Genomic DNA, 72,089 nt, shown 5'->3' on the forward strand with positions numbered 1-72,089 from the left:
ACTTAACAGAGATCCACAATGATAACAAAAAATATGCAAACTAATAACATACCGAACAAATCAACTCAAACCACAAAAGAACACACCAATTTGAATATGGAAAGCCCTTCCAAGATGAAAGGGGAAAAAACATGGGACCTTATCCAGGTAAAACTTTCACTATAATAAATAATAGAATTACAAGATCTCCTCACAAAATAATATAAAGGCTACCAAAATATCAATAGAAAAATACCCTCTTGGGTTACAAAACAAATCACCAAACAATGGTGGATTCATAAGATAACAATACTCTCACCTCCAAACCTATCATGATAAATACAGAGAAGCCTTAGTACCTTCTTTTCTTCCCTTAACAGAGAGAACGTTGTTTTGCCACAACCCAATATGGAGAACAAGAGAGAGAGAGAGAGAGAGAGAGAGAGAGAGAACACATTCTCTTCATTATTTCCTCGCTCTTTCACCCTCACGAGAAAGCTAGAGCATAAAAAGATTTGACAAGAAATCTTCGTCTTGATTTATAATTGAATTTGGATTTGGAACCCTACTTTAAATGTGAGTAAATCACTCACCGCCACAAACTACCAATGCGGGTGATGTCATCACCCCATTTGAACTAATTTAGGTTAAGAAAGTGAGATTGTGAGAGGGTCTCCAACCCTTTATTTCTTTCACTACTTCAATACTTTTCATGTGAGCCCCTTCTTAACTGACAAAGGGTATTAGGGCACTTGTGAAGTGTTGCTCTTGTCTTTAAAAGGAAATTGTTGGGTGCTGCTCCCTCATACGAAGATTGTTGATCTAGGGTATTGAGACTCAAATCTGTATGTTGGGATCTATCTTTTACCTTTAAAGAAAATTAGGAATTCCATATCGGTGAGGGGTTTGGGAGTGGACGTAGGACAATGTTGAGGTCATGTAGACTACTATAAATCTTGTATGTGTTGTCTCTCATTTTTTTATTTTTTTCCTTTTTTTTGTTTTTCCTCTATTGTTTATTTGTGATATTACTAACATTTATTTGGAGATTTGAGATAGCAGAGTGAGAAGAGATTCAAAATAAATTTTGAAGTTAGGTTGTTACTCTGCATTACCCAATTCCTTCCTCTTGGGTTATGTTTCTATAATTGGTATCAGAGTAAGTGCTATCCAAAAGAACTTAATAACTCCAAAAAGTAAATGACAAGCTTTTATGGATTCAATGTATTTTGACTAATTTTATAGCTAAAACATGTGAACAACACTATAGTAAATCAATTCAATATTAAAGACCCGAAGGTAAGAGAGAACTTCTTAATCTTTCTATAATGTGCTATGATATAATAAAAATAAATCCTCTTAATGCTCGAGAGAGAAGTAGGTGATCCTTCCGCCCCTTATTTTCTCTTCTTCTTCTTTTGTAACCATGCACCACCTGTGAGCCACCCTTTTAATCCTGCCCCTTCCCTTAATCATCTTCTTTGTTCTTTATTCTTGTGGTAGAGTTTGAAACTCTGCATTAAACCCCCAATTTTCCAAGTGGCGATGCCCTGCACAGGGAAATGTGATTTTAGGGGACATTGAGAAATTTCCCAACAACCCTCCTTCCTCCCTCCCTCTCTCTCTCTCTCTCTCTCTCTCTCTCTCTCTCTCTCTCTCTCTCTCTCAACAAACTCCATAAATTAAGCGAGAATTTCAGTCTCTTCTTCGTAAATCAAAATGTAACAACACCAAAGGAAAAAAAAAAGACTATTAACCTTACTGTTGTATACTACTTTTGAGCCTCGTGCAATGCATTGATTGTAGCCAATAGTAGGGCATTCATTCATTGAACTGGCATCCATAAGAGAATTAACAGCACCGAAGACCAACTATTGCGTAGGAAGAAACACTCCATGCAATATAGGGTTGAAGTCAGAAGACTCAGAACAGAGTAGAGAACATGGATTTAGGTACCGTTATACTGATCACTTTTGTCATTGCATTTTTATTAAATTATTTTTTATTATTTTTTTTATTCTTGAAATGATACAGTTAATAGATTCGGATCTATTAAATATAGGTATCAATCTCAACCAATACTGATAAGATACACATATTAATACTTGAAACCATGCAGAGAGTGACATGTTTTTATTTGTATTTTATTTCTTTTTCTCCGAATAAAATGCATTTATCTATCAAATATATATATACCTGTCTCGAGGAGTTTCCCTAATAAAAGCGAGAATGAAGGATTTCAGGTGACATTGGGAAATTGCCCAATAGCCTTCCTTCAATTCTCTCCCTCTCTGTCAACAAACTGGATAAATTAATCAAAAGCAAATTTAGACCCGCCTACTATTGCATAAACTACATTAAAAAAAAAAAATTATGAAGCTCCAAAATAGATTAAGCGAGAATTTCAGTCCCTTCATCTTCATTGAGTGGTTACATTTTCTTATATATGACTTAAACTTTAGGGTAATTTACAGCGCCTAGAGAATGCCACAATTATGAGAACACCCCCTCTGTTTCACCAAATTATACTCAGATCCCCTACTGTCAGTCACTTAACAATGAGGAGTTAAAATGACCATTATACCTTATTCACTCCTTTCCCCTCTCTCTCTATCCTTTGTCCAGTGATTGCTATGGAATCGCTTGAGAGCATCTCCAAGGAATTTGAAGCTATCTATAATCAATTAAAGTTGATGCCACAACATCTCTCTAACCTTCTCTCCTCAGATACTGGTAGTGTACCTCTTTCCCAAGTCGCACAACGGCTAAACCTGCACAAGCACAAAGAATAGTCCCAAAATTGTAGAGGTCATCCTGCTTCTTCACGTCCTAAAAAGCTCAATAACAGATTTGAAGTCACCATTTTGACAGAAACCACCTAGCATTGCACACCAAGATATTGAATTCGCCATCCGATCAAAAACCTGACGAGATTCCTGAAGCAAACCACATTTTCCATATATATCTACAACATTGCTTTCAACAACAACATTGCCACAAATCCCGGCTATATGTACCTTAGCATGAACCTCTTTACATTGTTTCATCCATTCCAGATTAGTACATGCTATTAAAATATTCCCAAATGTAAACCCGTCAGCAAACAATCCATACTTCCTCTGTATTAAGTAAAATAAACCTAAAGCTTCCCCAAAGCAATCATTCCGTGTACATGCCGAAATAACCGAAGTCCAACAAATGGCATCCCGTTGCAGCATCTCTTAAACTAGGTTCTCCCAAACATATCTATAAGAGTGCTGGCTATTACGATATTCGAACCAAACCCACATCCTAGAACCATCCCGTGAAAGTACCTACCAAGCTTTAGAGCACCAAGCTCAGAACATGCCTTAATTGCAGCCAAAAGGGTGAACCCATTGGGTTCGACTCCAAGTTCAGACATTTTCAAAAATATTTCAAGAGATTCCAAGGGTTTTCCAATATGAATGTACCCTGAAATAATGGAAGTCCACGAAGCCATCTACGATCTACGTAGCATCGATGAGAGGATGATCACTGCTGGGTATTTGCATGAGTGCATTCAGGTCTATGGGAGTGTCCGCAAATCCACCGTTTACGCCAGCTTTCGCCGCCTTGGCATCGAGAAGCTTAGCATCAGCAAATTCCAAAGGCTGGATTGAGATACCCTCGAGACCAAGATTAGGTACTGGATACGAGCTACAAATGTAATACCCTACTTCTTAAACCCGATTTGATTACACGATTGAACCGGTTTAACTATGCAGGACTCGAACCAGAGAGAGTTAGAGCGGGCTCCTTATGGGCTATGATGACAAGGGTGACCTTAAACACCGGCTGGCCCGACAAGTCCGAGCCAATGCCAGAAGAGACGGGAGTGTCCAAGCCGTGTACATGCACCTACCATAAGGCCATGTACGGATAAAGCAGGTATTGTAGTCGTATATTAAAAGTATATACATATACTACATCGTATGCCAGGGTGGGGTTCGCGTCGGGCCCGAACTCTGTCAAAATTCCAAGTTTTGACCCTCAGGTGGGCGGACAGGTGGGCGCACCCACCCACCTGAGTGACCCATCCATGTGCACTATTTAGTTATTTAAGAAGTATATATATAGCATTTATGATTTTATTTTCTTTTTCATTTATGACATCCGTACGTTGGTGAGGATAGTAAAGAGGAGAGAGAAAGGAAAGGAAAGAAGAAGAGAAGAGAAGGAAGAGAAGAAGAGGGATTTCGGCGGCGCCGAAGCTTGATCTTTCCATTCCGGCGCCGGAAGAGTGATCTTCAACACTAGATCTACATTTAGAGGTAAGCAAAGTGGGATTCCTTAAACATTCACCATACCCAAGCTTAAACCCTTGATTCGAGTAGGGTTTCTTGAGATCTTGTAAATCCCCTTTGAAATGATGAATCTAAGGTTTAATAGATGATTTATGTGTTGATCTTGAAAGATTTGAAGAGGTATTGACAAGGTTGGAGAAGCATTGTGGGTTTGAAGTGATTTTGAGGGTTTGAAGGTGTTCTTGAGCAAAGAAGGTAAGATGGTTTCTCATCACTTGATCTAACCTAGATCTAGGTTAGAACCATCCTATAAGACTTTGAAAGTGTGAAGAATGGGTTGGGAAAAGCCCCCATTTGAATCTCCAAAGAATGGAGGAAGTTGGGAAGAAACAACAGGTTTCCCGCCAAGACCGGTGGGCCAAACCGGTGGGCCATCTGGCCCGCCTGTGGGCACCCGCCTGAGAGGTCAGGGCCTTCGGGCACAACCGGCGGACCAGACCGGCAGGCCAACCAGTGGGCCAGCCTACCCGCCGGTCCAAACCGATGGGCCAAATCGGTGGGCCAGACAGCCTACCTGTCTGACCCACTTGAGAGGCCTCGAATGTGAATCTTACGTCCGATTGGACCCAAATCGGACGTGCGACCTTATTTTAACGTTCTAAACATGATTTTGTCATCGGATCTCGTTAATTTTGATCCTAAAATGGTGAAGTACTAACCCCGCTCAATCATGTTAGGTTCACCAAATCCTACACGTTTCGCACCGGTTCTCACCCGTACCGAATAGGAATCCTTGTACACTACAGGTAAGTGGGGAGAGGACGTTTGGCCTTGTTTCAAGGCATTGTTTGGCATTCATTTAATTGTATCTAGTCTAGTCATGCCATCATGAAAATGCTATGTAGCTTAGTCATCCTCATATGTTGTGCTATGTGTGTTGTGTTTATATTCTCAAATCCAAATGATGATATGCTTATGTGATGAATGTGGACATCATGGTGCATGATGCATTGATAGACTAGATGCCGTAGTCGGCTTGGAAACGAGTGCATGGGTGGCCCGTGGTATGGGACGCACTGGCACTATGCAATCGTACTATTGTCATATAGGAGCATGCGGTATTAGGATTTTCACCATCCCGTGCTACGACCCTTCCCAACAGGGGTTAAGGTGCTGGGTTATCATTTAGGGGGAAGCAGTGGTCGCGGTTGTCGGGTCACTGTGGCGGTTAGACATAACACCTGGCGGGTCATTAGGACAGTCGGCAACCCCGATGGTATATTCAAGAGGGCCAATCGTACTGCTTTTAAATTGCTGGAGTCAGCACCTTTAATTTCAGTCATTTACTTTTTTGTTGAGAGCCGGTGGTCGGCATGTTTTTACTTTTCTGAGTACTCACAGTGGGCCTTCTCCGACAGCCCTATGGGTGTATCGCGGGATGGAGTTCGCGGCTCATACCCAGGGTATACGCGCACTGTGCTGTAGTAGCACTAAACCGAAGACTTAGTAATGTTGCTTAAGTGGATGTGATTTAAAATGTAATGCATGGCATGTAGTGCATATGATTGTATTTTGATGTGTGGACTGCTATGTGGTCCATCTTGCCACTTACTGAGCTAGTGAGCTCATCCCACGTGTGCACCCCTTTTTAGATGATTTTGCAGGTCATACATCTGAAGAGCACGGGGTGGGTCCCACAGTCGAGTTCCCCGAGGAGGACTGGTGGGCCCCCTGAGGAGTTAGAGCACGGCACTGACTGCCCGTGCGAGAGTTGTGCTGTGGGACCGCAGTTCTGATGCTGAGCTGAGCTCCACTTTTGAGGCCGAGCTGAGCCCTACCATGTGATGCCGAGCTGGGCTCAAACCTTGATGCCGAGCTGAGCTCTAGTCTTGATACCGAGCTAAGCTGTGTACTCTTATTATTTTGATGGTTTCCTTTACATACTTGATATATGAATTGTACTTTTATCGTGTAAATATCATGCCTTCGGACCCACATGTATATAACTATTGTATCACAATTCGGGTATCAAGTATTATGGGAATATTCACAGGTAAACCTAGTCTTCCGCTGATCTGATAAGTTTTTATTAGTTGTGTGTATGCTGTGGTGGAATACAGTATCAGATGATCCTGGTAGGTTTGGGTTAACCGGTGTTAACTCGGTCATTGGCTCGGTTCAGTGTGAACGGGGTGTGACAACAAAGGTCTGAGTTCGTATCCTCTTTGCCATGAGAAACTCCTCTACAAGCAGAGGGTCTCGGCTCTGATGCTACGGCCGCCACCTGCTTTATAAAAACTATCAAGGGTTTCACCATTCAAGTCTTTAACTTCGCCGAGGCTATCAACATCAGTCGCGATAACTGAAAAAGCTCTTCAAGATTCTTAACCTCTATGAAGCCTCGCTGGACCTCTTGCTAGACGTCCACGAGGTAGTTTAGTACACATTTAATAAGGGCGTGAGTGGTATTTAAAAAAAATTAGCAATTGACATTAGTATATAAGGTATATTCCTTAACAGGGATTAACGATAGAGGGTCTAAGTCTAATTTGGTGAAACAGAGGGGGTGTTTTTATAATTGTGGCATTCTCCAAGGGTGGTGCTGTAAATTACCCTAAACTTTATTTTCCAAGTAAAAATAATTTCTCACAAGGATTACTAGTAGTGTTATAAATTAACACCCCCAAAAGTAGCTTTATAATGGACTTTCAGATAAGGAAATGATTATTAGGGCAAGGGAACCATGCCAGGCTAGCGTTCCCATGACAAGACACAGCTAGGTGCATGGCTTTAGGAATCGGATCTAATCCTTGATCGATCTAACTCTTGGCTAGATACCATATCGATAGGTTGACAAAAATGAAGGGTAAAACAATAAAAAAATGGTTTTTAAATTCAAAATAGAGGTACTTTTGTCCAATCCTAGGACGATATGGATTGAGATCTGAATCGACCTTGACCAATCTCATTTCGGATATTGAGTTTTTTTTTTTTAATACACAGGGTGTCCGGATCTGACCCGACTAATCCCTGTGGTCACTGTCCTTGAGGTCACTTTGTTACCACTTACACAGGAATAGGTCAGTCTGAGATGGAAACTCTCGTGCGGTGGCCCCAAGAAGTTAGGTGCAACGGTGAAGGTTTGATCAATAGACCTCACTTCTGGAGGTGGGGTACCATGTCCCCTCCAAGCCAACTGCACTAACCCTTTGGGTTAAAATGTGTGGATTCTAGGATGAAACAAGTCTAGGTGATATAACCCTCGACTAGTAACCAATTGTGTGGGAAGAGACTCGAACTCAAGTACATGCTTCAGGCGAAGTTTCAACAAGCAAGGCTCGAAACAAATGTTCTGATATTGAGTTCTCAAACCTTGGAGGTTTGAAAATACCCAATACACATAGGGAGCAATTGGGTCTTTTCACACACAGCTATGTCCGAGCATATGAAACACTAGGCTGATAGGGTTCTTTTCTCCTAAATTATCAAGGAGAAAGAATGCTACCCAATAGAATTGCGTAAGCCCAGACACATAGGGAACTGGACCCAGGGCATGTGTTTGGGTGTACTCAACAATATTGTGTATTGTTCGTTTTCCCTTAATTATTATCAGTACATTACAAGAAAAGTGATCTATGGTGACCCCTCTCATGTCACGCCCCGATCCACTCCCTGCCCCTATTCTCCGTACACTTACTTGGGAGACCATTGTTACACACCCCCTATAATGTTGCCCCTGCAACCCACCCTTGCCATTCCCCATAGCCTACCCCCATTGCCTCACCCCAAAACCCCCATCCATTGCTTGCCTACCGTGATGCAACCCACACCAACCCACCAAACCACTATAATCACCACTCCTCCCTCTCCTACTCTTGCTCTTGCTCTTGCTCTTGCTCTTTCTCTCACTCTCTCTTCCGCTACCCTCCTGCCCCACTATGTACCCCCTGATACTTGCATGTTGTAGAGGTGTGTGCCTCTTTGTTCTTGGTGTTGTTTTATGGTTGTCCGTGTTGGCAACCCGGCCACGCGCGGTGATGACATGGCCGAAAATGATGATGTGGTAGCATTCAATGTCATCGATAAGGTAACAGATCCGCATGCTATGCATTGAGTGGATTGATGCATCCATGGTAGATGGTACGATTTTCTAGGTTAAAACTGGAAAAATTGACATATTTATGTTGAAGGGCATTTTCGGTAGTAAAAATAACAATTTTGGAAGATCATTTCTTTGTGAAAAAGTCATATTGTAATTTATCAAGTCCAATGCTTCTGATTTCGTCGCATTTCGATACTGTATGAAGAATTTATGGCATCCATAGTCAAAAGATGGATTTTATGGCAGTCGGGGGCAGTTTCGACATTCAAGAAAAAATTTTTGGAAGAAAATTTCTCCATGTAACGATACAAAAAAATCCACTCTTTCCAACGCCTTAGATTTCGTCTCGTTTCGATTCTGTATGAGGAAGTTGCGACATCGAAAATGTTTATAGGCATTTTGGTCTTTTTACATGGTCGAGTCAGATGATCGGGTCTTCTAGAAAGTTTTAGATATCGAGTCGTGGTTCTAACTCTTTTTGTTTAAGCTCAATTGAAGTTTGCTTGAGACAGTTATGAAGGTTTTCGCGGAGCCGGTTTGAAATACCAAACCGAAAAATCCTAGTAGCTCTCGGTGTTGGGAGGATTTTCCAAAATTTAAATTTTAAATTTCAGGGGTTTTTGTGAAATTTTCAAGAGTTGAGGCTATGGGGGTGTTTAGCACTGGAAATATGAAGGCAAGGGCTTATGTGTATATATAAATTAATCAAAGAGATCCTTAATGCACGGCTTAGATTGAGCCACGTATATCAGATTCTCTAATGATTCGTGCAAGATTGCGCTGACACCATGTATCAGGAGATGCTTGCGCGAGGCTTCTCATTGGTCGAATGTATCAAGTGTAGTGGCGTGGCACTTTATTAGATCTAGTCTTGATCGTGTATGGCTCTTGTGCATGCGCATTATAATATAGATCCCCATCTTAAGGATCTCAAGAGATATGATGGAATCAGATCTAGCTGAATTTGATCTTATGGCTATAAGCCGTTTCAGCCTTTATGAGAGCTAGCCGATAGCCAGTTGAACTTTTAACTGATTCATCCAATCGATGAGTGACAACAAGTCTGATGATGTCAATGCCTGCATCACGTTGATGTCATCGAAATTCTCATTGAATGGCCATGGTTTTCTTATCCGTTATTTAAATCCAATGGCTCATATTACAAGATGATGTTGATTCTTGATCTACGGCTAGACCTACACCGTTGTTGTGCGCGCCTCCAACGTAGCCACGCTTAAGCTCCGAAGATTCTATTTCAGGCTATTTCTTTGCTCCAACTTCAAATAGTCATAACTTTCTAATCTTAAGGCCAAATCTGTCAATTCAAATTGTAACTTCTTCATTTTTTTGAGCTCTATCTCATGGAAGCAAGAAAAATAAAATATTTTTAAGGGAATAAAAGTTACTGTTTAAGCAAGAGAAGCTCCCCCCTTTGTTTGGTCTTTGAATGAGCATGAATGTTTGATGATAGTTGTTCTTAGTTCATTAAAGGAGGTAGAAGAGATGGTTGAAGTGTGTTGATGATGCATTAACTCAAAACCAAAGAGAAGAGAAGAAAGCAAGGAAGGGTTTGCTTGTTATGGCTTTAAAGAGCAAGAAGCTAATGGGGAGAGAAGGCGTGAGCACCAAACTTGTCAGTGCAAGTTTTCAGTCATTCTAGGCAACCAATTGTGAGATTCCTTAATCTTGGATTTATATTATATGCATGTATGATGATATGTATGTGTGTTAGGTTAGTTGTGGATGAATTGTATAAATGCTAGGTTAGTTGTGGATGAACTGTAAGCATATACTAGGTAGTTGTACATGTGGATGTATATGCTAGGTGGCGCTTGACTATAGGACATTGACATAAGCCCAATTTACTATATTTCTATATTGTGTGCTTAGTGGATGTTAAGCACTGGGAGTGGATGCTCCCATGTAATGGGTGTTATACATTGTATCGATTCTACAAGTGTCATCTCAGCTTCAACTTGAAAAAATTGGGTGTGGGTGCTCTTGACTGTGAGTGCAGTTAAAAATAGTGTATCAAATAGGTATGTAGCATTTACAGGCACTACTCTAGGGATATAGGCAACTTGTCAAACCTCATAAAAATCCTGTGTTGTGGGTGCTTGTTTATATTTTCTATTGAAGTGCGTGAAATACATAATGAGTATGCACACTTGGAAGTGGCTATAACAGGCTGAGTGTGCATACAAATGTGTGCAAATAGGGACAGGGACAAGTACAGGTACATGGATAGATGTCTCAGGGTTTGCTTGATCAGTTATCAGACAAGTTTTTAGGGATCGGAATTCGACTCACTGGTTCAACCCCCTCCCTCTTAGTGACTCTCGGGTTACAACACTTGGGATGGTGTAGAGGTGTTTGATGCAAGAGGTTGCAAAGACTGGCAGATATAGGATGAAACACAGGGATATTGATTCAAAAAGGAAATAATCAACTCTCTACTGAGGATCAAAGATTATGGAACAAGTAATGCGGACCTTCATGAACTCATTGATGGATGTCTCTTTTTGGTATGTCGCTACATCATCGGGATAACAAATGCATATGAACTTTGTCCTAAGTAAATTTAGCTTTGTTCTAATACACACTCTCTCTCTCTTTCTCTCCCTCTCTTTGAAAATTCGACAATGTGCTTGCAACTTAGAATGGATGAGGGTTGTAGGGATGGGTGGGTGAGTTTGGTTGAAGAAAAGGGAGAGTGGATGATCATGGGGTTAGGGATGGTGGGGCTGGGTTGAGGTAGGGGAAGGGTGGGTGAAGGTAGAGAAGAAGAAGAGGAAGTGTCGGTGATGAGTCAATGAGGTGGAGTTGGGCTAGGCTGTAAGTAATGGTAAGGAAGGGAGAGTGGAGGAATTCAAGGGTACAAAGGTCTAGAAAAGTACATGGATAGATAGAATAACTCATTTGGATAGTTTTGTATACTCAAACAATGAATGTATAGTATTGTAGCGAAAACCCAACGGTGAGTAATCAAAGTAGTTTTTCCAAATTTCATCAACCCAATCAAGTCATGAACCGAGATCACAAATCGGCCGTATAAGTAAGACTGTGCAACCTCTTTCAACATAATTTAAAAAATCAGGGCAAATCAGTTAGGATCACCTATACAGGACCATTTCGATGCCAATCTATTGGTAAGGTATAAGGTTGAAATTATCTAAACTACCATTTTTTTTAATAAAGGTAATTCTGCTTGATACCAACCGATACTGATACAATCTGTATCAATATCGGTTGGGACCGATCCAGCACCGATCCCGAGTTCTAAAACCCTGCCTCCACGCATGGCATGAGCCGCCATGCATGGCACGCATGGCATGAGCCGCCATGCATGGAGATGTATTAATTTAATGGAAGAAAGAGCTTTCCTCGATGATGGTTGTATGATTTTGGTCCAATGAATTTTATGAGTGTTTTTAAGTTTTCGGTCCCTTTCGGCATTATCACACTAGAAAAAAAAAGTTTCTATTTCCATTCCAACTCTTTTTCATTCCAACTTTATTGGGAACAGCAAGACACTAGCAGCGCTTTGTCCCATCATATCCCGGGACCCAGATACGCACGCTTTGACTCAGTGTCCCATTGGCTTTACACTTTGACTCTACCGACATCTATCTGAAGAATCCTATTAACCTTATAAATCATAAATAATTTACTCTCTTTTTTATCTTATAAAATATTAAAAAAATAATCGGCAACAGATGAGTGGTCTGATAAAAGGAAGTCATAAGTCACAGTTCAGATGTAAGAACTAGTCCTCACTCCTCACTCCTCACTCCTCACTCCTCACGTGGCAAAAGATGGTGAGAGATCCCCCTCTCCACGCCTACTTCTACAGGCTACAACCACAACCCTCGCTCACACCAGTCACCCAAAAAAATAATTAATTTTTCTTTTTAATCTCTATGTGCATGTAACACGTGAGGATTAGAATTAGGTTAGTTATAAAGCATTAGATTGTATCAACGTCAATTTTTGCCAACATTAACCTTCAAGGGGTATTCTTACCACCGAAGTTAGGATTTTGAGTTTAACTCCCTAGGCCTCTTTCGACCCCGGAAAAAAAAAAAAATCCCTTGGACTCACCCATTCTATATATTCTCATTTTTATCGTTATATTTATATAAATCAAAGAATTATAACATGAATATTTATATATAATATTTGAAACAACTATAACATCCAATATTAATACATATATATTTCAAAATCCATTATAGGTTTTTTTAAGAAAAAATAATAATGATAAAGGATAAACGTGAAATGAAAGGGATTGTAATTTTTGCATAGGAAACCGTTTCAACGTAAGTAGTTGTTTCGATATGGTTATATTTTAGTTGAACACGTGTTAAATGAAAGTCGAAATATATGCTCCTTTGTCGTACTGCATACATGTGAACTGTTGACAGAATTTTTTAGTTTTTATTTTTCTTATTATATCACTTCTTCAATGAGAAATGTATGAAAATAATGATATTCCAGTTGTAGTTCATTTTGAACCTCCCTTAGGATTCTTAGGAACCGGCATTAACATGGAATCTATTTTGAATTGGGAATCTCAATTCTTAATGAAATCATTTTTGCTGAGTGATGTGAAGGATATTCTTGGCATTTTTTTTATGGGTTTCAAATTTTAAATATGCTAAAGGCAGCAGTACTATAAATATATATATATATTGTGAGGAATTGGGCAAAATGTGTTTAAAATGCTGAAAAATAGGAATGACGTTTTAAATGCATTTTTGCTAACAAAAATTATTAAATGGGGCATCATGATATCTGATAGTTTGCAATGGGCCTGTATATTGGTATCTACTATTTGGTTTTTTGTGACACATGTAAATAATGGTTTTGTAGAGAACTCTCAGGAATCATAATTGAAAGAGTTGTGCTAGGTACTATAAGGATTGGTATATGTAGAGGCATGGATGAAGTTTCAAGATGCAGTGGATTTGTTGATGCATGGAATAATTAAGGGATAGCCATGTGAGAATTTATAACTTATTTAATTTTTTTGGGGTAAAATTTATAACTTATTTGATGATATTTTGGAACTTATGAATTTTTTTTTTTGAGGGAATTACATTGACCTCCCCTGGAAATTCTAACAATATCACGGCACCCCCATTTGAGAAAAATAGTGTATATTAGTCCACTATGCTAGTGACGTCTTTAGTTTGATAATTTCAAAATGGCCAAATTATCCTTATAAGTGGTAAACTTACAAACTTACCCTTCTCTCCATTACTTTCCTGAATTGTGATACCTCTTGCTGCTCCCTTCACCGAAGAATGACAGCTCTGCAACTTGGTTCGAAGAATGATCAGTTATTTGATTCATGGTGAAACCTGCAACTTGGTTCGAAGAAATGACCTACTCTGAAGTTCTTATAGTCACCCCCAACTCAGTACGACAAAGAACTCATAAACCCCCTTCAAGTGGTGATTTCTTGTTGTTTTCAATCTCACCTTCTCCTTTGAGATTTGATGTACTCATAAACTCCCTTCAAGTTGCGATTTCTAACATTAGGGTTTTTTTTTTTTTAACTGAAAGTTGAAGAAAGAATCAAACGACAACCCTAAAGCAAAAGGAGCAAGTAATTCTTTTGATGTGAAAAGTTGTAGACTTTTTTCTTTTCCAGTTTTTGTTGTGTCTTCTCCCAATAGAGACAAAGGAAGAAGACATCTAAGGCAATGGATTGTTTGTGGTCAATTGCAGATGCAATCAATATCTCTTAGTAACGACTCCCATGATTGCCAATTGCAGTGTTTTTACTTTTAGGTTCTATCTCTTTGGTTATTGGAGACACTTGTGTGTGCCATCATCAGAATGTTGCAGAGGCTAGACAAATTTTAAGGTAATTTTTTTTTAAAAAAGGGCAAAAATATATACTTCAAAGTGAAATTAGAGATGAAAGTATACCAGAAATATACTCTGAGACGAGCCGGGAAAAATCAAATATGAGAAAGATGATGGAGAAGGAAGGAAAAGTTTTCCTCTTGCAAAGAAAAGATTCACCCATAATCTAACCGGCATCAATTTTCGCCCCCAATTGGATGCTATAGAAAATACCAACGCCTTAATAATGACACTGATCCTACAATATCAATCATTTGTGATAAAAGGGTTCACCTTCACTGTGGGTGGAGAAAAACTCAATCCCAAAAGTAATATCATAGATGAATACGGTTTAGTAAAGAGAAGTTGAAGACGAAAGATTCTCTTCCCCTTCCTATTTAGCCAAGATTGGGAGGACAATGCCATTGATGAGCCGTCCTTCATCTGAACCACCAAAATCTCACTGCAATAGAACTGGGTTATAAGGAAAGATACAGGTAAGGTTAAAATGGTATTTTCATGTTTCAAGTTATTGTCAGTAAACACTCTTAGCCTGAAAATGAGACAATTGCAATACTTTTCTTGAATGGAGGTGTTGTGGTATTGTCAGAATCTTTAGGGAAGGTTACTGTAATTTTCTCTTTTGTTCTTTTGTTTGACAGAAAACCTATGCAAACTTTTTGAATCTATATGTATTGTGAAGAAAGACAAGTAATATGTATCTACCCACAAGTGAATGAGCTTTTCCATCCCAAAAAACAAAAAAGTGAGTGACCTTGGCGAAAGTTCATCACTCTCAACCACAATATTGAATGTTTTTTGTTTAATTAAATGTTTTTTGGTTTTCATTAAAAAAAAAAAATACAAGAAAGCATGGATTTGGTAATTGGTATCAATATCAATCCTTTCCTACAAAAAGAAAAGAAAAAAAAAAAGGGTATCGGTATTAATCCTGATTGACTTGTATTAGACAAATTTGACATTGTTTTTCTTTAAAAATAGATTTTTAACCTTTTCATCTTTGGTTCATCACGATACGCTGCTACATAATTGATTAGGAATCGATAACAATAGAAGCCGATATTGATACAAATTCGTTACAAAAAAAAAAAAGATATTGATACAAATTGATTGATATAGCTAATTTGATACTGATTCCTCAATCCATGGTGAAAATAGAAGAGTCTAACCCATGACCTCATGGAATGCCGATACTATGACAAGGTACCAAATATGTTAGAAATTGTTTTGCTTTCGAAATATCTATAGGGAATTAATCAAATTATAAATTTTTTTCAACCATTTTTTATCCAATTAGTCATCTATGATAGGGTTCATTTTGGTTAAAAATTCAACAACTAAATTAAAAACTGAATAGAGGAGGATGGACCTAACTCAATGAAATTTGGGCCCAAATGCCGTAGCATAAAATCATGCTAAACTCGGCCTTCAAAGGAAAATTAGTGGATTTTCTTTTTGCGTTGAAAAATGGTTTGTTTCTGGTTTGTATACTGATTGTGGTTGGACGGATTGATCTATTATAACAGTTTTTTATACTATGTTATGGATTTAGTAATTGATATTGTGATCGGTATTAGTATCATTCTTGGTCAATCTTAATGCAGATCGATTTGGATCAATCAATTTTACTTTTAGCCTTATTTTCATTAAAATTTTATTTTATTTGTATATTTTTACCCTTAATTTGATATCAACTCCCAACACAAGATCTGCTAGACTTGGAATTGATATCGGCCCTTTGCCAATACCCAAATATTGATACAGATCAATTGATACGATATTGATTACTAAAACCATGGCCTATGTTGCAATATTTTTTTGGTAGAAGTTTCGTATTGCAATTACTATGAAGTACGGGACTAATGTTGACAAAAAGATGAGTTAAAAAACTTAAAACTGAAAGGAGTACCATACATACTCGTGAAATCAATAAATTCAGCAGTAATTGCATTTAAATTTGTTTTTGGAAGTAAACAGTAATTGCATTTAATTAGAATAGAAATAAAACTCGGCTGTGTTAAAATTCCCCCCAAAAAAAAAAGGAAATAAAATCTTTATCAAGGGTAGATTTGGGAAAAAAATAAAAGGACTCCAAAATTTCCTTGTTACGAAACCCTAATATCCAACGGCAACTACAACTTCAGCCTTGAATTACCCAACCCCAGCCGTTGGATTTTCCCGAGAAAAGCCAAAGCGTCGCTTGGTAAGGAAAGGAGACCCTGGACGATCCGGAAACCAAGAATAGAGGGCTGAAAGAGATATTTTTCCCTTTTTTATAATCGTGACAGCTGACGTGGCTAAATATTCAATTCCAGCTGGTCATATAGTCTTCCACAAGTAGACAATTGTTCCCCTATAGTACTTGGGAATCCATGAAAGAGCCATAAAAACAGAAACAAGGGAAAAGGAACAAAATCGGGGCGGCCGAGTTTCGTTCTCTCTCTCTAGTTTCTCCCTCTATATAATCACACCCTTACATGTTTTGAGAGTTAGGGTTTTGTGTGGGTGTTTGTTTACGCCCTTTTGGGATTAGGGTTTTGGGTACATTTATTTTTCAGATCGGAGAATGGCGCAAGGAGGCAGCAGATCTACTGGGGTGGTGAAATGGTTCAATGCCCAGAAGGGTTTTGGATTCATCACTTCGGATGATGGCGGTGATGAGGTCTTCGTTCATCAATCTTCCATCAGGTCTGATGGATACAGGAGCCTTGCTGAGGGCGAACAAGTCGAGTTCGTGATCGGCACTGGAGATGATGGGAGGACGAAGGCCGTCGATGTCACTGGTCCCAACGGAGCGGATGTTCAGGGAAGTAGCAGGACTGATGATTACGGTGGCGGCGGTGGTGGAAGGGGCAGCCGTGGTGGGGGATATGGTTTTGGAGGCGGAGGTGGGGGTTACAGCGGAGGAGGTGGTGGATACGGCGGTTATAACGGTGGGGGTAGAGGTGGTGGTGGTGGTCGGAGGGGAGGTGGTGGTTACGGTGGTGGTGGTTACGGAGGGGGCGGTGGTGGCTTCGGTGGCGGAGGCGGTGGCGGTGGTGGATGTTACAGTTGCGGTGAGACTGGGCACATGGCCAGGGACTGTCCGCAGGGAGGCGGGGGAGGCGGAAGGTTTGGAGGCGGCGGCGGCGGTGGCGGTGGTGGGAACTGCTACAACTGTGGGGAGCAAGGTCATTTTGCCAGGGAATGCCCTAGCAATGCCGGTTCCAGAAACTGAATGAAGTAAAACGCTCTTCCTTTCTTTTACTCTATTTTTGTTTCTCTCCGTTTCTATCTCGGTAAACCCAGTGTGGTCTTCTTTTTTCTGCACAGGGTTTTTATATTAGGTAATCCGTTTAAGTGGGCGTTTCCAGTGGTTGTTGGAGAGGTTTATAATCCCTTTCTCTGTTTGGCATCTTCGTCGTATAGTAGACTGATCTCTCTTATTTTTCTCCTCTTGTCCCCTCTTTCTTCAATTTGGTTGACAGACATCATTAATCCTCACCTTTTTTTGTTAAATTTCTTGGAATGAAATGTAAATGAGGGATGGAGTTTGACATTATGGCAAATTGGCACTCTCTTTTTCGTATACATATTTGATAGTTTGGTTTTAATTAATTGGAATGTTTCCTTTGATCTTTACTTTGTTTCAGTCTTAAATGATCTGTGATTTTATCTTATACAACCCTTCATGTTGTTCAATACAAAATGTTCTGCTCTATTTTTTCTGATTGTTGGCGAGTTGCATCCCCACCCCTCTTAGTTGATTGTTAAAAGTCCACGATGTAGAGGAAGATACATACCCGTTTCTGCATTTCTTCTGGTTCTTTTCAATGTTACTTCCTCTCATTTTGTTCTATTACGGTTTTTAATGTGGATTTTATATGAAATCCCTTGCTTCTTTTCATATATTTTATGGTTGATTACCTTTAGAAGGTCTATATCAATACAGTGACCTGTTTCTATTTTTTGTATTTTCAAGTGGGGCATAGGTGTCGGTTTCAATTCTCACACCTCTTCGAATGAATCTGATATCTTCTTTCGGAAGAAATCCATTTTTATGATGAGAAACATACTATACTGTACACAATGAATCTGATCCATGGAAAACCCATATTTCTGACGAGGCATAAACTGTACTGTATAGTCTGCCACAATCAATGTTGATATCTGGGGTTTTGTAAGAACACCCATATTTCTGATGAGTACTATACTGTAACTCCTCATAAGAGGTGGGAGATAACCCAGATGCCAAGTGATGTCCAACAAGTAATGACGCTTTTTGGGACTTGCATCATTGTCATTTCTTTTTAGTCTTTTGTCTCTCCTTGCTCTAAACCAGGAGGCTTGATTTTATCTCATTGTCATGGTTTTGTCTTTAGACCATACTAGCCCATCAATCAGTTGATTCATTCATGAGTCCATGATCCCTCATTGCAATGAAACAGAAGAAAGGAAGGTGGGCTGGTTTCCTCTTGAGAATGATCCCTATGACTTATGACCGGGTTGTGTGATCTTTATTGAGCTTGTTTAAACATTAGATCTGCCTGTTTCTCTGCTTTGTTGGGTGATATAGAGTTTTCCAGTCTCTCGGAGGCTGGCAGCGCCCCCCCCCCCCCCCCCCCCCCACCCCGGCTGCCCCTTCGATATTGTTTTATATTACAGTGTTGACCGTTGATTTTATATGGAAGCCGTTGGTTTTCCTCTGTTTTTTGGCTGATTATCCTTTGAATCCTTGGAAGGGCGTTATCGATGTGTCCTGTTTCAAAATTTTTACGTTTTTTTTCAAATGGGACATAGGTAGCTATTTCAATCCTTGATCCTCTTTCGATGAATCTGAATTCTTCTTAGGGAAGAATGTCTATCCATTTTCCGACGAGAGAAATACCATATTCTGTACACAATGAGTCTGATCTCTGGTTTTTGTATGAACACCCATATTTCTGATGGTTAAACAGTGTGCGACTACTACCACTTTCTTGGCCGGGTTGAGTGATATTTATTGATTTATCTGGTTCCATGTTCCATCTACCACTTCCTTGATCAGGTTTTCCGGTCAATTTTGCTACTTGAATAAACAATGTGTTACGCCTACAATCTGCTGAGTTCTAATTAATGGGCATCAAGATGTTCAATCCTGTTCTCAGCGAGGACCAAGGCAAGCTGCCACTAACCTCATTTACTTTTTGTCACAAGTCTTGAATGCCCTTCTCAATATACTTGCTTTGAATGATTCTACTAGATGGAGAACATTTATCCCAAATCTCGCTACAGCGAGATCCTTGTGTATTGGGTATGGGTATGACACTGGAAACCAAAATACAGTATGGTATTCATTGTAGTTTGATTGATAGAAATAATCTTCCCATTACCTGTCATCCCTCTTTTGTTCTATGATGATGAGGACTGGGGTGATGATTTTGATAGAACTGTTGTTCCTAGACTTCTAGTTGAAGTATGCAGTGATAGATGGAACACAAAGAATAAAGGATTTTCCCCTTGATAAATTCTTGTATTGCTGACGAGGTACGTTGGAATTGATCAGATTTTGGTATGAAAACCATAATTAAATCATTATTTGTTTTTAAGAAAGTCCTTAATTTGGAGAGAGTAGGGTTTTCCCCATTCGACGACTTCCTGAGGTTGATCTTGAGGGCCCCAGATTCGTTGCCATATCTTGCGCTCACTGGAGGAATTGGCAAAGACATATTTCGTAAGGAAAGAGGGGTTGCTGGATTTGTTACATGGGTGAAGAGTTGGTATTTCAAAATGGATGGTACTTGGTAGTGACTAGTGAGTAGCAAAGCTAATATAGACCCCAATAGTCTTGGGGATGATATTGTTGATAAAAGGTATGATTCAACTCTGTTAATCAGAGATCTTTTACCTCACTATATAGGATTTGGATACTCTACCCTGTGGGGGTGGCCCAGTGCACATCTGGTTGTTGGCAGTTTCTTGGGTTTTTTGTGTCTAGTATTTGGGTGACGGTCAGTGCCCAGGGTGCTTTCAGCCATCAGATGTGGCTGGGCTCTCTTGTGCTCGAGAGGATCTGTTTACTACTTTAGAAGGGTGTGGGGAGTGATTGATGAAGGAATACTGTATGCTGGGAAAGTGTTTAGACTTAGGAATCTTTGGCCACAGGTAACCTGGTTACGAAACTTGATGGCCATTCCTCCAAATTGCTACGGGGTACAAAATGAACGACCATGAATTTGGGTTAAGACTTTTTGTTTTCCAAAACGAAGCACTAATGAAGTTAAACTGTGTATACAGATTTTTGAGGATGAAGTTGTATCAGTTAGTGAGGAACAATTGTAGCCATCAATGATGAGAGAGAGAGAGAGAGAGAGAGAGAGAGTGTGTGACAGAGAGAGTGAGTGAGTGAGTGACAGATTTTTCTATTTTTGGTCGAAAGAAGTATATACAGCACGGTTGTTGATATTTCATCTTGTCACCATTGGTAGTGTGTGGGGTCTATTTTCTAACATTGGAGGCCTTTTGTAATTCCTAGCTGATGTTTTGAGCCACATCTCAAAATGTTCAAGAGAAGTAGCCTTGGGAAAGGCCCAAAATAATACCCCTAAAAGGGTCTATTGGATCAACAGTTGGTCAAACAGCTTGAAATCAGTTTAGAGTTTGTAATTATATGATTTTTATCATTTTATAAAAGATTCTATCTAGCCTCGTGAGGCCCATTTGTAAATTAATTTCCTAATATGCTTTTTACTCTTTAGATAGATAAAATGGTTTTTTATTCCATTATAAAATACTTGAATTGGATAAGCTTTTCAACACATTGATATTAATAAAAGTTGGATTTAATCTAAGAAAAGGTGAGAGAACACCACCTTATCACATGGCCATGGCCTTGCAGTGTAGGGGCCAATTGAAGCATGGGCCTAGGAATCCAACATGGGGATGGGATTGTTATTTTACTGTCTCTGCTGAAACACACAGCACACGACTTGCCCTTATCGGTTTATATGTACAAAAATGATTATGCTCATAATATATTATTTTCATGTATTTTTTAAATTCATCTCCTAGAAAGAAAAGAGAAGTAACTGAGATTTCAAATAAATAAATTATGTTTGTTTTGATGCTAGAGTCATTTTCATATCAGACAAGTTTCTTGATTGTTTAGAACGACAGAAGGCCACATGGTTTAGCAACAAGTATTGAACTATTGAGATTTGCAATGTCATTGCTAGGACCATACCTTTTCACTCAAATATAGTTACTTGAAACATTACCCTAATTCGAAAGAGAGTAAATATTTTACAATCGTTGATGACCCCAAAACAGCAATTTTGGGTATTGGAATTTTTTCAACGGCTTGGTATGTCGAACGACGAAGAAGAAGCATATGTGGAGTTGAAGCCCTCTGGGTAGAATTGGAGGCTCAACAACAGGTCATGGGTCGTCGAGGTTTTAGCGGATTTGTGATGTTATGGCCAACTTGCAACTCAATGGGAATCACGGAGGAGGTGGGAATAATTGTGCTGAGTGTCTTCGCCCAGGCAACCTGCTGTTCATCAAGGTCCTGTTAATCCTATGTACTTTAGACAGGGGTCAGGTCAAAAGCAATTTCAGAATAGATGGTTAACCGTCAAAACCTTGATAATTAAGTTTTGTCATTTCCTAATGAACTCAAAGCTGTTGAAGAAAATTCCATTATCATTTAGCCCAAGAGAACTTTGCTTGGTTGTAATAGGGCTTAGGACTAGGCTCTAAACGATGATAATGGCTCAAATACACCTCAGAGTCTAATTGGCATGCCTAGATCACTATTCACTTCTCTGGGAAAGGCGGGCGATTTGTTTTTAAGATATTTTGCCAGTTATCATGAGGGTTCAGGACACCACCGGTGTGTTTTAGGCAAGTTGCCGTTTCTCTTGATGCACTCCTTTAGAAGGATCTTCAAAAGGTGATCTGGCTTGGGCAAAAAGATGTCGAATATGCTGAGTCTCGATGATCAATTCTTCCTTTTAGGTTTCCCATTGTCCCACTCTTTGAGAGTTTGGATCCGTTGCACGTCCGGTCATTTGGTCATACATATGAGCATCTAACACCTGTCCCACTTCCTATCATTACAAAAGTGAAGAGGATATATTTAAAAATAAAAGTGAAGAGGGTATATTTAAAAATAAAAAGGACAGGTATTGAAAGCTCACATGTACGACCATGTGGTCGTACAAGTAGGGGGATCCAAATTTACTCTCCAAAAGGGTTCCAACTTTTTTGATCTATAATATTCTGAAGGGTGAGAGAACACTATCCGATAGCACATGTACATACCAACATCTACTTCCAATGGGAGGATGCACACGAGCATCTTCAACGTGATCCTTTTGTACATGCTGTGTTTTGCGTAGCAACACACTATCGGGTAGTGCTGTTTCTTCCTATCCTGAATTTTATGCCTTGAGAAACCACAATTGTCATAGTTTCTTAAGGACACCATGTGATATACTCAAATCAGTGAATTTCCATTTTTCCCGTGAAGGATTTGTGGACTTTAGAGCCTGTTGCCTCACTTTGGGCATCCCATAGATAGTTGTTAAAGGTCAAGCATATTGGGTTGTGCGTCGTTAACAAATCGCCTTCACCTATTCCTCTTGGGTCGGGTTACATACCATCACTTCTTGGGACAGATAAAAAAGTTCATGATCTATGAGATCTTGTATAGCATGCCGGAGCAGGTAACAATTATCAGCAATGTGCCCTGTCTATGTGTGGCACACACAATTAATATAGTTTCGGATCGTACCATTTCGGGGGAGGATATGAAAATGGATGTGGGTCAACTACAGAGAGCTTCCCTTGTCCTTGGAACCCTTTAAAGATAACACTTAATGGCCTCCCAAATCTAGTGAATTCCCTCTTCAAAGAGTGCTTTGAACCCTGGAATCTTTTAATGCCATTCATGGCTGCTAGTGACTTAGAGTTATTTATTTTCAAGGAAATGATCATTGTAAACACCTTGGCTTAGACCTTGATTCCGAATTAGTTACAAAAGAGTATGAAGATTTGCCTTTGAATCACTTGTAATCAGACATTTGTATTCTCGAAGATAAATTTATTCCATCCATATCTGGTTCAATTGTTCTCAAATGAATTAAAATTTTTCCATTAGGACCTAGAGCTTGGTGTGCTTAGGAGAGGACTCTAATGCAGGATTTGATTTGTGGGTCCACGTGTCGTCTAGGGGAGGAGGTTTTGGTGGTCTTTTCCTGGACTGCCGTTCTGTTCTGTTTTGTTCTGTTGAGGCGTCTGCACCAGTACTCCCTGGATAAAATTGCGACGAAAACAAGACATCGTACACCAACAAGTTAACCTTTTGCTTGAGTTTTCTAACTTCTTTCATCAACTCATAGATTCTATCTTCCTTAATTGATGGGGTGAGTTTAGAATGATCCATCCTTATAAAAAACTATTTCCTAGCATAGTTGGCAATTGGTGAGCTATGGTATGCACGAAGCCCATGTTCACTAGAAGGTCTCAAGTTTGAGCATCCTAACTGTTATCTACTTTCCCTCCCAATCTATCAGGGAAAAAAATAATGATCCATCCTCATTATACCTTAGGGAGATAAAAAAAGGGTCTAGGTTAGGTTGGAAGTAGGGTTAACTATCACGGTCTAAGAATTTAGGGTGAAATGATAAATAAATTGGTCTCACTTTAACCGGAATGACCTCAGATTGGTCCAGAGTTCACGTAAATCCCTAAGCCTAAATTGAGTTCCAACATAAATATAAAGGAAAAAAGGTTGGTTATGTTGCTGGCATACCGTATGCTAGCATCCACTATGTCTATCTCTTTCTTCCCCTTTTTGAAATGACCCTTATATCATTTTTGAATGATATCCCATCATGTGTTCTAGGGGTGTCAATGGCCCAAAAACCTAGCCCAACCCTAAGGTCTCTTAACTCACCCCAAGTCTAGCCCAGCCTTAGGTCGGGTTAGGATATCTTAGTCCAGGCCCAACCCTGTCGGGTTTAGCCCAACCCAACTCAACCCTAATGAACTCTGATTGGGCTAGGTTTAACACAATCCAGTCCAACCCAATACTATTGATTACTTGCTTGGTTGATCTTGATGCATTGTAGAGACCAAAGACCAACGTTTTCGTATATGTGTAGTTGTGGAAAATGAAAGACCTTTTTCTATAAGTACCCATTAATAATTATTAGCATATTTATATGATTATATACTTAATAAACATGGTTGGGCTGGGCTGGGTTGGGTAAGGTTGGGCCTAGGTTGAGGTCTTGGGTTGAGTTGAGACCTCAACCCAGGCCCAACCCAACTCTGTCTCGGGCTTGAAAATCTCAACCCTAACCCACCCTATGGGATGAAATCTCAGTCCAAGCCCTATTGGGGCTTAGGGCAGGCTAGGGCTGATTCGATTTGACCGGGCTTTTTTGACACCTCTAATGTGTTCCCATTGGTTATCCGCTAACTTACCATACCATGACAACATACTTGTCCCTCTTCCTAAATTAAATGTACATTGAGCATCCGATGGCTGAAACAACATCAGGGCACATGCTGATGTCGTCTCGACTGTTCGATGCTCGCGGCAGACAATCATCTTCCTTCAAACCAGACATCTCATATCCTCTCTCTCTCTTAAAATTTAAACCAAGTTTTAAACTACTTCAATAATATGTGGGGACCACCTTTAGAGTGTGATTGGTGTGAGATGGAGTTCAAAGGTACAGCTGGCTGGAAAGAATCCAAATTCTATTTTCCCTCTCAATTATAAAAACAGTTACATGAAATAGCATAGGCATAGAGAATTCATTGTTTTGTTGTGTAGTAAAAAAAGGATATTGTGTAAGATGGAGAATTGTTGAATGAGCTTTTCTTTTTAAATTGAAAGAGACAAAAACTTTCAATGCCTCGCATGCGCTTATGAAAGGATTTGGTCTCCCATGACCCGTCCCCGTCCCCAAAGGATGATTCAGTTTCAGAGGATCTTCTTTGTGGGCTTTCCTTATGAACACTGTTTCATAAAAGCTCTGTATTGGGCACAACTTTATATGATGTCTGTCTTTTACGAGCCCTGTAAAAAGCCCAGCCCTTTGTGACGACAGCATTACTCTCTCTCTCTCTCTCTCTTTTGCTAGTTGGGACTTGAGAGAGGCCCTTTCCTTTTCTGTGTCTTATCATCACTTCTCTCCCAATACCAAGCGAAAGATTAGATTGCAACTGTTCTTTAGGTGCATAAAAAAATGTGATTACCTTTCCTGTGACTCATCTTTATCAATTCACTGCTAAATTGCCAATCCCCATCTCTTCTCCTTTCTTAGGATTTGAAGAAAAAGCAATTAACATACTGTTTGGATATAGAGAGTATTTTGCTTTTATTGAAATACTAAGGTTACAAGTTACAAAATTTCTTGCCAAAAAGAAACATGACACAACAAAGACAATGACCAAGCTAAACAAAGTCTAGCTTATCTACTTTAATTCTCTCTGACTTGCATTAGGAGAAGATTTTTTTTTTTTGGGGGGGGGGAGTTAGAATGAGAAGTTAAAGTTATGGACTGTGGAGGTGGAGGTGGTGGTGATGGAAGGCAGTGGGGCCGGAAGCGGCAGGAGGAGGAGCAAAGGTGGTGGTGGTGGTGGTGGTATTGAGTTGAGGAGGTGGAGGGCACTGGTAACATTTGGTGAAGAGACCGAAGGTGTCGATCTGATGGATGAAGTTGGTCATACTGGCCCATCCGCCGAACCCGAATCCAACGATGAATACCCACACCACTATGCATATGTTTATCAAATATACTCCCACCCATCTCCCAAGGTACTTTGGTGGTTGCTCCACTGCGTTCTGCTCCGATCCACAAACAAATAAAAACATTCATTAATAAATAAGGGAATTAAATTTAAAAAGAAAAAAAAGAAAAAAAAGGATTACTAAACAACACCATCCACTTGTTGATATTCCTACTAGTTGATAGTCCGCTTTTTTATTTTTGTCCTATTTGTGAACTGCGATCCGACGGCCCAGCAAAAGCACTTTTCTTATTTTTTAAATCTACCGCGTCAGCGAGGTACCCTAAGATTGGTTTTGTCCCCTGCCCTCCGCCTTCTAGTGATGTCTCGTCCCCTTACGCTATGCCAACTGTTACTGTTTCCAACTGTCCAACTCAAAAAACTTTTCAGTCAAACCAGACAACTCTGTATCACATTGGGTGTGGTGTAGTGTGGGGGTTGTCCAATTATGACGAACGTGGCAAAGATACAGATCTCACATATGCCACTTGGCACCTCTCCAGCTGGCGCATCTTTATTAATTAATAATTAATATTCGAGATCCCGAAAAGTTAAAAAAAAAGGTACACTATTGGAAAGAGTGGTACGGTGAGTGATCGAAGAGTAGCACTAACCTCTCGAGCAGCGGCAGATCGGAAGGTGAAAATGTAGGCGAGAGCAGGGATGATGTAGACGGTGAAGCTAACAAGGAGAGATCCAACGGTAGAGTTGATGGGCCCAAAGAATGGGAAGACGATAGCCAAGAACCATATGGGTATCACCACCGGCAGCCTCGCCGCTGCTCTCTTGCAAAGGCTCTTGCACTCATGCATCCCTATCGCCTTTTCCCACACGAAGTACAGCGGCGTGCATGCGAACCCGAACGTTATAAACTGCAAACATCATCAAGACAACCCCACCTCGTTAATCTCTTTTAATTAGTTATTTTAGTTACTGCAACTTGAGTTGGATTATTTAATGAACTACTACTACATAATAATGAGATAGATAGATACCTGATGGATGAGCATTAATATGACTGCCATGTCTCTGAAGGGGGATTTGGGGAGGAGGGCAAAGGCGTTGGAGTGATTAAGAAGCAAGTCCCCGAAGGCCCAATACACTGCTACTGCCGACGGCAGCGTCAGTGTCAGCACATACAGCGTTGCCAGCAAGTATATCGCTTTAAACTTCTGTGGCTTCCACATCGCGTGCATTATCTCCCTATTTAATGACATCCACATTCATCGCCACATTAATTAATTAACAACAAATATCAATCAATTTGGTTACTTCCAATTAATTTCTCATTCCACTACGAATGTAAGAGGAGTAATCTGAGGGTAGAATAAGGCCCGGCTCGTTTGTTTAGAAGATAAAATGAGCTAGGAAATTTGTGATGTGGGTCCAACATGTTATGGGTTGTATCCACAAGATGAGGAAAACGAAGAAAAGAAATAATAGAATGGGGTGGGAGGGAGAAAGATAGGGAGAAGAAATAGAGATTGGGTGGAATTGAAATAACTACGAATGAACTTTTCTATGAATAATATCAAAATCTTACAAAACGTATATCACTAAACAAGAATATGTTCATTAATAAGGTTGCCTCATAAGTTTTCCACCTGACATATGTAAACACCTATAATTGTTGTAGTTTATGAGAAACGAGTTTTCCACCATTTTTCTCCATCAAACAAACATAGCCTTAACAACGACTTCAAAACAAAAGCTTACAGCTATGAGGGAGACATTGAGGGTAAATTTTGTAAAATCACATGAAAGAGACATACATGAATACAGCCCTAGGACTTGGGGAGGGTAATTGTCTTACACAGTAACGGCATGTCCTCCAAATGTGTAGAGAACGTTTGTAGCCCCCGTGAAGTAGAGAACTAACTTGGTGGGACCTGAATGCACTACTCCTTCCACCTTCATATTAACCCCACATAGAAAAATAAATATAGATAGATAGAAACTATTTCCCCAAACATAAAATAACTTTCTTGGGGTAAGGAAAAAAAAAAAATTTACCTGTCCGTGGATGAGGGCTGCAATGGTGAGATACCAAGCTGTATAAGTAGTCATTAACAAGCCCAGGAAGGACCAGATTCTGTAGTTGTGGAAAGAAGGAATGAAGACTGTAGTGGCACAGCAAGCTCCAAAGATGTACGTCCAAGTCCTCTTGTCCAGATTATCATTTATGTAATAGATGTTGCTGCCATTAATTATTAAGAGAAGAAAAAAAAATTAAGCAAAAAAGAAAATCAGTTTTATAGCTCAAAGTAGTAGAGAACTGCTAGAACCACTAAGATACCTTGCACAAGCTATCAGTTGAATTACAGATCCAAACAAAAGAAATGTGCAGTTGAAGACCAAGCCCAAGTTCCTCCAATGCTTTCCAAGCAACCCATCAAGAACTTCAAACCACTTCAGTTTAAATAAAGGATTCAGAGAACTGATCAGGATAAAACAGAGAGGTGGATAAACTAATAAATTGAAAAAAAAAAAAAAAAAAAAAAGGAAAACAGAGCACAGACCTGGATAACATGGTTTCTGAAATCTACTTTCTCTCTTTCTTTTCTGGCTCTGTACTCTACATAGAGAATACTAATGAGATAGGCAGTATAACTACCCATCAAGCCGTAGAGCAACTGAAAGAGTATGCCAGATAACATCCCCAGCTGAGAGAAGGAATATGGCAAGGTCAGTAGAACCTGAGCCACCTGAAAGAAACAAGTAAACTTGTAAGTCCATTGAAGCCTTTTTTCTCCAGCAAAAACCAAGTAAAAACTTAAAAAGGGAGAAAACTCATCACCAGAAAAAGAGAAACTTTTTTCCATTATACATGTATGAGCTACTTGGGAACAGAAGAAGAAGAAGAAGAATAGAAGGAAAAGAACCTGATTGGAAGCACAACTAAACCAGGCATCATAAACAGAACCACCATGCCAGAAGAACTTCGATAATCTTGTTTTTAAGTTCTTAGGCTTCCATTCTGTTTCCATCTCCAGATAGCTGCCAACCATTACTGTCTCTTCCACTTTATCAGTCGCCATCTGTTTCTTCTTCTTCTCCTCCTTATTCTTTGTTGTATCTTCACTGTGTTCTCTTCTTATTCTTGAAAGCCCTTATGTGTGCTATTTATACAAGACAGCCAGACTTCTTGAAGGATGGGAAACCCGGGCCCCTCAAAGGGTATAATACCCCCTCGGTTTGGGCTTTCACTAGCATTATAGAGAGGAGTCTAGCCCAGAGTCCAGACTCCAGACCGCAAAAGTCCACCCCAGGATCTTTGACCAAACCGCCGGGTTTCGGGACCCATGGGATAATTTAAATTTTAAAAATTCTTAATTAATTTAATTAAATATAATAAAGGAGCGTGATCTACTTGTCCGCACGAGTGGGTTCCCCCGCTTCACTTCCCGAGCTTAATAATTTACCTAATCTGACCAACCTTTGGACCTAGAATTACACGAAATGCCACTGAAAAGGGTTATGATGTAACGAAAACGATAAAACGGGGGAGTATTTCGAAGAAAAAAGTAAAGAAAAGGGGGTAATTAGTAGGTGAAAATAAAGAATATGAATAAGAACGGAGAAGAGGGGACAGGAAAAGAATTATGAGAATTATTCTATATGAACCGCATGATTGCATCCAAACGGAGCGTGGTCCTTGAGGAGGAAAGCTGCTTTTTAGCACATGGGACTATGGGAGAGGGGGTGGGGTTTTTAGAACAATTTTTGGTGGACTCGAGAATCATGGCCCACTTTGATTTATATGGTCTAACTATTGGTTGACATCTGGACACTTTGAGGTTGATCATGTGCCCCAGGGAAACGGCAACTCTTTTTTATTATACTCCCCTTTTCACATTAACATTGGGCTTTGGTTTTTTTTTTTGGTTAATTTTTTGAACATCCACTCGCTAGTCACAGTCAATGGTTCCTATTTAGTGAAATTTGGATAGTGGAGAGGAAGCATGCCTATGATTCTTGTCGCCATCGATTACAAATTCTGCAGGTGGAGTAGATCTGTAGATCAGACCATCCAACATCATAACTTTACTACATGTGAGCATCATCATCTTACAAATTGATTTGATCCTGACCGTTTGATGATCGTCCATGAATTTTATGGACGGTTGTTGGTGTAGGGAAGTTTATATTGGTTCAAAGGTTGAGGGGTTGTTTTGAGTAGTGTTCCAATCATAGGGAATGTGGGAATCTCGAGGTCTAAGCTCTCATGGACCATTGGCAGAGGTTTGTTTGGTATTCTCATGAGACCAAAAGGCACGGGCAATCATGCGGTGGGGTCCATTATTGCTTCGTATGATGCACTGGTTTTTAACGGCAAAATCTGCCCTCAAAATTATCAGAAGCCCTGTTTGGACTTTGGACCGGGAGCGGCTGGCTGGTCAAATTTGGAAAACCAGGAAATATACACAAACACTCCCAACATATTCTTTTGGGATGTGGTGGGTGTTTTAAAACTGTGGGTGTAAGTGTGATTGATACTCGTCTCAGATAATAAATTAATATTATGGATGATTAATTTGATTTATGTCAGGAAGATTAATGATAGAAAGTATTCATTTATTTAGGAGATTTGTAGAAAGATGTAGAGAATATGAGAAGGATTTTCATTCGGTCTTTATTAACTAAAAAGAAAATTTATGATAGAATCTGGAGAGAGTTAATTTTATAACTATTAGAAAAGATGTAATTCAAATAAATATATGAACATATAATTAAAAATATATGTAATTATTTATTTTTTTTTTTTGTAGAAAAAAAATTTGTGATGAGGTCATAACTAGTGTAAGATCTATGGGGAATGACAAGATAATGAATTCTCAATTACAATATGATTACATCAAGGAATAACTTTCAGCTCATATTTATTTGCATTAGTCACAGATTAATTAACTAGAGACAAGACACATTCAAGATCAGATCTCTTGGCCCGTGCTTTTTACTGATGTTATTGTTTCGATGAATGAAACTAAAACAAAGATAAACTCCAAGTTAGAATTATGAAGATTAACCTTAGAGTCAAAAGGTTTTAAGATAAGTAGAACAAAAACAATGTATATGGTGTGTAACTTTAGCTACAATAGTATGGATAATGAGATAGTAAAAATTGATGATAGATACCATAAAGTGATTATTATAGGTATTTGGGCTCAAGCATAAGTAAAGAAAGAGAAATAGATGATGATGTTACACAAAAAATTACAACAGAAAAGATGAAGTGAAGAGGTATGTTTGGAGTGTTGTGTGATTGATATATTACTTTAAAATCTCATAAAAAAATGATTGGTATATTCCTTTAGAATTTAAAGAAAAATTTTATAGGACAATCATGCAACTAGAAATGATGTAAGGAGTTGAATGTTGGATAATGTAAAAACACCATATAGATAAACTTAATGCAACTGAGATGAGGATGTTAAAATAGATGATTGTTGAGATTCAAAAGAATAAAATTAGGAATGACAATATTAAAACTGACTTGGGAATAGTTTCGATATATGATAAGCTATGAAAATGCTATTTGATTCAAACTAAAGGAGCTAAAATAGTTGGAGATAAACCTAAAATTTGTAGAACTGGTGGAAAAAGATCTGCAAAGCTTAGGCCTTGTTACTAGTATGAATTTGAATAGAACAAGTTGAAGAGAAAATAATCTAATAGCTAACCCATTTAACTGGGATAAAACTGTCCTGAGTTGAGTTGAGGGCATTATGGAGGATCAAGAAACCCTAGCCAATGCAATATTTATAATTAGTTAAGACATTTTTTTTTTTTTTTGGGTAGAACTAAGACATTTTTTTTTTTTTTTGGGTAGAACTAAGATCTTGTAAGTGACAATTAGGAGATCATGAAAGATGAATGTTTAGGGGTGTCAAAACCTAGCCTAAATCGATAAAACCGACTGATAAAACTTGAATCGAATCAAACCGATCCTTATTGGATTGGTTTTGGACTGAAGTATGTTGGGATGGGCTGAAAACCGGTCCAAATTGAATCGACCAATAACCAAATCGAAACCAAACCAAATGAAACCGATAAAAAAATAAATGATATTATAAATTGGTGAATTGATCATCATTTTTACAATATGAGTGAGAAAATTTTTTATTGTAAGGTGAATTGTTACAAATCATTTAATATTAGGTTATGAATAGAGAAATTGATTTGTAAATTGTAATAATGCTTCCATTGATTTCTTTGTTCACTATAGAAAACTAGTTGGATAGTTAAATGAATGATTGGATAATAAAGTTAATTTTGTGATTTCAGTATTAGTTATCTTCTTAATAATTTGTTATCTATTGGTTTCAATATTAGTTATTTTTCCCTTACAATGATAAACCATGATTTAATCATAAATTTAAAGTATTTTTTCGTCAAATCTTGTCACTATAAGTTACGAATGTAAGATTCATTATGGTTCAAGCCCAATAATAAACTGATCTAAATCGATATTAACCCGATATTACAAAAGCAAAATAAACCAAAACCAAACCGGAACCAAAACCAACCGAAAACTAAAGTTCCTTAACGGATTGGTTTTGGTCTCCCTCATTCCTAAACCGAAACCGATTCAACCCGATCGAAACCGAACCAAACCATCAAATTGACACCCCTATGAATGTTGATGGATCCTATCTTGATAAAGCACAATATTGAAACGGGTATCAATCATCCCCAAAATCATTTGGTATCGGAACAGATTGTATCGAATAGCCCATATAGAATAGAAATACCCCTACTTTACCTTAAAAAAATGAATTTTCTTCTACTTTTTTACCCCTAGTATCAACCGTTCAACCGATACAATATTGACCAAGTATTGAGATCGAATACTTGCCAAATCAATACGGATCACCAAATGTGGACAATCCGATATCAATACATAGAACCATGGTCTTGATGCTCTAGGCCATGAGGTACTTGCAGAATTTTTAGAGATTACCTTGATTACTTCCTTACTAAGCATTTTTTAAGTATATGAAATAACTTAATTCATACGTTAGAGAGGCTCTGGCTACTAGACAAGCACCGCAGGTTGCTGCTATATGCGGTGTTACAGTCAACTGATATTATGGATTGTCTACTAGCTAGTCATCAATATTTTGAAACAAATCTTTTCAATGGAGAATTGCGCCTATCATTGTGGATTGTCATGCTCTTTGCTCTTATTTCCCACTGGTTGTTTTTATTCATGTTTGTAACTTGGTTGCAGGGTCATTGGCATCCTTTGCTTCTAGGCACAAGAAACTTAGACATATGGGATCACAATTTCTATATAAAAATTCTTTACGGGGAGGCAGTGAGTAGCAGTGAGGATCCAACAGCTGTTGTGTATGTCGAGGTCCTTTCAGCCATTGAACCTTCACTGCCACTCACCACTCACCACAGAGGATTTAAGTCTCCAACAGCGTCCTTAACTCATATATGAAACTTTACCAAATGTGATAATGAACATTAGGGCGGTTGTCAATTAGATTGGCAATGTCGAGCCTTAATCGGTCATGAACCTTTGAGGGCCATGATTGATGCCGACTGATTATGTAATCCTTCCTCGAAGCCAAGATCGATGATTAATCTTTAGTTGATCCTCGCTAATTGGTATTTTATTATTATTATTTTGGTTAGTCGGTCTTTAATCAGTCATTTACTAGTTGAGTGCCTGTTGGATCATTTAATCAGTGTTTAATCTATTGGTGTATAGGCTAATCGTATTGAACAGAGGCCAACTATTTAATTTAAAAAATATGTCTTAAACAAACAAAGGAACCGTTAATAAAACAATTGGTTTAAATTAGATCTAACTTGAGTCTGCTCCGTCGGGCCTGGATTTGACACCGTTTAGGAGCATAATCTCGATGAACGCTGCCTGACAGTGCCACCCTACTTCCAGGGTCCAAACACAAGGCACCATGAAATTACCATCCTACCCTTGTTTAGATGCCTATGTTTGTGCTCCTATGTCCCCATGCTGGTGCAATGGCCATGTAGCCAGACAACAGTCCCCTCACATTATTAAAAGGGATGAAAAAGGCTAACTAATTGTGTTCCCTAAAGCCTTTAATGGGGGAGTGAACATGAGTATTCACAGAAAGCACACAGGGGTAGGGCATCATTTCACGGGATCTTGTGAGAGGGCATAGGGAACATGACCAATTAACATTCTTCTTCACTTTTTAAAATACCATCTAAAAGGAGATAGATAAACTTACATATTTTATTATTAGCTACATAAAAGAGATAGGTTTCTCACAACACCCAAGTACTAATTTGGGCGTACTTGAGCTCTCCATTATGAATCATCGAATGAGGGGAATTTATAAGGAAAAAAAGAGTGTGGGAACGATAGACCTGCTGACGCCCCGATTGACCATGTTTTTTGACCGAGGCAGGGGCTTTCGGTGGGAACGGGAGAGCCAAAGCACAAGCTCTCCCTGCCTGTACTAGTCAACAATTAATGGAAGCCGAAGGAGAGACTATTGAAGTTCTTTTACCTTCTCCTTGTTATGTGGGTCCCACCTGATAAGAAGGATGTAGCCCAATGCCAATGGCGTGTAGTTGGACAAGAGTGGGATAAATAGGAAGTGGTGGGACATAGAATGCATGCTTCACTAATAACATCCTTGTTGACCCAAAGTAAAGTAGAGGAGCCTAGCTAGTCCTTTTTCTACATTAAAAGAGCCTTAGTTGTTCTTATGTATATCCATAAATAACAGTCCAAATCCTTAACAGAGTCACATGATTGAAAGGGATGCATCATCCGACAGGCCTTCCCAACAAGATTTGGATTGCTTATAATCAATTTTAACAGAAAAGTCATAAATGCATAATCGTTGTCTCCACTCTGCCTCACTAAATCTTCACTTAATAAGGTGGTGCTCTACTCGATCTTATGATAAAAGGAAGCCGCACGCTAGGTTGGGCAAGGAACGGGCATGCAACGAGCTCATGGCCCATGCACGTTAAGTCAGCCCATGATGAACAATTATTCTCCTTAAAATTATTTGGATCCCCATACGTAAGGATGGCTTGTCATCTAGATTTTGTGACCTTTTATTCTATGGAGAGAGAGAGAGAGAGAGAGAGAGAGAGAGAGTAATTTTGATCAACCTTATGAAGCCAAGCAGGCCAATTGTCTTAATTAACAATTGTTTTTCTTTGAATGTGAACTCAATCATATAGGAATGGCATTACAAACTCGGATGATAACAACAAGGTTAATTGTTCCACATGATTCTGCTATCTTTATGCCTTACTTTTAGTAAAATCTTAAAATACAATTAAATCAGAAAAAATAAGAGCATGAGATTGGATCCACTGCTCGTATGATCACTTGATCTTATGAGTGAACATCCAACAACTGTCTCTTTTGTTTCCAAATACACCCTTCTTCACCTATGTAATGACAAGAAATGAGACAAGTGTTAGATGCTCACTTTTATGACCAAATAATCGCATAAGCAGCTGACCCATTCTCAGAGTATATACATCTTCCTAAAAATGCTCTTAGTACATATTGAAAATTCAAAAATCTTAAGTTCTCCATATATTTATTCTCAAAAAAGAATAGCAAATTTTGAACATATTTAGAATAGAAAATCAAATAAATAGATAAAAAATAACTGTAAGTGAATCCAACTCCTACTCTTATATACTATAATCTCCTAATTTTTGTTTTTCCGGTGAGTAAATAAAGGTATTAAAGGAAAGGGTGAGGCAGATTACAACTTTGAAAGGGGAAACAAACCTTAAAAGGGTAACAAAAGCCCACATGGGTAGAAGATAGGAGCTAAGAAGCCCATTCAACATCTAAGGCACAAAAGGCTTCAAGACTCACATGTCTAATACATCACAAAAGCCCACCACATGAGCTTAAAAATAAAGCAAGGAAGCCCATCCAAGGGTAAACAAGTCATATCCAGTTAGGGTTTGTGGAAACCCTAACAAACATCTCTTCTCATCATCTAACACCAGCCGCTAAGGGAGCATCGGCTGCCAGGGGGTGCTAGCCTTGTGAAGGGCTAGAACCGATCTTGCAATTGGCCTGGTGTAGGTGACAGCCACGATTGAGTGTCGACGAAGCGGCTGCAGGCCGAGCAAAGTTGACAGCCAAATGGCTGCTTACCTTGCAGCTGGCAGCAAATTGATAGAAATTGAACGAGCCAGGAAGGTCGGGATGCTGGCTAAGCAGGGCTGGCGACGAAGGACCCTAGTTAACAATTCAGCCGAATAATTCGTGAATTATTCGACCGAACAAAATTTTTCCAAATTAAATCAAAAATTCTGACCAAATTTTTACTAATTTGATTTTAAAACGAGAATAATTCGGGCTGAATCGAATTAAACCGAATTATTCAGTCCACTTAAATAGTATTTAAAAAAAAAAAATACAAACAAACAAAAAACAAACAAACAAACAAAACGTCATATATGAAACCCACGGTACCCACCACCGAAATAGTTTTTTTTTCTTGTTCCATCTTCTTTTCCCCTAAATTTCCGCCTCCTTCTTCCCATCTTTTTTTTTCTACCTAATTCTTCTATAACAATCGTACGAATCTACTCTTTGTTTCATTTCTTTCTCATAACTTCATCAGTTCATCATAAGATAGGGGAGATATCAAGCCTTGATGGATAATTTGAGGTTTTGGGGGACCAGGACAGATTCATATCACTGTATCGATCAATCTTCTTTTATATTATTGTTTTAATTTTGAAAAATTAGTGCGTCTTAGTGTAATATGGGTCTTGTGAACCCAAGCAAAACAATAGTGAAAATTTTTTGTGGTCAATTTATTTATTTGTTTTATTGTAGTTGTAATCTTGCTTTCACTGTTTTGGGGCCTAATCTATTTCATGAGTAGAAATTGGATTACAATAACCATTGCTTCCATTGGTCAATGACAATTTTTTCATAGTGTTTTACTTTATTGTATAAAGTAATTTGCTCTTTCTAAGTATACAACTCAAGTTAATAACTTGATAAATAAAAAATATACAATAAACTATAAAAATAATATCCGAATTTTTTGCCAGACTTTTATTTTTTTCATCGAATAATTCTCGAATCCAAATCCGACTCCGATTTTTATTTTGTCCGCTTTTTTGACCGAATCCTTAAATTAACCAATTGAATTATTTCGAATAATTCTCCGCCCGAATAATTCCCAAATCCGAATTTGCTAACTATGCGAAGGACTACAGACCATGCAGGCTAGCAGGAGACCAAGCAGTGGCGGGACAAGCCGGAAGGAGCATGATAGTGACTAGTGCGAGAATAGGCAAACGGGAACAAAGGCGATGAGGATGCTGGCCAAGTGGGAATCCAAACGAGCTTTGAGATCTAGCAGGGTTAGTAACCTACAAGGCTGGAGACCAAGAAGGCGACTGCTAGCCGAGTGGGAATCTAAACGAGCATAAGATCTAGCAAGGATAGTGACCTACGAGGCTAGCAGCCAAGAAGTGACTCCAATCGAGATGAAGCTCCAGCAGGGAATGAAGAAACAAAGGAAGGAAGGAGAGGAGGAAGAAGAGAGAGGGAGCAAGAGGATGAGAAAGAGAGAGAGAGAGGATGTCACGCTTGTGGGGTGGGCATCTATCTATTTGAGAGGAGAGCAGCCCAGCACAGACATGGTAGATCCAATGCTGAAATCTTTCCAAGAGGATGAGCTTGAGAAACTTTGTGCAGTAATAGCATCTCGTATACATCCTGACCCAAAGCAGAGACCTACAATGAGAGAGGTTGCTACCCAATTAAGGGGGATAACAACACTGGGACCTGATGGAGCGATACCAAAACTAGCTCCTCTTTGGTGGGCAAAGCTTGAGATTCTGTCCACACAGAAGCATGCTAATGGGTGGAGCTGAAGTTGTGGTTTTTACAAGGGAAAATCAGCCCACCCATGTTTTGTTTTTTCCTTGTACTTTATTTTTTCGGGCACACAAAGCATTGGTGTGCAGGTAGGTACTACTTGTATCTGGTATCAGGTAATGTACTGGTTTTTGTATATAACACAGATAGGCTATTTGTATTATTTGAGACTTTTTTTAGCAGTTTAGGGTTCAGATTTGAAATTGTGGAAACAACAAAATTTAATTCTTATATCAAATAACATCTGAGTTCCATATTTTGGTTCCATCCTATTCACTCTTTCAGTTGAGGCAACCATCAGCCTTGAAATGGTTCAGTCTGCAAACTGCTTGCTTTTATTCCTTTTCTTTTTCCTACACACTCTATCCGGCTGAAGATTTCCTAGCAAACATGACATACCAGGTGTATGAAAAAAGCCATATAATTCATTCAGTTGGAGAGAAAAACAGAGTGGATGACACCACCCACCCTCAGATTGATTCTGACAAAATTTTGATGGCTGTTGTCCATGTGCAGCTGATTTAGGCTATTTAACTAAACTATGTTATCAACCTCCAATAGTTAACCAACTACTCCATTGCATTGCTTCATAGTTACAATCAAATAAATACGAACATCTAGTTTGAATAATAGCATTGTAATTAATAATAAGATAATATTATGACAAGAATAAAAATTGATAATATAACGTGAGAAAGTGTTGTAAGATTTCCAATTAGATGGGCTAACATAGTCCAAGATTTGTTTTCAAAATCGGTTTAGTGGTGTTGACTACAGATGGACTAATCAGAAAGGATCCAATATTATTGGTAATTGATCTCTATGGAGATATTGGATTCTTATTTGCACACCTTAATGGTATGAAATATATATTACTATGTGTGGACCTAAGGTGTTATTTCCTTAATGAGAAAGAAACCCTAATTTTATTGCAGGGTTGATCATTACCCTCACCTCTATATATAGTTATCACTGACCCATTAAGTGAGGCTAATGACCTAAAGCAAAAGGGAAAGAGGGTTGACCAGACCAACATTGATCGTGTTGTGCAAGAGTATACGAAAAGACATTGAGAAAGTTTTATTCTTTAGCCATGGATTCAGGTATGCCTAAAACGTGTCTTTGTAGTGTTTATCATACATACTCATTGGTCTTTATGAATCATTTCTGTATTTATTTTCTATCAATGGTATTATAGCCTGTTCATGATGGATCAATGGGCTATTTTCTAAGCTTTTGTGTTCGTTTTGGAAACATACTAATGGCAGATGGTTCCAACTTTTAGGCAGAACTTTGTACAACTTTTCCTTGAGCGATGGCTTAATGAATTTTATATATTTTTTTACTATATGGAAGTATTATTCATAAAAAGGCCAAATTTACATTGATCATATAAGTAGAAATTATTTTAATAATGGATAATTTTGATATCTGCTATCTTATCTCTTTCTTCATTTCGATATGTTGGAACCAGAATTCCCTTTACCAAGTTAAGTACTGTTGTGGCAATGCATCACGGTTGTGAATATCTGCACCTTGAAGGTGAGGACAATTAGTGATGCATAGCGCCACATGCTTCTGGTCCTATTCTCAAGTTTGAAAGGGGATTGTTGTGTTTCTCTCTCTTCCAAAAAAGGGAGTGGGTTATGGTTGATGACGATTCATATTGAAGAGATGTGGTCATCATGGAGGGCTATACTCATGGTTTCCTCCACCGACAATGGAGGATATCCTTTAACCCAGTAAAAGAATAAAATTAATTAATTAATTAATATATTATTTGGTGGTCGGTGAGCCGATGCTGACAGTGAAGTGAACTCTATGTTGTAACAAGTTTTCAGTTCTCTCCATATGTCATATCACATCAACCCTTTTGTGAGAGAGAGAGAGAGAGTATTTTAACTTTACTGTTTTTGTTTCCCTTTTGGATGCGTACAAGTTTTTTTTTTGTTCATGATTATTGATTTTTGAGGTTACAATCATTATGTACATCTTTTTAATAAAAAAAAAGAAGAAAAGAGGGTGGTGGAGCCATTAAGTTTAAATTGTTTGGTTAATGTATAGAACCATTAAAGTATAATTATTTATGGTTTTACCCCTTGCGACATATGGTTTAGTTATTAGCATATTATATGATTTTATTATTATTATTTATGCTATTTTGTTCTGTCACGATAGGAACAATTATGGATGTCGATACTTAAAATTTTCTGTGCTTTTTGTTCTACATTATTGTGCAATTCTTTGATAAAAAAAATTATTAAAATATAATGTGCATACAGTAGCATTCCAGCTTTGTAGGGTTTTTGTAATTTTAGAGATTAGCAATATGGTGTTGTTTTAGGTGGCTTGCCTTACATGTGAAATATTTCACTGCATGTTGGGCGATGTTGTCACCACAGGTATGATCACAATGATGCTAGATCTTTTCACAGTTTATGTTTTTATACAATTATTAAAATTGGTATTAGGATAAATCTAATTAATAAGCCCTAATTAATTAGTTTTCATAATATTATTTTGATGTTGATATGCTTTTGGTTATTGTATATTGTATGATTTGGTAAAATTTTGGTAATTATTGTTGCCAGCTATGAATTTCCAATTGTCTTCCATCAAAGTCCTTAATGGTTCCAATTTTGAGGAATGGATAGATTCCCTTACTGTGTCTTTTGCAATTATGAGACTCGATTATGCCTTAAGAACTTATGAGCCTCCCAAACCCACAACTGAGAGTAATGCCACTGCAATAACACATTATGAATAGTGGGAAGAGTCTAACAGATTGTGCTTAATTGTTATGAAGCATACTATGGACAAGACCATTAAGAATAGTGTGCCTTCGAAAGAAAAATCTACGGATTTTCTTGCAGTTGTTAATACAAAGTTTACCAAATTTGATAAGGCTGAGAAGGGAACATATTTGGAGTGATTCTCATCCACTCGATATGATGGCACAAGTGGAGTACGTGATCACATTATGAAAATGACCAATTATGCTGCCAAGTTGGATGAGATGGAAGTGAAGATATCTGATTCTTTCCTTGTGTGGCAAATAATGGAATCATTTCCATCATCGTTTGATACTCTTAAAACCTCCTATAATGCATAAAAATTGGAGTGGAATCTTGAAGACATGACTTCCATATTGGTACAGGAAGAGGAAAGAAAGAAGAAGGAAAAACTTAATTCTGTTTATTTTGTTTCCAATAATAGGGATAAGAAGATGTTCAAGAAAAATTGGAAAGGCAACAAGCTTAGCAACAAACAAGCAAAATCAGGAAAAATGGATCAGAAAACCGATCAGAATCTGAAACCAAAGAGTTAGGCTTTCAAGGGAAAATGCTTCTTCTGCAAGAAGGATGGACACAAGAAGACAAATTTCTATAGTTATAAGAAATGACTTGAAAAGAAAGGTACATCTTTAGCTCTAGTGTGTCTTGAATCAAATTTAGTAGATGTTTCCCCTGATTCGCAATGGATTGATACTGGAGCAACTATTCACATCACTAATTGTTTACAGGAATTAAGAAGTAGGAGGAAACCAAGTGAGAGAGAAATGATGATCTACATAGAGAATGGAGAGAAGATCAAAGTTGAATTCATAGGAGTAGTTAGATTACTTTTATCTATTGGTTTTGTTTTGGATTTGAATGATGTGGTTTACGTACAATCGTTTAGACGAAAACTTGTTTCAGTATCTAAACTTGACAGTTGTGGTTACACTTTTAATATTGGCAATGGAAAACTTACTCTCTATTCTGGTTCTCTTATGGTTGGATCTACCTTGTTGTGTGATGGTCTTTTTAAATTTGATTTGGATATTAGTTTTTCCAAATATGCCAAGACTTCTTCTATTGTAAATTATGTGGTTACAAATCCTAAACGTGTTAGATTGGATGAAAATTCTTCTATGATGAAGCATAAACGTTTATGACATATTTCTAAACAGAGGATAAAACGATTGATTAAGGATAGTACTCTTCCTCAGTTGGATTTTTTAGATTTTGGAATTTGTGTAGATTGCATTAAGGGGAAACACACTAGAGCTAAAAAGAAGGGTGCAACCAAAAAGGATGAAGCACTTGAGCTGATTCATACTGATATTTGTAGTCCATTCACTCCTACTGCCATGGGTGGATATAGATATTTTATTACTTTCATAGATGATCTTTCCCGTTTTGATTTTATTTACCTTATTCAAAAAAAATCTGAATCTTTAGATGCTTTCAAAGTTTTTAAAGCAGAGGTAGAACTTAAAAAAGAAAAAAATATAAAAAGTGTGAGATCTGATCTAGGTGGAGAGTACTATGGAAGATATGATGAAATTGGACGTAAGCCTGGACCATTTGTCAGATTCTTCCAAGAATGTGGTATTGAGGCTCACTACACTATGCCTGGTTCACCTAAGCAGAATGGGGTGGCTGAAAAACGAAATCGTACCCTTATAGATATGGTGAAAAGCATGATAAGTAATTCAACTTTACCTGATTTCTTATGGGATGATGCTTTGAAAACAACAGTATATATTTTGAATAAAGTGCCTAGCAAGTCTGTATCCAAAACTCCCTATGAATTGTGGACTGGTAAGAAGCCAAATTTATCTCATTTTCATGTATAGGGATGTGCTACAGAGGTGCGACCTTATAATCCTTAGATGAGGAAGCTTGATCCCAGGAACATTATTGGTCATCTTATCAATTATTCTGAAAGATCAAGAGGATATAGATTCTACTGTCCTACACATTCTACCAGAGTAGTGGAATCAAATAGGACAGTTTTCTTTGAGGATGATCTGGATTTTCAGTCTACTTAACCACCTAACTTTGTTTTTAAGGAAGAACGTGTTCTTGTACCTATGCCTATGACGTTGCTGTCTACAGTAAGACAACCTCACATTGAACAAGAGAATGTCCCCACTCAAGAACATGTGCAACCTATAGTGGCTGAGCCTGCACCCCCTATTGTTGATGAGATTTAGGACCATACTGCAGCTGATGTTCCCTTGAGGAAATCAGAGAGAACTCGTAGGCCTGCTATATCAGATGACTATATTGTTTATTTACAAGAACATGAATTTGGTATTACTTTGGATTCATATCCAATCAGTTTTGATCTGGCTGCCAATGATCCCAATTCATCAATGTGGATGGTTGCCATGCAAGATGAATTTAATTCTATGTCTGTTAATGATGTTTGGGATTTGGTTGAATTACCAAAAGGATGCAGACCGATTGGTTATAAATAGATTTTCAAGACCAAACAGAACTCTTAAGGTGAAATTGAACATTTTAAGGCTAGACTTGTAGCAAAAGGATTCAGCTAGAAAGAGGGCATAAATTATAAGGAAACATTCTCACTAGTCTCGACAAAAGATTCTTTCAGAATCATCTTGGCTTTAGTAGCACATTTCAATTTGGAACTTCATTAGATGGATGTCAAAACAACTTTCCTAAATGGAGATCTTGAAGAGGATGTTTATATGTATCAACCCCTTGGTTTCAGGCAAGCTGATTCAGAGCACCTTGTGTGCAAACTCAAGAAATCTATTTATGGTTTGAAACAAGCATTTAGACAGTGATATCTTAAGTTTGATGAAGTTCACTTCTTGTGGTTTCAAAGAAAATCTTGTGGACCAGTGTATTTATCTGAAGATCAGTGGGAGTAAGTTCATTTTTCTTGTGCTTTATGTTGATGATATTCTTCTTGCCAATAATAATATTGACCTTTTGTATGAAACAAAAAGATTATTATCAAGTCACTTTGATATGAAGGATCTTGGTGAGGCCTCTTATGTTTTGGGCATTGAGATTTTATCGTGATAGGTCTTACGGTGTTCTTGGATTGTCTCAGAAAGGTTACATTGAGAGGGTATTAAAAAGGTTTAATATGTTAACATATTTCCTTATGTACATACCAAATTTTGTCCCCCCTCGGTAATAATGAATTACGGGTAATGAGAAGACATATATTTTCTCTTTCGAAAAGAAGTTGAATTTTCGGCACAAATCTAGACTATCCCAGAACTTATGATTGGTCAAAATTTAAATGATGTAGGGAAGGTGACCAAAAGTGATCATTAATACCTTTTGCTAGAAAACAACAATCAAGCCTAGTAGGTGCTCGATTCCTGTATCATTGGAAAGTATTCAGAAACACGGTCTCATTGATATCTTGTATGAAAAAAATAGATACCCAGGTGTGCCGTAATGCCAACTTGAACCCTGAACCAGACCAGACCCTAAATTGGACCGAACCTTGAACCAGACCAAACCAACCCAAAACCAAACCAAACCAAACAAAAACCCAAAACCAAATCAAACCAAACAAACAAAAACCCTAAACCCTAATTTAAACCAAACCCTAAATCCTAATCAAAACCCTAAACCTTAATTTAAACTAAACCCTAAACCCAACTAGAACCCGAACCCAAAACTTAAAAGTAAACCCTTAATCAAGCCTTAATCAAATCTTAAAATTAAACCTTAAAATCAAATTAAAATGAAACTTTAAATCAAACCCTTAACCAAGCCTTAATCAAACCTTAACCTAAAAATTAAACCTTAAATCAAACCAAAATCAAACCATAATCAGACTTTTAATCAAACCATAATTGAAATCATAATCAAACCAAAATCAAACCTTGAACTTAAACTGGACCCTATCCAAACCAAAACTTACCGACTGTTATTGACGAGATAAGAACTCCACCAAAGGCTACAGCCGCCCAGGCTAGGGAGTAGCCCCTGGTCTAGGGGAGTATCTGGAGGTGTAAGAGGGTGCTAGAGGGTATTTCAAGGCCTCACAGGGTACCACGTACTATTTCAAAGCTTTACTGGGTGACAAGTACCTATTTTCACTACACAACGGGGTGACACATACACTAACGGGGTGACACGAAGGGGGGGGTTCATGTAAACCCTTACAAAATCCGTGTAAGGCCTTACACGATTTGTGTAAGGGATTACATATCCGTGTAAGCCCTTACATGGATTTATGGGGGGCTTACATGAATTTGGCCCCCCCTCTCATGGTCTTGGGTGTTTTTACACCCCTGCCCCTCCTCCTCTCCTATAAATAGTGACCCCTGGGTCACTGTAAACCCCCGGCAGAAAGTAACAGATAGAAAAAATAGACAGAAAACAACAGAGAGCAAAATCTCTGAGAAAAATCCCTAACATTGTTCCAAAAGAGAGAGAGAGAGAAGAAAGAAAAAGAGTGAAGAATCCTAAGCTAGCTGAAGTTGACTGTCTCATTGCTGGAAACCCAGGTTGTCTATATCAGGTTAGTATTGAACTCTTGTTCAAATTCTTTTTATTTAAATTCAATACTTTTATTATGGTGCAGAAACTCTGCCCAAAATTCCCGAGCTGATTTCAACCCTAGAAAAAAGGCGCGGAAGCTCTGCCCAAAATTTTTTAGCTGATTCCAACCCTAGAAATATGGCGTGGAAGCTCTATCCAAAATTCCTGAGCTGATTCCAACCCTAGAAAAACGGCGAGGGAAGCTCTGCCCAAAATTCCTGAGCTGATTCCAACCCTAGAAATATGGCACAGAAGCTCTGCCCAAAATTCACGAGCTGATTCCAACTCTAGAAAAATGGCGTGGAAGCTCTGCTCAAAATTCCTAAGATGATTCCAACTCTAAGAATATGACATGGAAGCCCTGCCCAAATTTTTAGAATTGATTCCGATTCTAGAAATATAGTATGGAAGCCCTATTTAGATTCTCAGAAACCATAATCCATAGTCACATCCTAGCAAAAAAGCCTTGTTAACTTTTTTACCCAGGTGCAGGAAGTTTTTAATTTCTCCAAGAAAAAAAAATTGAATCATTGCCTCTGAGTCGAGGAAAATTATCAAAAAATTCACTATTTTCATCGATTATTATCATGTGAATATTATACTGTAATTACGTTTGCCTCATTTCTGTATATATTTATTTTATATGTTTATTGTATAAAATAAGGATTTATTGTTGTAGTTTTATGTATTAATTACAGCATCTGTCCATTAAATGTAGTTTGTTTCATCATTTTATATATTATCGCATGTGTTCCTCTCATAAAATAACGATCATGATTTTTCTGTCATAGAGCATATCACGTGTATGTAGGTAAGATAATTGCATTTCCCATTATTTATGTAAATTTTATTATTTCATGTGGATTTCTTTCAAGCAAGTTTATGTATATATGATTGCGTTATTTCATGTAATAGAACTTTTGTGCTAGCTTAGACTGTTAAAATTCTCGGGGGAGAATATTCAAAATCCAAGCTTCTAGTAGAAAGACCGAGAATTCAGGGCGAGGTGGTTGCCTAACACCTTCCCACACTCGTAACCTAACACGGACCCCTATCTCTGGAACAGACCAAAGTATAAAGTCAAATTAGGGGGTTCCATCCCTTCGTAGGAAACCAACCCCTATTCGAGCTCGATCCCTCCATCGAAATTGGGCTCCACTATAGGGTTCTAGGCCCTGAATCCTAGATGGCGACTCCAAAAATCATGCTTTCCCCATCTCCCCAATAGTCGCTAGACCATGCTTTGGAGACCATTCAATCCAAGGTAGGCCAGAGGTGACAGTGAAGGATAGAGCGGGAAAAGAGAGAAAAAGAGCAAAAAGGTATTTTCCCTTACACCTTAGTAAGGCTCCAGTTGTGAAAGGGGATGAATTTGGCAAGTCATAATGTCCACAGATAGGATTGGAGTGCAATTAGATGAAGAACATACCTTATGCATCTACTATTGGTAGTTTGATGTATGCTCAAGTTTGTACATGGCCCGACATCGCCTATATTATTAGTGTACTTGGGAAATATTTGAGCAACCCTAGTGAAGTGCATTGGGTAGCTGCTAAGAAAGTCATGAGATATTTACAGGGCACTAAGGATTTTATGCTTACTTACAGAAGAACCGATTCTCTTGATGAAGTCGGTTACACTGATGCAGATTTTGCTAGATGTCCAGATGACCTCAAGTCTACTTCTGGATATGTTTTTATGAGGGGCAGGTGGGGCTATATTTTGGAAGAGTGTCAAGTGGACACTCACTGCATCTTCTACTATGCAGGCAGAGTATGTGGCGAGTTGTGAAGCCATTGTTCAAGCTTTATGGTTAAGGAATTTTATCTCAGGGCTACAGATTGTTGTCTCTATATCTAGACCATTGAGGATGTTCTGTGACAACTCCACTGCGGTTCGTTTTTCTCATAACAGTAAAAGTACTTCAAGCTTTAAACACATTGACATTAAGTATTTTTTCGTCAAAGAGAAAGTTCAAGAGTCACATATTACAATGGAGCAGATTACTACAGAAAACATGATTGCAGATCCTCTTACTAAGGGCTTGACTCCAAAAGTTTTTCAAGAGCATATCACTAATATGAGACTTGTTAGTTCTTTTGATGTATTTTATTAGCGAGACTTTTGCTCGATGTGTTTAGTTACATTTGACTTTCAGTTTACTTTGTGATGTATTTGTTGGGTCCCGATTGACACTGAGGGGGGTGAATCAGTGTGCCAAACATTTTTTCATTTTCAACTGTACCCTTGATGTGGCAATCACTATTTTTACTTCAATAGCACAATCTACTGATGCTGCCCAGAGCTGCTATATATACTACTGACCATTTTTACTATTGCACGGAACGTACTCACATAACCTGTATTGCTGTTTAGAGCTAACTCATAAACCTCACATGGTAATCACTGTCACATACATACACAGTCGTATGTACATCCACACTGCACCACCAAGTGGTCATGTAATACCCTACTTCTTAAACCCAATATGATTACACGGTTGACCCAGTTTAACCATGTATGACCCGAACCAGAGAGAGTTAGAGTGGGTTCCTTATGGACTATAATGGCAAGGGTGACCTTAAACACCGGCTGGCCCGACAAGTCCGAACCAGTGCCAGAAAAGACGGATGTACCCAAGCCGTGTACATACACCTATCATAAGGCCATGTACGGATAAAGCAGGTATGTAGCCGTATATTAATGTGCATATGTATATTACATCGTATGCCAAGAGTGAGATTCATGCCGAGGGCCGAATTCTGTTATAATCCCAAGTTTTGACCCACAGGTGGGTGGACAGGTGGGCGCATCCACCCACCTGAGTGACCCACCCATGTGAATTACTTAGTTATTTAAGAAGTATGTATAGCATTTATGATTTTCTTTTCTTTTCTCATTTATGACACTCGGACGTTGGTGAGAAGAGTAAAGAGGAGAGAGAAAAGAAAGGAAAGAAGAGCAGAAGAGAAGGAAGAGGAAGAAGAGATGGATGTCAACGGCGCCGAGGCTTGATCTTTCCATTCTGACGCCGGAAGAGTGATCTCCAACACTAGATCTACGTTTAGAGGTGAGCAAAGGTTGGGTTCCTTGAACTTTCACCATACCCAAGTAAAACCCTTGATTTGGGTAGGGTTTCTTCAGATCTTGTAAATCCCCCTTGAAATGATGAATCTAAGGTTTAATGGATGATTTATGTGTTGATCTTGAAGGATTTGAAGAAGTATTTACAAGGTTGGAGAAGCATTGTGGATTCGAAGTGATTTTGGGGTTTTGAAGGTGTTCTTGAGCAAAGAAGGTAAAATGGCTTTCCATTCCTTAAATCTAACCTAGATCTAGGTTAGAACCATCTTTTGAGACCTTGAATGAGTGAAGAATGGGTTTGGAAAAGCCCCATTTGAATCCCCAAAGGTTGGGAGAAGTTTGGGAAGAAACAGCAGGTTTCTCGCCAATACCGATGGGCCAGACCGGTGGGCCATCTGGCCCGCCTATGGGCACCCGCCTGAGAGGGCAGGGCCCTCGGGCACAACCAACGGGCTAGACCGGTGGGCCAACCGGCGGGCCACCTTGCTCGTCGGTCTTGGTATGGCCCTCAGGTCCAATCGATGGGCTAGACCAATGGGCCAACCGGTGGGCCGACCTACCCGTCGGTCCAGACCGGTGGGTCTGACTGGTGGGTCAGACAGGTGGGCTGTTCGACCCACCCGAGAGGCTCCGAATGTGATTCTTACGTCTGATTGGACCCAAATCGGACGTGCGACCTTCTTTTAGGATTCTAAACATGATCTTGTCATTGGATCATGTTAATCTTGATTCCAAAGTGGTGAAGTACTAACTCCGCTCACTCATGATAGGTTCACCAAATCCTACGCTTCTTGCACTGGATCTCACCCGTACCAAGCGTGAATCCTCGTACATTACAAGTAAGTGGGGAAAGGACATTTGGCCTTGTTTCAAGGCATTTTTTGGCATTCATGTAATTATATCTAGTCTAGTCATGCCATCATGAAGATGCTATGTAGATTAGTCATCCTCACATGGTTATGCATGGGTGTTGTGTTCATTTTCTAAATACGAAGTGATAATATGCTTCTGTGATGAATGTGGACATCATTGTGCATGATGCATTAATAGGCTAGATGCCGTAGTCGGCTTGGAAATGAGTGCATTGGTGGCCCGTGGTATGGGACGCGGTGGCACTATGCAATCGTACTATTGTCATATAGGAGCATGCGGTTTAGGATTATCACCTTCCCGTGCTACGACCCTTCCCAACAGGGGTTAAGGTGTTAGGTTATCATTTGGGAGAACCAGTGGTTGCGATTGTCGGGTCACTGTGGCGGTTAGACATTACGCCCGGCTGGTCATTAGGACAGTCGACAACCCCGGTGGTATATTCAAGAGGGCCAATCATACTGCTTTTAAATTGTTGGAGTCAGCACCTTTAATTTATGTAATCTATTTTATGTTGAGAGCTGGTGGTCGGCATATTTTTATTTTTTCGAGTACTCACGGTGGGCCTTCTCCGACAGCCCTATGGGCGTATCGCGAGATGGAGTTTGTGACTCGTACCCGGAGTATACGCGCACTGTGGTTGTAGTAGCACTAAACCGAAGACTTAGTAATGTTGCTTAGGTGGATGTGATTTAAAATGTATTGCATAGCATATAGTATATATGGTTGTGACTGTTGTGTGGACTATTGTATGGTCCATCTTTCCACTTACTGAGCTAGTGAGCTCATCCCACGTGTACACCTCTTTTAGATGATTTTACAGGTCATCAACCAGATGAGCACGGGGCGGGTCCCACGGTTGAGTTCCCTAAAGAGGACTGGTGGGCCCCTGAGGAGTTGGAGCACGACACTGATTGCTCGTGCGAGAGTTGTGCTGCGGGACTGCAGTTCTGATGCTTAGCTGAGCTCCACTTTTGATGCCTAGCCGAGCTCTACCTTGTGAAGCCAAGCTAGGCTCAACCTTTGATACCGAGCTAAGCTTTAGGCTTTGATTCCGAGCCGAGCTCTATACTCTAATTTTTGATGATTTCTTTTATGTACTTGATATGTGAATTGTACTCTTATTGTGTAAATATCATGCCTTCGGGCCCACATGTATTTAATTATTGTATCACAATTCGGGTATCAAGTATTATGGGAATATTCACAAGTACACCAAGTCTTCCGCTGAACTGATAAGCTCTTTCTTAGTTGTGTGTATGCTGTGGTGGAATACTGTATCAGATGATCCTGGCAGGTTTGGGTTAACCGATGTTAACCCGATCACTGGCCCGGTTCTATGTGAACGGGGTGTGACAACGGTGGTATCAGAGCGTGATGCTCTAGTCCACTCACAGCATACCATTAGAATCCCGTAGAATCTATAATAGGAAAATGGGATTGGGTTAATGTAAAAGCTTTAAAGAGTTAAAAGCCAAAGAAAGAAGGGAATAAAGATGTTGCATTTAGATATTGCATTGATGGCATGCGTGAGAGTAGATAAAAGGTAAATTAATTGGTGTCATAACCTATTGAGTACAAGTTTGACGAAATTTCGGCAGCATAACGGCGTAAAGTGAGATTTCCAAAAAAAAAAATTTTCACACAAACACCTGATAAACAACAGATATATATAATATAACAATGATAAAAAATTTACAAAGACACCACAACTAAGCTACACAAGTCATCACACATACGAATTCACCACAAAAACCACTATTAAAATACATTATCCCATAAATAAGTCCAATTACAGTGCAAGTACAAAGAATGGAAAAAGAAAGGAAATATACAATAAGATCCAATAACAGGAAATAGATAAGAAGCTGGTGTGGACGAGCTAAGTCCTCACTGATCCTCATCGTCGTCGTCGTCTATGATTACTATGTTCGCCGGAGGTCTGGAGTTGACATTGAGGTGATGGTCGTAGTAGTCAAACCTCGAGTTCACCAGTTGTACCTCCCTCTGAAGTCGGCCAAAATCTGCTGAGATGGCATTGGCCGTGTTGTCCAAGTCCTGGCCCAGTCTGAGGAAGGAATCCTCCAAGGTAGCCTGCCTCTCCAGGATGCGTTCCTCCCTGGAAGCACTGTTGTCCAGCCTTCTTAGCAGTTGATCTTGGCCATCCTTCAAAGCCCTCATGGTGGACATCATGCCCTCAAAATCATATGCACCACTCTCAGGTGGTGGGGCTCTATGCTATGGGGCTGCAGCTTTAGTGAAGCCAGGATCGATACCTCTCGACTCCCGAGGCACCTCCTCCAGGATGTCCTCATCCACCAGATCATCCTCCTCATCCTAAGGAACATAGTCCTCATCCTCCTCACTGGACTCCTCCTCCATGGGAACATCCTCCATAGGGGCAACTCTCCTATCTCTACCTCTCTGAGCTCCTGCCCTCTGAGGTGTATCCATAAGGGTGTGGAGACCCATCATCAAGAGGTTACCCCTATCGAACTTGTTTGCCGGAGTCTTCCCCTCCTCGCCACTCAGGTCCACTCCGAAGAACTCGAAGATCCTAGTGAGGATCCTACCATATGGGAATCCTCCATCCTCGGGGTGAGAAGTGTGGTGCTCCATGGTCTTGAGGATGACATAGGGTAAGCACAAGTGCTTGTCACCTCCCTCTAAAGCCTTATAGATGCAGAAGGCTAAAAAGGCTGCCATGAAGCCCACCTGGTTCCGGTGACCTCCTCTGGGGAGCAAGTTGAACTGGACTAGTCGGGCAAATACTCGAACCTCCGGGAAAAAGGATGTCTCGGACTCCGGACTGGCACTGCTACCACAGATGGTCTCGTAGATGTACTCCGGTGTCTCCAAACTCATAAATGGGCCCAGGGGCTTACTTCTGGGAGGACTATAGTAACGGTGCCCGACTGTAGAGATGCCCAAAATGCTGGCCAAGGTGTCCACGGTCAGCTAGATGTCCACCCCCTTCACCATGCTGACTATAGCATATTCCCCATACCGATAGGAAACCTCCAGGTTACAGTAGAATCTACGAACCAGCTGCTCGTAGCACGGACGATCTTTCTGGAGGATGGACTGCCAGCCCAGTGCTGTAAACCTCTCTCGGAGCTGAACCTTATGGAAGTCGTCGACTACCACGGTCTTCTCCATCATTACCGACCTCTTTAGGAAGGCCGGCCAGTTGGATGCTGCCTCTGAACTGTGGAAGAGCTCCTCATCGTAGTTAGAAGGATCAAATCGGGCAGGTCCGGGTCTCCCTGTGCGGGGGACTGGAGAACTAGTTCCCGCACTCTTCCCCTTAGAAGCGATGGTCTTACGCCTAGTGCCAGAGGATGCGAGCTCCTTGCCTTTGCGAGGTGACATCCTGGCAAGAAAAGAGAAAAGCAGGGTGAGTAAACAAAAAAAAAAGAGAATAATAAAGCGAATAGAAAGATGGGTGAGCAATAAGGGGAAGCCCCAAAACTCAATTTTCACAAAACAGAAAAGTGACAAGACAGAGAGTAGGGCGAAACAGCAAGGTAACAAGAGGCATATAAGGCATGACAATTAAGGAAGGAGAAAACCCCAATTCACAAGGTGAAAGTCCAAGCTAAAAAAAAGTGCAAAAGACTCACAACAGAGAAAACATGAAGCTTACATGTTCATGGATGAAATGCCGTCAATCTACCAATTAGAATATGCAAAAACATCTACTACTATGCTATTGAGGTCCACAAATACCAAAGAATGTAAAGAAAAATCAAAGAAAACCTAACACAAAAGATGGATTTTCATAGGAAGAAATGAGATTTCACACATAAGTTACTTTCTATGATCTTTACAGTATGTTAAGTACAAATCAAGCATAATGCATCGCAATTGAGTCATTAATTGGGGGAAAAGAGCAAGAAATGAAGAAATCCCCAATTTTGAGAAAAACTAGGGCACAGTTGGGGTTTTTCTCAAAATGGAGAAGTAAATCCTAGAAGCTAGAAATAAATCACATAGAGAACATCAAAATCACATGAGATCACTATTCTATGGAAAGAATCATGGAAAGGAAGTGAGAATTAAGACAACTCATGAGTTTCTACCCCAAAATGCAAGTTCTGGGAAGAAAAGAGGAAGAAACTTACTTGGAATTGGAGGAGTTGAATCTTCTCAAAAAGCGCCGGGTTGTTGAGTGGAATCGCTAGTGGAAGCGTCACAAAGCCCTCCAAAATCGCCTGGGAGAGAAAGGGAGAGAGAGAGAGAGAGGAAAATGAAGGAAGAAAGGAGGAACAGGGCTTAAGTGCCTTGTTCGCGATTTAACACTCAGTCAGGACCGACGGGCCGACGGGTGGGCCATCCTGCCTGCCGGTGTCAGCCCGCTGGTTGAAGTTTTGGATCGACGGGCCGATCGTCGGGCCAACCTGCCCGCTGGTGTCACCTGCCGGTTGAGAGAAAACTTGAAAAAAAATAGGATTTTTATTATCCTTATTATTATTATTATCATTATTATTAATATAATTAATATGATTATTGTTATTATTCGTATAATGGTATGTTATGGTCAAGTAGGACCATTGACATACTTATTGAAGCACTAACCCTGTATTTTTGGAATCAAGTTGCGGTTAGTTGCAACTATCATACACTATAATACCCTATGCGTTGGCATATAATTGTGTGCCAATATCAATTCTATGGTGTTTAACCAATGTGATGTATGATATGTTCCAGGTACAGGGATACGATGGTACGTATTAGATCCAGTAGCAATGCCCGAGGTACCTCGCGTGGTCCTCGTACGGTCGGTCGACCACCGAATCCCAGGAGGTCCCGCTCTGTGGGGCAAACCTCACTTCCACCACCTCCAGAGACCCTTGGTCAGGGTGGGGTAGGGGTGTCAATTTATGGCCCGAACCGGCTAAATCGACCGGGACCGACCGTTTATAGACCGGCCCGGCCTGGACCGTTTATTAAACGTGTCGGGCTTGAGCCCGGCCCGTTTATAAACGGTCAGTCTTGGTTTTGCTACTTGGACCGTCGGGCGTCCGACCTAGACCGACCGTTTAACACCCGACCGAGACCGACCTATTGTGCACCGGCCTAGCCCGACCCTTTAATGATTGTAGAATACCTATTTTACCCCCCAAATTAAAAACTAAAAACTAAAAAGTAAAAACATGTTCACATTTTAAATAATGGTTATATTTGGTATAATTTATTAATTAATTGTCATTTTTTTGGGCTTGCATGAGTGGGCCGAAATATAAGAGCACATTTTAAAGAGGGCCCGTTTAAAAACCGGTTGAAGCCCGTTTAACATTAAACATGCCCGTAGCCCGGTTAAGGCCCGACTAAAGCCCGATTAAGGTGGGCCGATTATAGCCCGAGGCCGACTGACCGAATATAAAGCGTACCATACCCTCAATAACTAAGCCCGATTAGTTAAATGGGCGGACACGGTGTAGCCTTTGAAAGTCTTCAAGCCCGATTAAGCCCGACCAAAATCGAACCGGCCTGACCGGTTGACACCCCTAGGGTGGGGCACATGGGGACCCACCTATGACTACACTCCCAGACCCTCCACCGGTTATTACTCCGGGGGATGTTGCTACCATAATTCAACAGTCACAACAGACTTTTCAGCAACAAATGCTTCAGCAACAGCAAGCATTTATGACTGCTATTTAGCAACAATTGGACCTTTCTCAATCAGGTCAACCTCCCCGGATACTTACTCCACAAGTGGGAGGTACACCTCCAATTCCACCATTCAGTGTTCCTCAGTATGGGGTGCCCCCTCCATACTCTTACTATCCGGCTTATGCTCTTAACTTCCCACCGACGAATAATACATCAAAGGTAGTGGAGTCATTCAAGAGGAACTTGCCACCTGTATTCTCTAAGGTGGGGAGTGATCCTCTGGAGCCGGACCAGTGGATCCAGGAGCTAGAGAAAATATTTGAGGTAATTGAGTGCACAGATGCACAGAAACTCATTTGTGCGGGGTTGCAACTCAAGAAGGGGGCCAACTCTTGGTGGCAAGCCTCTAAGCCCATATTGTTGGCTACCCATCCAGAACCCACCTGGGAACAGTTCAAGGAGTTGTTCTTGGACAATCATTACCCACGCAGCTTCAGAGACCGCAAGGAGACTGAGTTTATGGCTTTAACTCAAGGAGGTAAGACTATCCTTGAGTACCAACAGCAATTTGAGAGCTTGTTCCATTTTGCCCCAAAGCATATGAGGACAGCTGAAGAGAAGGCTGCGAGATTTCTAAAGGGCCTAAAGGCATCCATTAGGTTTGTACTTGAGGTCTTGGATTTGACCGGCTATGGCCAGATTGTGCAGAAGGCCAAGACCATGGAGGATAAGCAGAAGGGAGAACAGTCCCTCACCCCTGGACTGTGGAAGAGAACAAATCCATTTCCGGATATGGGCAACTCCTCCAAGGCATACCGTGGGTCGTACAGTTCTGGGCCTATGTATAGGCAGCCCTATAGGCCATCTGGCTACCCTCCTAGACCAGCTGGTGGTTCGGGCTCCACATCTTTTTGCCCGAACACTGGTGCGGCACCTACAGTTCCAAGGCCGCCCCGACCTCCATCTGCAACGGGTCAAGTGCAGAGGGGCCCCGCCCCAATTTCGACATCTCAGATCCGTTGCTTTAACTGTCATTCATATTGGCACTATACAAAATACTGTCGGGTTAGATCAGCCTTGCCCTCCAGTCAGCCCTCGGCGTACCGACCTCTCCCTTAACTCGAGGAAGTCAACCGCAGGGAAGGATGTATGCCCTATCAGCTGAGGAAGCTGAGGCTAGCACAGAAGTGGTAGTAGGTACATTTTAAATTTAAGAATTTCCTTATGTTAAATATTGATGACTTGCTGAAATTATATGCATTGTTACACTAGGTGTCCTACCTATATCAGGCATACCAGCCTATGTTTTATTCGATTCAGGAACTACACATTCATTCGCATCTAAGAGATTTTCTGAGAAACTTGGGATGCCACCTAGGATCCTAGATCATGGAATGACTATTAGTATGCCTACTGGTAAAGTTACTCAGTTAAAGGAGGTGTATGAGCCGTGCCCAGTGGAAATTAGTGGAAAGAACTTTTATGCACAACTCATTAAGTTCAATATGCAGAATTTTGATGTTATACTGGGTATGGATTGGTTGTCGGCTCATCGAGCTAATGTGATGTGTGCTGAAAAGCTGATTAGGGTGACAGATGACGAAGGGAAAGAATTGGTATACCGAACAGATAAAATGAAACAGGTGAGAAAGGTCCTCGTCTCCACCCTTCAAGCTGTAAAATTTTTGGAGAATGGATGTCAGGGCTACTTAGCATCGGTACTTGATGTTGATGCAAGGATTACACCTCTAGAAGAGGTAAAGGTGGTTAAAGAGTTTTCCGACGTCTTCCCAGAGGATCTGATGCATTTACCACCTGATAGAGAGTTGGAGTTTGCCATAGATTTGACTCTTGGAGCAGCTCCAGTATCTAAGGCTCCATACAGGATGGCACCAGCTGAATTGAAGGAGTTACAGATGCAGTTGCAAGAATTATTGGAAAAGGGGTTTATTCGCCCAAGTGTTTCACCTTGGGGTGCCCCGGTATTGTTTGTCAAGAAGAAAGATGGCAGCTTGCGTATGTGCATTGATTAGTGGGAGTTAAATAAGATAACCATTAAGAACCGGTATCCATTACCACGCATTGATGATTTATTTGACCAACTGTAGGGTGCAAGGGTATTTTCAAAGATAGACCTTAGATCAGGCTATTATCAGCTCAAGTTAAAGAGTAGTGATATACCCAAAACAGCATTTAGGACTCGATACGGTCACTATGAGTTCCTAGTGTTGTCCTTCGGGTTAACCAATGCACCGGCAACATTCATGGATTTAATGAATCGAGTATTTCATGATGTACTCGATAAATGGGTAATTATTTTTATTGATGACATCTTGATCTACTCTAAGACAAAAGAGGAGCACACCCAACATTTGAGAATGGTGTTACAAAGGTTGAGAGAACAACGATTGTTTTCCAAATACAGCAAATGTGAATTTTGGCTTGAGCAAGTTGGATTCCTGGGGCACGTAGTGTCTAAGGCCGGAATCGAGGTAGATCCTGATAAGGCGAAAGCAGTAGTAGAATGGGAAAGCCCTAAGAATGTCACTGAAATTAGAAGCTTCTTGGGTTTGGTTGGATACTACCGGCGCTTCATTGAGAATTTCGCCCGAATCTCAGCACCAATGACAAAATTAACCAAAAAGGGTGTGAAATTCGATTGGGTAGAGGAATGTGAGAAGAGTTTCTAGGAATTGAAGAAGAGGTTGGTGTCAGTCCCTGTGTTGACCATCCCTGAAGGCACAGGTGGAATGACAGTCTATACCGATGCTTCCAAAGTTGGTTTGGGTTGTGTTCTCATGCAACGCGGTAAGGTAATAGCGTATGCATCCCGACAACTAAAGGAGTACGAGAAGAACTACCCCACTCATGACTTAGAACTAGCCGCAATCATTTTTGCCCTTAAGATTTGACGATATTATTTGTATGGGGAGAAGTGTGAGATATACAGTGATCATAAGAGCCTTAAGTACTTCTTCACCCAGAAGGACTTGAACATGAGGCAGAGGAGATGGCTTGAGCTCATGAAGGATTATGACTGCGACATTCAGTATCATCCCGGCAAGGCAAATGTAGTGGCAGATGCATTGAGTCAAAAGGCACAGACTGTGTCACTCTCATACTTGGCAGTCAACCCACCACTCATACAAGAGGCGACGCTAATGGATGAAGCTCTCTTATATGAAGGAGCAACCATAGAGCTTGAACATCAGGTAGAAGACCTCAAGTGGGTGCCTGCATCCTTGGCGGCTCTACAAGTGCACCCGACTATTAGACAAGAGATAATAATGAAATAACCTTTGGATCCTGAGTTGCAGCGGATCAGAGTTAAGGTTCAAGATCAAACAATGAACGACCCAGATTTTGTGTTAGCCAGTGATGGGGCATTGATGTTTCGAGGCAGATTGTGTGTACCCGATGATTTGGATATACAAGACAAGATAGTGTGAGAAGCACATAGATCTGAGTACTCACTCCACCCAGGAAGTACAAAGATGTACAAAGACCTCAAACAAAATTACTGGTGGCTAAGCATGAAAGTCACAATAGCTCTATATATGGCGACTTGTCTCACATGCCAAAAAGTAAAAGCTGCAAGGCATCGACCTTATGGTACTCTTCAGCCACTCCCAGTACCAGAATGGAAGTGGGAAAGGACTACAATGGACTTCATCACTGGACTACCATGTACACCTAAGGGGATGGACGCGATATGGGTGATAGTTGATCGACTTACTAAGACTGTCCATTTCATTCCCATCAAGACCAAGTTCTCTATGGCCAAACTAGCAAAACTTTATATGGACAACATAGTGCGCTTACATGGAGTGCTAGTGTCACACTCCATTCTCACAGAACCGGACCAGTGATCGGGTTAACATCGGTTAACCCAAACCTGCCAGGATCATCAGATAATGTATTCCACCACAGCATACTCACAACTGATACAAACTCATCAGATCAGTGGAAGATTAAGTTTTACCTGAGAATAATCCCATAATACTTGATATCCGAATCATGATACAATAATTATATACATGTGGGCCCAAAGGCATGATAATTACACAATAAATGTACAATTCATATATCAAGTATGTAAAGGAAATCATCAAAATAATCAAAGTACACAGCTCGGCTCGGCAACAAGGCTAGAGCTCAGCTTGGCATCAAAGGTTGAGCCCAGCTCGGCATCACATAGTAGAGCTCAGCTCAGCCTCAGAAGTGGAGCTCAGCACGACCTCAAGGGTGGAGCTCAGCTCGGCCTCAGAACTATTGTCCCGCAGCACAACTCTCGCACGAGCAGTCATTGCCGTGCTCTAACTCCTTAGGGGTCCACCAGTCCTCTTCAGGAAACTCGACTATGGGACCCACCCCGTGCTCCTCAGATGTATGACCTGCAAAATCATCTAAAAAGGGGTGTACACGTGGGATGAGCTCACTAGCTCAGTAAGTGGTAAGATGGACCACACAGCAGTCCACACATCAAAACACAATCATATGCACTACATGATATGCTATACATTTTAAATCACATCCACCTAAGCAACATTACTAAGTCCTTAGTTTTAGTGCTACTACAGCCACAGTGCGCGTATACTCCGGGTACGAGCCGCGAACTCCCTCCCGCGATACGCCCATAGGGCTGTCGGAGAAGGCCCACCGTGAGTACTCAGAAAAGTAAAGACAATGCCGTCCACTGGCTTTCAACAGAAATGTAAATGACTGAAAATAAAGGTGTTGACTCCAGTAATTTAAAAGCAGTACGATTGGCCCTCTTGAATGTACCACCAGGGTTGCCGGCTGTCCTACATGACCCGCTGGGCGTTATGTTTAACGCCACAGTGACCCGACCACTGCGACCACTACTTCCCCCCAAATGATAACCCAACACCTTAACCCCTGTTGGGAAGGGTCGTAGCATGGGATGGTGAAAATCCTAATACCACATGCTCCTATATGACAATAGTACGATTGCATAGTGCCGCCGTGTCCCATTCCACGGGCCACCAATGCACTCGTTTCCAAGCCGACTACGGCATCTAGTCTATCAATATATCATGCACCATGATGTCCACATTCAACATATAAACATCTCATTCAATTGGCATTTAGAAAGTAAACATATCACATATGCATCACACTGTGAGGAATGACTAATCTACATAGCATATTCATGATGGCATGACTAGACTAGATATAATTAAATGAATTCCAAACAATGCCTTGAAACAAGACCAAACGTCCTCTCCCCACTTACCTGTAGTATACAAGGATTCCCATTCGGTACGGGAGAGATCCGGTGCGAATCGGGTAGGATTTGGTGAACCTAACATAATTGAGCGGGGTTAGTACTTCACCATTTGGAATCAAAATTAACGAGATTCGATGACAAAATCATGTTTAGAACGTTAAAAGAAGGTCACACGTCCGATTTGGGTCAAATCGGACGTAAGAATCACCTTCGGGGCCACACGAGTGGGTCAGACAGGTGGGCTGTCTGGCCCACCGGTCCTACCCACCGGTTTGGATCGGCGGGTAGGGGCTTACCGGTAGGGCCCACCGGTTCCACCCGTTGATTGGGCCAGGGGCCCCTGCTAGGACCAGCCGGTAGGGTGGCCCACCGATTGGGCCCGTCGGTTGTGCCCGAAGGCCCCCTGCCCTCTCAGGTGGGTGCCCACAGGCGGGTAGGGGCCCACCGGTTGCACCCACCGGTCTTGGTGGGAAAACTACCGTTTCCTCCCAACTTCCTCCATTCTTTGGGGATTCAAATGGGGGCTTTTCCCAACCCATTCTTCACACTTTCAAGTCTTATAGGATGGCTCTAACCTAGATCTAGGTTAGATTCAAGTGATGGGAAACCATCTTACCTTCTTTGCTCAAGAACAACTTCAAACCGCCAAATCACTTCAAACCCACAACGCTTCTTCCACCTTGTCAATATCTCTTCAAATCCTTCAAGATCAACACATAAATCATCTATTAACCCTTAGATTCATCATTTCAAAGGGATTTACAAGATCTCAAGAAACCCTACTCGAATCAAGGGTTTAAGCTTGGGTATAGTGAATGTTCAGGGAACCCGACTTTGCTTACCTCTAAATGTAGATCTAGAGTTGAAGATCACTCTTCCGGCGCCGGAATGGGAAGATCAAGCTTCGGCGCCGCTGAAATCCTTCTCTTCTTCCTCTTCCTTCTCTTCCCTTCTTCTTCCCTTCTTCTTCCTTTTCTTTTCTCTCTCCTCTTTACTATCCTCACCAACGTACGGGTGTCATAAATGAAAAGAAAAGAAAAACATAAAGCTATATATATAATTCCTGAATAAGTGAATAGTGCACATGGATGGGTCACTCAGGTGGGTGGGTGCACCCACCTGTCCGCCCACCTGAGGGCCAAAACTTGGGATTTTGACAGAGTTCGGGCCTGGCGTGAACCCCACCCCTGGCATACGATGTAGCATATGTATATACCTTAAAATACGGCTATAATACCTGCTTTATCTGTACATGGCCTTATGGTAGGTGCATGTACCCGGCTTGGGCACTCCTGTCTCTTCTGGCACTGGCTCGGACTTATCGGGCCAGCCGGTGTTTAAGGTCACCCTTGCCATCATAGCCCATAAGGAACCCGCTCTAACTCCCTCTGGTTTGGTTCCTGCATGGTTAAATCGGTTCAACCGCTAGATCAGACCGGGTTTAAGAAGCAGGGTATTACATTACCCCCCTTCTAAAAAATTTCATCCTCGAAATTGCGTACCTGGTTGATCAAAAAGATGAGGGTACTTGGCTTGCATTTCATCCTCTACCTCCTAAGATGCTTCTTCAAGAGAATGATCCGCCCATCGCACCTTTACATAGGAAATGGAGCGGTTGTGAAGGGTTTTCACCTTCCGGTCCAAAATTTCAGCTGGCTGTTCTGTATAGGTCATATCTGCTTCTAGGTACTCTGGTTCCACGGGTAGTACATGGGATGGATCATGCACGTATCTCTTCAGCATGGATACATGGAATATATTGTGAACATCCCCAAGTGAAGGTGGCAGAGCAAGCATGTAGGCTACTGTGCCAAGCCGAGATAAGATCTCAAATGGTCCAATGTATCTTGGGCTCAACTTCCCCTTTCTGTGAAACCTTTGCAACCCTTTAATAGGAGAGATCTTGAGAAATACCTTTTCTCCTGGCTGAAATTCAATATCTTTTTTGCGGGTGTTCGCATAGCTCTTTTGACGGGACTGAGCTGCTTTAATCCGTTCTCTAATAACGTCGACTTTGTCACAAGTCATTTGTATCATCTCAGGTCCTAACATTCGACGTTCACCTACCTCATCCCAATACAAAGGAGTTCTGCACTTTCTGCCATATAACGCCTCATACGGAGCCATCCCGATTGTAGCTTGGTAACTGTTGTTATATGCAAACTCCATAAGAGGTATATATTCTTCCCAACTGCCACTCATCTCCATTGTACATGCCTTGAGCATATCCTCTAATATCTGTATGGTTCGCTCCTACTGACCATCAGTCTGTGGGTGAAAAGCAGTACTCAAATTCAATTGTGATCCCAAGGCACGCTGTAAGCTTTTCCAAAATCTGGAAGTGAACCTTGGGTCCCTATCTGAAACAATGCTCACTGGCACTCCATGTAAGTGCACTATGTTGTCTATGTAAAGTTGTGCTAGTTTGGCCATAGAGAACTTGGTCTTGATGGGAATGAAATGAGCAGTCTTGGTAAGCCGATCAACGATCACCCATATCGCGTCCATTCCCTTAGGTGTACTTGGTAGTCCGGTGACGAAGTCCATTGTAATCCTTTCCCACTTCCATTCTGGTACTGGGAGTGGCTGAAGAGTACCATAAGGTCGATGCCTCTCAGCTTTTACTTTCTGGCAGGTAAGACAAGTCGCCACATACAAAGCTATGGTGACTTTCATGTTTGGCCACCAGTAACTTTGTTTGAGGTCTTTGTACATCTTGGTACTTCCTGGGTGAAGTGAGTACTCGGAGCTGTGTGCTTCTCTCACTATCTTGTCTTGTATATCCAAATCATCGGGTACACACAATCTGTCTCGAAACATCAATGCCCCATCACTGGCTAAAGCAAAATCTGGGTCGTTGATTGTTTGATCTTGAACCTTAATTCTGATCCGCTGCAATTTCGGATCCAAAGGTTGCTTCATTATCACCTCTTGCCTAATTGCCGGATGCACATGTAGAGCCGTCAAGGATACAATCAACCATTTAAGGTTTTCTGGTTGAGGTTCAAGCTCTAAGGTTGCCCCTTCATATAAGAGGGTTTCATCCATTAGCATCGCCTCTTGCACGAGTGGTGGGCTGACTGCTAAGTATGAGAGCGACACAGTCTGTGTCTTCCGACTTAATGCATCTGCCACTACATTAGCCTTGCCGGGATGATACTGAATGTCGCAGTCATAATCCTTCATGAGTTTAAGCCATCTCCTCTGTCTCATGTTCAGATCCTTCTGGGTGAAGAAGTACTTCAGGCTTTTGTGATCATTGTATATCTCACACTTCTCCCCATACAAAAAATGTCGCCAGATCTTAAGGGAAAAAATGACTGCAGCTAGTTCCAAGTCATGAGTGGGGTAATTCTTCTCATACTCCTTTAGTTGTCGGGATGCATACGCTATTACCTTACCGCGTTGCATGAGAACATAACCCAAACCAACTTTGGAAGCATCGGTATAGACTGTCATTCCACCTGTGCCTTCAGGAATAGTCAGCACAGGGGCAGTCACCAACCTTTCTTTCAATTCCTGGAAGCTCTTCTCACATTCCTCTGCCCAGTCGAATTTCACACCCTTTTTAGTCAACTTGGTCATTGGTGCTGAGATCCGGGCAAAATTCTCAATGAAACACCGGTAGTATCCAGCCAAACCCAAGAAGCTTCTAATTTCAGTAACATTCTTGGGGCTTTCCCATTCACTACTGCTTTCACCTTTGCAGGATCTACCTCAATTCCGGCTTTAGACACTACGTGCCCCAGGAATCCAACTTGTTCAAGCCAGAATTCACACTTGTTGTACTTGGCAAACAACTGTTGATCTCTCAACCTCTGTAACACCATTCTCAAGTGTTGAGTGTGCTCCTCTTCGGTCTTGGAGTAGATCAAGATGTCATCAATAAAAACAATTACCCATTTATCGAGCACATCCTGAAATACTTGATTCATTAGATCCATGAATGCTGCCGGTGCATTGGTTAACCCGAAAGATAACACTAGGAACTCATAGTGACCGTATCGAGTCCTAAATGCTGTTTTGGGTATATCACTGCTCTTTATCTTGAGCTGATAGTAGCCTGACCGAAGGTCTATCTTCAAAAATACTTTGGCTCCCTGCAGCTGGTCAAATAGGTCATCAATGCGTGGCAATGGATACCGGTTCTTAATGGTTAGCTCATTCAACTCTCGATAATCTATGCACATACGCAAACTTCCATCCTTCTTCTTGACAAACAACACCGGGGCACCCCAAGGTGAAACACTTAGGCGAATAAACCCCTTTTTCAATAGTTCTTGCAACTGCATCTGCAACTCCTTCAATTCAGCTGGTGCCATCCTGTATGGAGCCTTAGATACTGGAGTTGCTCCAGGAGTCAAATCTGGCAAACTCCAACTCTCTATCAGGTGGTAAATGCATCAGATCATCTGGAAAAATGTCAGAAAACTCTTTAACCACCTTTACCTCTTCTAGAGGTGTGATCCTTGCATCAACATCAAGTACCGATGCTAAGTAACCCTGACATCCATCTTCTAGCAATTTTACCGCTTGAAGAGCGGAGACAAGGACCTTCTTCACTCGTTTCATTGTATCTGCTTGGTATACCAATTGTTTCCCTTCGTCATCTATCACCCTAATCAGCTTTTCAGCACATATCACATTAGCTTGATGAGCCGACAACCAATTAATACCCAATATAACATTAAAATTCTGTATATTAAACTTAATGAGTTGTGCATCAAGGTTCTTCCCACTAATTTCCACTGGGCACAACCCATACACTTCCTTCAACTGTGTAACTTTGCCAGTAGGCATACTAACAATCATTCCGTGATCTAGGATCCTGGGTGACATCCCAAGTTTCTCTACAAATCTCTTAGATGCAAATGAATGAGTAGCTCCTGAATCGAATAAAACATAGGCAGGTATGCCTGATATGGGTAGGATACCTAGTTTAACAATGCATCTAATTTCAGCAGGTCATCAATATTAATCATAATAAATTTCTTAATTTAAAATGTACCTACCACTACTTCTGTACTGGCCTCAGCTTCCTCAGCTGACAGAGCATACATCCTCCCCTGCGGTTGATTCCCCCGAGCTAAGGGAGGTTGGTACGCAGAGGGCTGACTGGAGGGTAAGGCTGGTCTGACCCGACAGTCTTTCGCATAATGTCCATATGAATGGCAGTTGAAGCAACGAATCTGGGACGTCGGGACTGGGACGGGGCCCCTCTGCACTTGACCCGTTGCAGATGGAGGTCGAGGTGGCCTTGGAGCTGTAGGTGCCACACTAGTGTTCGGGCGAAAAGAGGTGGAACCCGAAGCACCAACTGGTCTAGGAGGGTAGCCAGATGACCTATAGGGCTGCCTATACATAGGCCCAGAACTGTATGATCCGCGGTATGCCTTAGAGGAGTTTCCCATATCCGGAAATGGGTTGTTCTCTTCCACAGTCCAGGGGTGAGGGATTGTTCTCCCTTTTGCTTATCCTCCATGATCTTGACCTTCTGCACAATCTGGCCATATTCGGTCAAATCCAAGACCTCAAGCACAGACCCAATAGATGCTTTTAGGCCTTTTAGGAACCTTGCTGCCTTCTCTTCAGCTGTCCTCATATGCCTTGGGGTAAAATGGAACAAACTCTCGAATTGTTGCTGATACTCAAGGACAGTCTTACCCCCTTGAGTTAAGGCCATGAACTCAGTCTCCTTGTGGTCTCTGAAACTGCGCGGATAATGGTTGTCCAAGAACAACTCCTTGAACTGCTCCCAAGTGGGTTCTGGATGGGTAGCCAACAATATGGACTTGGAGGCTTGCCACCAAGAATTTGCCTCTTTCTTGAGTTGCAACCCAGCACAAATGAGTTTTTGTGCATCCGTGCACTCAAGCACCTCAAATATCTTCCCCATGTGCCCCACCTTGACCAAGGGTCTCTGGAGGTAGTGGAGGTGAGGTTTGCCCCACAAAGCGGAACCTCCTGGGATTTTGTGGTCGACCGACCGGACGAGGACCCCACGAGGTACCTCGGGCATTACTACCGGATCTAGTACGTACCATCATATCCCTGTACCTGGAACATATCACACACCATATTGGTTAAACACCGGAGAATTGATTTCGGCACACAATTATATGCCATCACATAAGGTATTGTAGTGTATGATAGTCCACAATAAATCGTAACTTAATTTCCGAGATACAAGGCCAATACCCTAACAGGTGTGTCAATGGTCCCACTTGACCATAACACATTAATATAGGAATAATATCAATAATAAGAATCAATATAATCATGCTAGGAGGAGGGGAAAAATTTTCAAAATTTTCCCAATTTTCACAACCGGTGGGCTGCACCGGCGGGTAGGGGCCCACCGGTCGAGCCCGCCTGTAATACCCTGCTTCTTAAACCCGGTCTGATTTCACGGTTGAACCGGTTTGACCATGCAGGAACCGAGCCAGAGAAAATTAGAGCGGGTTCCTTATGGGCTATGATGGCATGGGTGACCTTAAACACTGGCTGGCCCGATAAGTCCGAGCCAGTGCCAGAAGAGACGTGAGTGCCCAAGCCGGGTACATGCACCTACCATAAGGCCATGTATGGATAAAGCAGGTGTTATATCCGTATTTTAAGGTATATACGTATGCTACATCGTATGACAGGGGTGGGGTTCGTGCCGAGGCCCGAACCCTGTCAAAATCCCAAGTTTTGGCCCTCAGGTGGGCGGACAGGTGGGTGCACCCACCCACCTGAGTGACCCATCCATGTGTACTATTCACTTAATTAGGAATTATATATATAGCTTTATGTTTTTCTTTCTTTCCATTTATGTCACCCGTACGTTGGTGAGAATAGTAAAGAGGAGAGAGAAAAGAAAGGGAAGAAGAAGGAAAGAGAAGGAAGAGGAAGAAGGGAAGGATTTCAGCGGCGCCGAAGCCTGATCTTCCCATTCCGGCGCCGGGAGAGTGATCTTCAACTCTAGATCTACAGTTAGAGGTAAGCAAAGTTGGGTTTTGTGAACATTCACCATATCCAAGCTTTAAACCCTTGATTCGAGTATGGTTTCTTGAGATCTTATAAATCCCCTTTGAAATGATGAATCTAAGGTTTAATAGATGATTTATGTGTTGATCTTGAAGGATTTGAAGAGATATTGACAAGGGGGAAGAAGCATTGTGGGTTTGAAGTGATTTGGAGGGTTTGAGGTTGTTCTTGAGCAAAGAAGGTAAGATGGTTTCCCATCACTTGAATCTAACCTAGATCAAGGTTAGAACTATCCTATAAGACCTTGAAGGTGTGAAGAATGGATGGAAAAAGCCCCCATTTGATTCCCCAAAGAATGGAGAAAATGGGAAAAAAACAGGGTGTTTCCCGCCAAGACCGGTGGGTGCAACCGGTGGGCCCCTACCCGCCTGTGGGCACCCACCTGAGAAGGCAGGGGGGCCATCGGCCCAACCGGCGGGCCAACCGGCGGGCCATCCTACCCGTCGGTCCTAGCAGGGGTCCCTGGCCCAACCGATGGGTGGAACCGGTGGGCCATATTGGCGGGCCCCTACCCACCGGTCCCAACCGGTGGGTAGGACCGGTGGGCCAGACTGCCCACCTGTCTGACCCACCCGTGTGGCCCCGAAGGTGATCCTTATGTCCGATTGAACCCAAATCGGACGTGTGACCTTCTTTTGACATTCTAAACACGATTTTGACATCGGATTTCATTAATTTTGATCCTAAAATGGTGAAGTACTAACCCCGCTCAATTATGTTAGGTTCACCAAATCCTACCCGATTCGCATCGGATCTCACCCGTACCGAACGGGAATCCTTGTACGCTATAGGTAAATGGGGAGAGGACGTTTGGCCTTGTTTCAAGGCATTGTTTGGCATTCATTTAATTATATCTAGTCTAGTCATGCCATCATGAATATGCTATGTAGATTAGTCATTCCTCACATTGTGATGCATATGTGCTATGTTTACTTTCTAAATGCCAATTGAATGAGATGTTTATATGTTGAATGTGGACATCATGGTGCATGATACATTGATAGATTAGATGCCGTAGTCGGCTTGGAAACGAGTGCATTGGTGGCCCGTGGAATGGGACACGGAGGCACTATGCAATCGTACTATTGTCATATAGGAGCATGCGGTATTAGGACTCTCACCATCCCGTGCTACGACCCTTTCCAACAGGGGTTAAGGTGTTGGGTTATCGTTTGGGGGGAAGCAGTGGTCGCGGTCGTCGGGTCACTGTGGCGGTTAGACATAACGCCCGACGAGTCATATAGGACAGTCGGCAACCCCGGTGGTACATTCAAGAGGGCCAATCGTACTGCTTTTAAATTGCTGGAGTCAGCACCTTTATTTTCAGTCATTTACATTTCTGTTGAGAGCCGGTGGACGGCATTGTCTTTACTTTTCCGAGTACTCACGGTGGGCCTTCTCCGACAGCCCTATGGGCGTATAGCGGGAGGGAATTCGCGGCTCGTACCTGGAGTATACACGCACTGTGGTTGTAGTAACACTAAAACCAAGGACTTAGTAATGTTGCTTAGGTGAATGTGATTTAAAATGTATAGCATGGCATGTAGTGCATATGATGTGTTTTGATGTGTGGACTGCTGTGTGTGGTCCATCTTTCTACTTACTGAGCTAGTGAGCTCATCCCACATGTACACCCCTTTTTAGATGATTTTGCAGGTCATACATCTGAGGAGTATGGGGTGGGTCCCACAGTCGAGTTTTCTGAAGAGGACTGGTGGACCCCTGAGGAGTTAGGGCACGACACCGACTGCTCGTGCGAGAGCTGTGCTGCGGGACAGCAGTTCTGAGGCCGAGCTGAGCTCCACCTTTGAGGCCGTGCTGAGCTCCACTTCTGAGGCCGAGCTGAGCTCTACTACGTGATGCCGAGCTGGGCTCAACCCTTGATGCCGAGCTGAGCTCCAGCCTTGATATCGAGCCGAGTTGTGTACTCTGATTGTTTTGGTGGATTTCCTTATGTACTTGATATTTGAATTTTATTCTTTTTGTGTAATTATCATGCCTTCGGGCCCAAATGTATATAATTATTGTATCACCATCCGGGTATCAAGTATTATGGGGTTATTCACAGGTAAAACTTAGTCTTTCGCTGATCTAATGAGTATATATTAGTTGTGTGTATGCTGTGGTGGAATACAGTATCTGATGATCCTGGCAGGTTTGGGTTAACCGGTGTTAACTCGGTAACTGGCCCGGTTCAGTGTGAACGGGGTGTGACAGCATATGTTTAATGTGCGACCAAAAATTAACAACAATGAAGGTTCGATAGAGAATAAGAAGTGAAGGGTTTAGTCTTCTGCATAGAATAGTAAGGGGTTAAGGTTCGTCATCTCTTCCATCTACATCCTTGGTTCCGGTTCGACAGAGAAGAGAAGAAGAAAGGGGTTAGGGTTCAATGGAAAAGAGAACCTGAACATACCTATAGTCGCACGATGCCATAAGCTTCTCCCATCATCCTCTGGTTGCCAGAGGGGGTTTACAGTTGCCGCTGGTTTGTATTGAGGTAAGTTCTTCTTCTCCAACTCACTGAGCATAAGTCGCAACCCGTTAGAACTGAGAGTGAGTTAGGGATGGGTTGATTTGGGGACTGTAACTAATAGAGGGTAATTTCAGTACTTCACAGTTTTTTAGGGTAAAATGGCATTTAAAAAATAAAGGAGCTGTTAATGTCAGCATTTGAGGTATATTCTGTAACAGAGAATGTCGATAGGGGGTGTGAACGTAATTTGGTATTAAACAAGGGGTGTTCTTATAATACTGGATTCTCTAGGGTGGTACTGTTGTTTGAATTTTAAAAGTAATCAAAAGCGTACGTATCAGTGTAGCTAACGGGTCGAACACAAGGAGAACAACCACTTTATTTTAACCATCTTTTAGTAATGCGAAAGTGTAACGATTGATTATGATGATCTACTTCTAACTACCGTCCTAACATAAATATATAAAAAATCATCCTAACCAACACATCTCACCATAACCATTTATCATCTAGGAATTTAAATACCCAAATCATGCAATTAAAAAGTAAATAACTGAAAGTAAAAATGCTGAAAATAAATAAATAAAATAAAAGGGGAAAAAGTTAGAGAGAGGCACACAAGTAGGTATCTCTACTTAACCCAAGGGATGCACCATAAATAATATGAGCTTCTTTACTTGAACAGAGAGTACTCTTACAAGGGCTTTTTTACTTGGCTTTAGGGGAAGGGATGCAATATAAATAATCAAAATAAAAGTATAGTTCCATGGCTAGAGAGGGGCAAAGCCAACACATGTATCTAGCCATGAACCTTGGGGAAAAGGGAAAGCAATAATGTAAAACTGAAAATTTAAAACCTAATTTAAGAATGATGGGTAGCAAGAAGAGGGAATGAGAGGAGGGGGGGTGAGAAGACTACTACAGAAGCCTACTTCCCTGAACTTCCATACTTGAATCCTTGAATTAAAATAACTTGATTGATTTGAAATACTACCAACCCTAAAAACTAGATCTGAACTAAATCAAATCTGAAATTCCTAGGCCTGGAGAAAACAAACCATGAAGAGAAAAAACTGATCTTGAAAGAGATGCTCGACAACTTATTTTTGTCACCTAGAACTATGTTTAGAACTAGAAATTAAAATTATTACACCTTTGAATAACTTGAATAATAAAATGAAAGGCTTGTATTAATCAAAATAAAAGACTTGCATTAATAAAAAAAAAAATTACAAAAATGCTTGCATAAAAAACTAAGACAAAGAACTAAAGAGAAAAAGAGAGCACAACTAAAAACCTAGAAGAAGAGAGGAAGAGAGGGATACCCCTTTAGGGTTTGGTGGACTCCCTTTTATAAGGAATAGGGGAGAGAGGAGGACATCCAAGGGTGCATCCCCTTGGATGATTTTGTGGTGAGGTAGAGGGTGAGACCTCCTGGTGAGCAAGGGATTTTTGCACACCACAACTCACCAACTACGCTAGGTAATTGTTTTACCAAAAAAGAATTTTCATCACTCAAGGGGGGTCCATAGATCCTTGTTGGCATCTTGGAATATTCTTTATACCCCTGAGACAACTACAGACGGGCTGGTTCTTCATCTTGGTTCAGTTCTGATCCATTATTCTTTTTTTGGCCGAAAAAGAATAATCACTTGTACGGGTGACTAAACAGATGTGTACTTTTAATGCAACAAGTCCATCTTGCTAAGAATTTCGTCCTCTTTGTAACCATGAAAGAAACGGGACCTATTTTACGTGTAAAATTGGAGATACAATGCCAGATAGTCCTTAAGGCCTTTAAAATACAAAACCTACAAAAAGAGAGTAAAACCTAAGGTAGCTCCACTCTAAATATGTATAATGCATGCTTTTATACCCTAGATTTCACACATAAATGTGCTTATCAGCTGAAGCACCTCTTGTAAGAGGTGCAACAACTATAAGGTGGACCCAGTTTAGTGGAGAGAGAATCTCTTGATCATTGAGATATGAATCCTTTGATTAGCATCTGGAAGTATTATGATCTTGTACAATCATGGTTTTAAGTATTGGTAGCATATTGGCCATATCGTATTGGTATTGACTGAGACCAATACTTGACTGATTTGGATCGGTTGCCCGTATCGTTTTAGGTGTAAAAGAGTAAAAAAATATGTATATTTTTTGAAAAAGCAAGGGCAAAAGTGATCGAAATACATTGATTCTTACTGATACCGATCTGTATCGTATCAATATCTGTTGAGACTGATACCAATACCAATACTAATTCTGAGAACTAAATCCTTGTGTACAATAGAAGGTGTGAGGTAATGATGGTAGTGGCTGCAACAAGGTCGGTTGGGACCGCGCTTTTTAAAATCCCAACCCCACCCTGACTCCCTTTAGTTGTGCCCAAGCCTGGCTTAGTCCAAAGGTCGAAAAAAATCAACCCTAACCCACCCTCAGAGCCAGACCAGGGTAGTTTAACCCTGATTAGTCCTGACCATGGGGAGTGGGAAGATGGTTATGTTAATCTAATCAAGTATTGGCAGGTATGTGAGATGAATAAGAAAGCCAAAGCTAGTTCCAATTCTTTTGGAGAGACAG

At 40.7% G+C, this 72,089-nt stretch overlaps 2 protein-coding genes and 1 pseudogene across 2 annotated transcripts; 1 reads left to right on the plus strand and 2 right to left on the minus strand.

Moving 5' to 3' along the window:
- Positions 1–2,649: 2,649 nt before the first annotated feature.
- Positions 2,650–3,460, minus strand: LOC122092999 (annotated as a pseudogene).
- A 13,147-nt stretch (positions 3,461–16,607) lies between these two features.
- On the plus strand, positions 16,608–17,841 carry LOC122094235 (glycine-rich protein 2-like). Its single transcript, XM_042664970.1, has 2 exons — positions 16,608–17,442; positions 17,533–17,841. Exon 1 carries the CDS (start codon positions 16,787–16,789, stop codon positions 17,435–17,437), a length of 651 nt encoding a protein of 216 aa, XP_042520904.1. The 5' UTR covers positions 16,608–16,786; the 3' UTR covers positions 17,438–17,442; positions 17,533–17,841.
- Positions 17,842–25,546: 7,705 nt separating this feature from the next.
- On the minus strand, positions 25,547–29,085 carry LOC122093265 (auxin transporter-like protein 5). The gene is made up of 8 exons (XM_042663552.1): positions 28,866–29,085; positions 28,503–28,688; positions 28,280–28,392; positions 27,997–28,180; positions 27,797–27,894; positions 26,979–27,186; positions 26,598–26,855; positions 25,547–26,038 (listed from the first exon to the last, which is right to left on the minus strand). The coding sequence occupies exons 1-8, from the start codon at positions 29,019–29,021 to the stop codon at positions 25,748–25,750; spliced, it is 1,494 nt and encodes a 497-aa protein (XP_042519486.1). The 5' UTR covers positions 29,022–29,085; the 3' UTR covers positions 25,547–25,747.
- Positions 29,086–72,089: the final 43,004 nt, after the last annotated feature.

This window comes from Macadamia integrifolia, chromosome 11 (assembly GCF_013358625.1).
Source record: "Macadamia integrifolia cultivar HAES 741 chromosome 11, SCU_Mint_v3, whole genome shotgun sequence".
In the NCBI taxonomy this organism is placed as follows: Eukaryota; Viridiplantae; Streptophyta; class Magnoliopsida; order Proteales; family Proteaceae; genus Macadamia; species Macadamia integrifolia.

What these genes read in the sequence shown, in the direction of transcription:
- LOC122094235 (XM_042664970.1), top strand. Translation starts at nt 16,787, where the DNA reads ATGGCGCAAGGAGGCAGCAGATCTACTGGGGTGGTGAAATGGTTCAAT.
- LOC122093265 (XM_042663552.1), bottom strand. Translation starts at nt 29,021, where the DNA reads ATGGCGACTGATAAAGTGGAAGAGACAGTAATGGTTGGCAGCTATCTG. An exon ending in TTAGTTGTGCTTCCAATCAG is followed by an intron (nt 28,689 to 28,865) that starts GTTCTTTTCCTT and finishes TGTTTCTTTCAG; the next exon opens with GTGGCTCAGGTTCTACTGAC. An exon ending in GATCTGCCGCTGCTCGAGAG is followed by an intron (nt 26,039 to 26,597) that starts GTTAGTGCTACT and finishes GGATCGGAGCAG; the next exon opens with AACGCAGTGGAGCAACCACC.